This window comes from Oncorhynchus tshawytscha, linkage group LG30 (genome assembly GCF_018296145.1).
Source record: "Oncorhynchus tshawytscha isolate Ot180627B linkage group LG30, Otsh_v2.0, whole genome shotgun sequence".
In the NCBI taxonomy this organism is placed as follows: domain Eukaryota; kingdom Metazoa; phylum Chordata; class Actinopteri; order Salmoniformes; family Salmonidae; genus Oncorhynchus; species Oncorhynchus tshawytscha.
The window spans coordinates 1,690,832-1,762,920 of NC_056458.1; the positions used below are offsets into that span (position 1 = coordinate 1,690,832).

The following is a 72,089-nucleotide window of genomic DNA, read 5'->3' on the forward strand; positions in this document are numbered from 1 at the left end:
AATGTTATCTTTAGAGTGTGGGCCTGACACTTTATCACCGAGATTGACGAGGGGGGTTGAACAGCCTCCAACAGAGAGGACACAAGCTTGCCATGAGTAATTTGTTTTCCAGAGGAGGTCAAAAACCCTCTATTCTTCTACAATGTTCCAAATCATGCACTACACCAAATTAATACCTACTGTCGGTGTACATGTTAACAGAGCTGTCTTTATCCAAAATACAAGCTCTAGTCAAAATATAATTATGCTCCTTGAGCTGACAAGTGAGATGGGAACCTTGTACTCTCCACAGTCTCCAAATTAGTCACAACAGCATAACCATCTCCTTTATCATTATGCTGAGCAGACCCATCTACAAATCCGGATTTCCTAACAGAGTAGCTCAAGTCCAACTTAGGGCTACAGTCAATTTCAATAGCTAAGTCACAGCCATTGTCTTCACCAACATCTGCTATTGGGAGAGTTCAGTTAAAGGGTAAAGAATTGTACACGGTTTCAGGGTAACATGGGATATTGTCAACAGAATGTTCTGATCGTCTAGCAGTCTCGCAGGCTTTAAATGAGCCGTTCTTGCCTGTGTAATAATTGTGTGCACAGCATGGGGCACATGGAGGGCTAGAGGAGACACAGCCACAATATCAGAACATGCCAAAACAGCCTCAGTAGCAGCCGCTACCGATCTCAAACAGGAAATCATTCCCCTGATCACACTATCCAATCGTTTAGAATTATAACAGATCAGATCCATGATACTCTGTCAAAACTGCTGACATAAACTCACCCGTCTCAGAAACAAACAGATGAAAAGGTTTCGTATGGGCAGGCCCAGGCAAGGGGCGGACATCAGAATTGGTTTCAATTTTACCAATGCTACCTCAGCCTCATCGGACCAGACCACAACTTCACTCGCCTCCATCTTTGTCCCATAAATACAATCCTGCAGTAGTTGAACTATCTCTGCATAGTATTTCAACCACGGACAACAGTAACCAGCCACACCCAACAAAGACATCATGTGTTGCTTGGTACCAGGTTTTAGGCAACCCTTTAATTGCCCATCGCTCCACCATCTCCTTTCTGGGTTACATCATCGCTGCAGGGAGTGTACAGATGGATCCCGGAAAGGTGAGAGCGGTGGTGGATTGGCCCCAGCTTACATCCAGAGTGCAGCTGTAACGTTTCCTGGGATTCACCAATTTTTATTGCCGCTTTATCCGGGGTTACAGCACCCTGGTTTCCCCCCTGTCTGCACTCACCTTTGCCATGGTTCTGTTCATGTGGTCCCAAGCTGCTGACCGGGCATTCCGGAATCTCAAACACCGCTTCAGCACAGCTCCCATCTTGGTTCATCCTGACCCGTCACGCCAGTTCGTGGTGGATGCCAATTCTTCAGATGTCGGAGTGGGGACTGTCTTGTACCAGCGTTCTGCCCTGGACCTCAAGTTACATCCCTGCGCCTTCTTCTCCTACCACCTCAACTCCACAGAGAGGAACTATGATGTGGGGTATCGTGAGTTTCTCGCGGTGAAGATCGCATTGGAGAAGTGGAGATAACCGGATGTTCGTTCCTGACAGGGTCTGCTCCTCATCCTGGAGTTGGCCCACTCCTCCAGACTTGCCTGCCACCCAGGCTCCCAGCGGACCCTGGCCTTTGTGCGACAAAGCATTTGGTGGTTCCTGACGTCTCCGCGTTCGTCGCCACATGCACGATCTGTGCACAGAACAAGACTCCTCGGCAAGCTCCGGCTGGTCTCCTTCAACCTCTGCCTGTCCCTTACCATCCCTGGTCTCATATATCCCTGGACTTTGTCACGTGTCTCTCCCCCGTCTGATGACAACATCCTGACCGTAGTGGATCGGTTTTCCAAAGCTGCCCACTTCATTCCTCTCCCCAAGCTTCACTCTGCCAAAGAGGTGGCCCAGCTCATGGTGCAGCTTGTCTTCCGGATACATGGACTGCCTGTGGGCATAGTCTCCAACCGGGGTCCTCAGTTCTGGTTCTGGAAGGCATTCTTGCCACTCATTGGGTCGTCAGCCAGCCTGTCCTCTGGGTTCCACCCCCATTTCAACTGCTAGTCGGAGCGAGAAAACCAAGACCTGGAGACAACTCTGCACTGCCTGGGCCCACAAGACCCTTCCTTGCTCTGCCACTGGTCTATCGCCCTGTGAATGTTCCCTGGGGTATCAGCCTCCACTCTTCCCTGAGCAGGAGGAAGAGGTTGGCATACCTTCGGCCGGCCAATATGTTTGTCCGCCACTGTCATCGTACCTGGAAGAGAGCTCGGTCGGCCCTTCTCAAGTCCACCTCCAGGTGGCAGATCGCCACCGAACCCCAGGCTCCCCGGTCTCGTTTCAGGCAGAAAGTATGGCTGTCCACACGGGATCTACCCCTACGGGTGGAATCCTGCAAACTCTCCCCCTGGTTTATCATCCCTTTCCCCATCTCCAAGGTCCTTAGACCCTCTGCTGTTTGTCTTCTGTTGCCATGTACCCTCCGTATACATCCCACTTTTCATGTTTCCAGAATTAAACCAATGTCTCACAGCCCTTTGTCTCCTGTTTCCAAACCCACCCCTCTGCCCCGTCTCATCGACGGCCAACCGGCATACACGGTGAGCCGTCTAATGAAAGTTCAACCTTGGGGCAGGAGGAGAGGTGCTGGGTCTCCGCTAGGGACATCCTGGACACAGGCCTCATCGCGGATTTCCAAAGCCGGCACCTTGGTCAGCCAGGTATGCACCCAAGTAGGACACCAGGTGACGCCCCTAGAGAGGTGCAGGGGTATTGTCACACCCTGATCTGTTTCAGCTGTGTTTGTGCTTGTCTCCACCCCCATCCAGGTGTTGCCAATCTTCCCCCCAGTGTATTTATACCTGTGTTGTCTGTTTGTCTGTTGCCAGTTCATTTTGTTTCGTGAAACCTACCAGAGTTTTTCCCCTTGCTCCTGTCTGTTCAAGTTCCTGTTTTCTAGTTTTTCCCAGTTTTGACATTCTGCCTACCCTGACCCTGAGCCTGCCTGCCGTTCTGTACCTTGCCACACGACACAGGATTATTGACCCCTGCCTACACTGACTCTGAGACTGCCTGCTGTTCTGGACCTTTTGCACCCTATCTGGATTGCTGACCTCTGCCTGCCCTTGACCTGTCGTTTTGCCTGCCCTTGTACTAGTAATAAACTTTTGTTACTTCGACACTGACTGCATTTGGGTCTTACGCGATACACTTGAAGTCAATATTACATGAATCACTCTTTATTGTCAGCAAGCTGGAGAGGTCAGTCAGTTGGGTGCAGAAATTACCAGTCTGAAGTGAGCTCTATACATAGTGACTTATATGCGGCCACATAAAAACCAACATAAACATGATTCATCGGATTGATTCCAGCATATGACTGGCGCCATCTCCTATCTTAATTCATAGAACATATTCTGGGCGTTACGCCAGATGGTCCTAAGGAAAGGGTCATGACTCCCTCATATCTTTACCCAGCACTGGCAGGAACCAAGGATTGCTTATGACACAAAGACAAAATTCACGTTTTCAAGGCTATCTCATCACTACATATAATGATCCTGGTTTACTGTCCCTCCTATTAGAATCATGGTTTTACACACTGCACAACTATACAAATGGAATAGTCTTCTTCCTTTACAAGTGACAGTACAAACACAGTATCATAATATTTCAGAGAAAAAAAATCTGAACACAAAGCATGCATGATATTAAAAAAGCTATGTAATATATGACTGTTTGTACAAAAAAAAATCTTATTACACCAAACATATACACACATTGACCTAAATACAGTGAAACTGTGAAGAGGAAGACATCTATGATAATGTGACCTGAGGCTGTATCATGGACCTAGCACAATCTGTCATAGTCAAATACATTCAAAAGACACACACACACACACACACACACACACACACAAACTGAATCTCATGATCAAATCCATGTAAAAACAGAGAGAGCTAGTTACTCCTCTGTGTCAGTGATACACAGTGCAACATTTTAACCAAAAGTTTCAGTGTAATAAAATCCTACCTTGCCAATAGCATACTACGGACACAATAAGGCCCTCAGTACTGCACTACAAATATGAGCCCACGTACTGTGCAACTATAGATTTTTTTCTCAAGTACTTGAAAACCAAGACCCTTCAAGTTTAAATTTACAATACGGTGCTGAAACAAAAGGGCGTTGGTTTGTCATCTCAAGTTTGAAATGAATGAATAAAAACTATAATTGAAACTGTTGTGAAATAATTAACAGTTGTCAACCTAGCCATTTGGGATTATATGTACAGTATCTAGGTCTTGACAGCCTCTACCATACGTCACCAAAGCCTGCACACTATAAAGCTGAACAACGAAACTAAATAGAAATACGCAGGGGAGGAAAAGCCAAGAAGTAACATTAAAGCACACATTTCTTCATGTTGGAGTCTTTCTAGGAGATTCCTCTCATAGTTTTTGTGTCAGACAGCAAACAAACACGCTAATGTTCAGGATAGCGATACCTCTCTTCTTTTCCTTCATTTTTTCTGCCTTCCATTCAATCAGGCAGGTGAAGAAATCTCTCTCAGACGTAGTCCTTCCTGACGTATCCCGCTGCGCACCCGCTGTGAGGGGCGGAGTAGGCCATGCCGGGGGGCTTGTACCTCTTCTCCTCCCTGGGGGGGCAGGAGCTGCACAGCATGGCCCCTCCGATCAGTAGCAGGGCTGCAGCCCCCCAGCCAATGTAGAGAGAGGCCCCCAGCTCCCTCTTCTGTGCGTTGATCAGAAGGGGGCTGTAGAAGTCTTGGATGATGGTGCTGGCCGACCAGGAGACAGGGATGAGAACTAGGATCCCGGCCAGGATGAAGAAAATTCCGGAGATGATCATGACTTTAGCTTTGGAGGGTTCATCATCGATGCAGTTGGTGCACTTGGCTCCGACGATGGAGACCATCACCCCTAGAATCCCCAGGATGATTGCGATGATTGTCATGGCTCTGGCGGCCTGCAGGTCCTGGGGCAAGGCCAGGAGGGAGTCGTAGACCTTACACTGCATCTGTCCCGTACTCTGGATTACACAGTTCATCCACAGGCCCTCCCATATGGTCTGGGATGTGATAATGTTGGCTCCGATATAGGCTGTCACCTTCCACAAGGGCAAAGCACAGACCACGATGCCCAGGATGAATCCTATGACGCCCAGGGCAATCCCCACAATCTCCATGCCCATCGACATGCTGGCTCCCTGGACTGGCTCTCTCCAACACCTGCCCTTCCTGGAGGAACGAGGAAGTGACTTAACTAAGAAGTTCTTCGAACCTGCTGAGATTCTCAACTTCCAGAATCCAGCGCACAAATTCTAGAACTAACAGAGGATTCAGTCAAGCTGAGATTCTAATCAAAGACAGAAGATTCTGTTCCAAATCTGGAGCTTCTTTGTGGTTCTTTGTGTTCAGTGTTCTTCCTTGTACTCCTCTCTCGCTCTCTCGCTCTCTCTTTCTCACTCTGTGTGTGGGGGTGTGATGTAGCTAAGTGATGCTGCCACATAATCAGAGATCCTTTATACCCCAGGGTAGGCAGGAGAGAAGGAAGGGAGCAGTCACCTGGTGATGATGTCTCAGTATGGTAGAACAGGTGTCTTCAAGCTCTTCCCAAAACAATGACCTGCCCATAGAGGCTACTGAGAGAAGTGGATGGATGGAGGAGGTGGAGGAGGGAGGAGAAGCAGGAGAGATGAGAGAAGAGAAGTGAGGGAGGGAGGGAGGGAGGAGGCAGCTAGAGGGGAGGGTTTCACCTGTAATTTGACTGTTCCTTACAGGAACATAAGGACAATGACAATTACCCTGGCCTTGCCTGCTCTCTTTTTTCATACCATTCAGAAGAAATAATGCCCTCTAAATGTTGGGGAAAAGTATGCTGAATCATGTCTTCTGACTGGATTTACACTGTATATTTGAGGTACAGGCTGGTATAGGTGGGTCGTTCCACGAAATGAGTTCCTTTTGCGTAATGAGTGCCTTTTTAACATGAATAAAGACTTGCTAAAGTGCCAAAATTCTGCATTTGACATGTCCCTCCTTGCACCCTCTGTGACTTCTAGGAATATTTTAACGCAGTTAACCGCACACTTTATCCAAGTTTTTACCATCATTGTGAAGCACTAGTTATTTTGTGGCTTTGACATAGTCATTTGTGAAGATTATAATTTATTTCATGTGATTAGCGATTCATTTAAGTCTGTCACTCATTTTAAGATCAACCCTTTTATGTGAAATGAACTCTCATTTTAATATGGTGAAACTATTCATTTAAATAAATACAAATTCAAAAGAAACATTCAACATCTGAAAGTAAAATCATAGTGTGGATAAAAACTGAGTGGGTCATGCATACAGTAACACGTCAACCCTGTTACCCTGTTACTCAGAGATATACAGGCTTGAAATGTTTGAACAAATTACATTTTGTTTGTGAGGCTTGCATTAAATTGCCACTTCCTGGTGCACAGAACAAGATTCCATTCTCCCTGTCAAAGAGGGATTTATTGCTGATTTAGAATGGAATCATCAACCTTGGCACGATCAATCATGTTACTTTATTTGGCACTTAATATAGTAAAGTAATTGAAACATTTTTAAGATGAGAAAACATATTTTTATGAAGTTAAACATGTTCAAATGAAGTAAAATAATTTCTTATTACAATTTTGTTTGTCTCAAAAGGCACCAAATTGGTGGAACAAGTCAGGAAGTGTCATATCATGGTTTGAATACAGGTGTATTTCACACAAAAAAAAGCATGGAGGAGGGGAAACCAGTTATGTTGGTTTGGCGACAAACATTAGGCAGCCAGTCAATTGGGTTGGCCTGTGGCTACTTATTTGCATGGAAACAAACAAACAAACAAACAAACACACACACACACACACACACAAATACACACACAAATACACAGGCAGGCAGATACACTCAGTCATAGCCACGCTCACACAAACATGCACGCACGCACACACAGAGTAATAAGCCTTACATTGTGATCCCCCTAGACCTATAGCAAAGTACACAATTACATTTTATGATTGTGATTTCTGACAGCGGTCTCTTGGTCCCTTGACTCTAATGGTAATTATTCCATAGTTTGTATAATTCTTCCTTAGTTTGTATTCCAATTAGAATGTATTAATAAAAGACAATAAGGAAAAGGTTAACGTTCCTGTCAGAATTGGTGTCACTTTATTATGTTAGCCTACTTCCTGGTGCCATATGGCGACTTGGCTTTCCACAGCCAGCAGGTTTCTGTGTCTGTTCCTGTAACAGAGCAATTGTGTGTGCAAATATTCCCAGATCCCTGAAAACCTGCACAACTGTTTTCTGAGTAAACAGTGAGAGAAAGAGAGAGACAAAGAGCATAGACACCCTTAGCATACTAACTCCCCCACCTCTATGATTCAGAGGGGTTGGGTTAAATGCAGAAGACACATTTCAGTGGAATGCATTTAGTTGTACAACTGACTAGGTATCCCCCTTCCTTTTCCACATCTCAGTATCTATTAGATACACACTCACATTACACGGCCAGGGATCATCCATGTATACCCAATGCCAGGTTAGAAATACCATAAAAAATGTCACCCACACTTTCAGTTGTTGCCGTCATAAGTATAACTAATATTCAGTCACCTTTAAATCCTTAAGAGTCTATTGATGCACCCGTGCATCAATCTAAGTAACATAATGAAACAAATCCCCAACAAAATCTGTCATTTTAAGCTAGAGATATCTGGTGGCCGAGCTAAAGCAGTGTTTGTCAGACCATGGAGACATACTGAAAACCGGTCTTCTCACGAAAATGTCTGTAGCATCCGAAAGACTTGTCTGAAGTCAGTACTGCTGATGTGCCAATTTCTGTCTGCAGCGTCAGAACCGGTTTGGGTTACAAACTAATATGACCCCTTTATGGTCACGATGGTGTTCTCTGTTTTTCTCTACGACCCTCACAGGTGTCACAGGACTTGTCTGAAGGTAACCTGGTATCGGTTTTCAAAATGTATGGAAGTATGGAGGTAGTTTTGTGCCAACAAAAAAGGGGTTGAAAAATATGTTTAAAAAAACGTTAACATTTCCTGAGCGTTTATATGGGCTATCGTAGTAAAGGCCAAATTCAATATTTTATCTACCCTTTTTTTCAAAATCAAATAGTTAAATGATCCTGGATATGAAAATCTTTAAAAAATGACATATGTTAGCTTAGTTTGCTGCTTTGGCCTTAGTTGTCCGTGAAGCACTGTTCAGCTGACAAAAGCAGTTGTACAGACAAACTTGGGGACACACAACAGTTATGCTGTTTGTGGTCCAGCAACCCAAGATGGCCACATTTAATGAAATAATGCAGCATTGCAAATACATCACAAAGGATATAGTGTAAAGAGTCATTTTGGGGGCTGGGCCACACTACACTATTGTTTATAAACATTTGTCTTTATTAATGTCTTCATACATTTTTTCTAGAACACCATATCACACACTCACAAACTGAAAACATAACCTGTGTACAATTAATTGGTTAGAGAGAGGTCTCAAATATCAGTTTAATTTGTATCACCTGTAGCTTTACAATCGCCACAAAGTTGGTTCCTGTTTCAGTTACGTATTTGGCAACGTTGGCGTGGGTCAAACAAAAACACCCTAATGATTGACTGACACATTGTGATGACGGCATGGTGCAGTTGGTGAGAAGGAACTGCAGCGACTTGAAGGCGACTTCATAAAAAAACTCCATGATTTAAAAAAAAGTTCATGTAGTCGGTATGCAAGTCAATTTTTATCCCCATAATGCAAGACACTTTGAAAGGCGGTGACCAATGACGTCTTGACAAAAGTGATCCGCTCAAACACACCCACTCAGTCAGGGTTGAGGTCACTCATGTGTTGAAATTAAATTGGCTACACCCCACAGGATGTAGAATTTGAATATGAGTGACAGGAAGTAGAATTGAACTTAGTCATAGAACATGAGAGTTTCATTGAATCTGACAAGTCACACTTCCAGATACCAAGAATACAGAATATCACTTTTCTCTGGAAACAATGTTCCTATACTCTTTTAACCTTAGCGCTTATATATTTTTTCGGCAAACAATGTAGTTAAATTGGACCCTACCTTTGATATTGTGTTTTGTATTCTAAAGCCACAATCTGTGATTGGTGCAAAGACTTTGTGGACATGTACCTTTTGGATATAATGTAATCCCATTGATTCTTGGAGAATATCATACTAGATGCCTCATGATCATAGAACTACTGATCATCCCCATTATAACCCCCAAAACAAAACAAAGCAGTATGGTTTAATTTCAATGTTTACAAACACTACAAATGTAAACAACCCATATATCTACAGTATGAGCATATATTGCCATCCACAAGGATACACTGTGTAGTAGTGAATATTTTAAGCAAAAACTGGAAGCGCCAGAGTCCATCCAGGAGCTAGAAAGCTTTAAAGACCACCACTCCTAGGCCCTGTCGGATATGAAACATGTCGAAGGCAGCATCCGCGCTAACTCCGTCATACGCCCGCTGGCAAAGAAGTCACGGGCCTGGCCTTCTTCACACCACATCACCAGCGAAGGAGAGTCTTTCACCTTGGAGGCAGTGAACGGTACCAGGGATGTGCTGAAGTCTATCCACAAAAACCTGGAGAGACTGGAGATGCTCCAGACAATCCAGCAGAGCATCGCAGAACTGACAGCCAGCTTAGAGTTCAGCCAAAAGGAAATAGACAAACTGAAGAAGGAGAATACATCTTTGAAAGGTACTGTACATACCGTGCGGAATGCTGTTGAGACAATTCATCGGGAGAACAGAATGCTGAAGGAGTCACTGCTTGATATACAATCTTGGGGAATGAGAGACATTCTAATTTGGGGGGGGGGATTTCTGAAACAGACAATATCAAACCAGAGAATAGTGGGAAGGAGTTTATGACTGAAAAGCTGAAACTGCCCTCTGATGTGGTGGAGAAAATCACCTTCTCCAGGGTGCATGGAATGGAATGGGGAAATCCTTCAGAGGCAGACCTCATTGCCTTCTTTGAACATTTCAAACAGAGGAAAATGGCCAAAAGCAGAGGCAGATAATTAAAAGGATTAACTAACTTTCCTCACAACATAAAAGAGACGGAAAGTACTCTATCCTGTCATGAGAGAACAAAGGGCCAGGTGTTCAGATACACAAAAATGACTCACTCATGGTTCACACCCTGTTCACCATGAGTCCCGAATCCAGTGTTCCACTAAAAACACAGTGGCTACCTCTACAAAAATGTCCTATTCTGTCGATTTGCAATTATCAAAGAAAGGTCCCCATATCACCCATATAAATGTGTGTAGTATCCCTAAAAAGATCCATGAAGTCTATGACTTGGTGCATAAAAACAACGTGCCTGTTCTAGCAATCACGGGAACCCATCTGGACCATTCTACTACTGATGGACAGGTCAGCATCAGTGGTCATACTATGATTAGAAAGGACAGGAACAGACGAGGCGGTGGTGCAGCAATATACTCTATATATACACAAAACTATGTGGACACCCATTCAATTTAGGGTATAGGGCTATTTCAGCCACACCCGTTGCTGATAGGTGTATCAAATCGAGCACACAGCCATGCAATCTCCATAGACAAGCATTGGCAAAAGAATGGAAGAGGCTGAAGAACTGAAGAACTGAAGAGCTCAGTGACTTTCAATGTGGCACCGTCATAGCATGCCACCTTTCCAACAAGTCAGTTCGTCAAATTTCTGCCCTGCTAGAGCTGCCCCTGTCAACTATAAGTGCTGTTATTGTGAAGTGGAAATGTCTAGGAGCAACATCGGCTTATCAGGGAAATGGTAGACCACACAAGCTCACAGAATGGGAGTGCTGAAGTTTGTAGTGCATTACAATCATCTGTCCTCGGTTGCAACACTCACTATCTAGTTCCAAACTGCCTCTGGAAGCAACGTCAGCACGAAAAATGTTAGTTGGGAGCTTCATGAAATTGGTTTCCATGGCCGAGAAGCAGCACATAAGCCTACAATCACCATGCGCAATGCCAAGTGTCGGCTGGAGTGGTGTAAAGCTCCCCACCATTGGACTCTGGAGCAGTGGAAATGTGTTCTCTGGAGTGATGAATCACGTTCACCATCTGGCAGTCCGACAGACGTATCTGGGTTTGGCGGATGCCAGGAGAACGCTACCTGCCACAATGCCAACTGTGACATTTGATGGAGGAAGTACAATAGTCTGGGGCTGTCTTTCATGGTTCGGGCTAGGCCCCTTAGTTCAAGTGAAGGGACATCTTAATGCTACAGCATACAATTACATTCTAGACGATTATGTACAACTTTGTGGCAACAGTTTGGGGAAGGCCCTTTCTTGTTTCAGCATGACAATTTTCCCATGCTCAAAGCAAGGTCCATACAGAATGGTTTGTTGAGATTAGTGTGGAAGAACTTGACTGGACTGCACAGAGCCCTGACCTCAAAACCTTTGGGATGAATTGGAATGCCGACGCAATCGCCCAACATCAGTGCCCGACCTCGCTAATGCTCTTGTGGCTGAATGGAAGCAATTCCCCGCAGCAATGTTCCAACATCTAGTAGAAAGTCTTCCCAGAAGAGTGGAGGTTGTGATAGCGGCAAAGGGGGAACCAACTCTATATTAATGCCCATGATATAGAAATACTACAACTAGAGTTCAACTTACCATTTCAACCACCAAAATGAGTTGGATGTGTGTACATTTTCAAATGTATCTTACCTGGATGTTATATGTGACAGTATTGACCATGCTACTGATGAAAACAAAAAGTGATATATTCTCAAAGATTGTAATATTAACTGGAAACACAAGAATGAGGGCAACAAATCCAGACTTGCCAGATTCAATGATAGTGTAAATCTAACGGAAATGGTTAATGCCACCACTTAATCCTCCAGAAAAAGGTTTGGCAACCAAACTTCATCATGTGTGATATTTTGCAGTAAAAATATGTACCTTTGGGCTCTATTATTAAAAACAAAAACTAAATTTGAAGTGAGAAGTTGGCGTTGGTCTGAAACCGAAAAAATAAATTAAATTCACATAAGCACCACAATGCCAATATTCTACCCAGGCTCTACCAAAGTTTTCCAGCACACAGTTTTGACCTACTATAGTAACTATGTTGGTATTGTACTTCAAACTATGTGTAGGCAGGTTTCTTAGGATTCAAACCTTCTCAAACAGACTAATGCAAACTCTTAGAGGTGCTTCCACAATAATGTGATCTACACAAGGTAAAGCATTGCATTTTTCACACACCTCAGTAAGACATTATCTCATTACTCTACCATTGCATGCTGTTTAATGAAATGAAAGCAAGCATTTTATACTTACAAGACCATCAGGCTTGATTGAGCTGTTTTGTCTTGTAGTGATGTGGTGCATGCCTGTATTTCCTTAAACCTTTGTTTTAGCAATACATGTCATTGAAAAAATAATAAATAATAAAAACATAATTTTTTGGTCAGTAGGTGCCCAACATAACAACAGGTGTTGGACACAGAAGCTCAGATAGATACAGCCTATCTGCATTCCTGATTTCTGTAACTGTTAGCTTACCTGTGTAATAATGACATAAGCTCAGAACCACTTGTGTTTCAAACGTGGTCCTGTTTAATCAATTGCTGTGCTGATCAATGGATGGTTCACTACCTCTGTCAAAATAATATGTAGCTTAAAGTTATATTTGTACTTGTATGTCTTTTTGCAAAAAAAGGATGCTGACGCAACAATAATACACATTTACAATAGACCTATACGTAAAACTACGTAGAGCCAAATTATATATACAGTACCAGTCAAAGTTTGTACACATGTACTCATTCATGGATTTTTCTTTATTTTTAAAATGTTCTACATTGTAGAATAATATTGAAGACATCAAAACTATAAGTACGATGGAGCCGGAGCAGAAGGCAGACGTTCTACCTGCCCCCAACCTATTGTGTTTTTTGATTCATTTAACTGCGTTGTTTGTAACTTATTTTTTTGACTATTTTTGTACATAATGTTGCCGCTACCATTTCCTATGACCGAAAATAACTTCTAGACATCTGGATTGAGATTACTCACCACGGACTAGCAGAATCCTTTTTCTTCTATCACAACTCTGATGAGCCTGTGGCAGAGGATAAACAGCTCAGCTCGGGAACAGGCCATGAGCACCGTGATCTGCGTGAAGAGGAGGTGGAGAAAGAGAGGCTGGAGAGTGGGCTGTCTGCTGAGAAGTCGGAGACAATCAAATAAACCCCCACTTCCCTCAATTCTGCAAGCAAAAATGCAATCTTTGGACAATAAAATGGACGAGTTATTGGGAAGATTAAACTACCAACGGGACATTAAAAACTGTAACATCTTATGCTTCACAGAGTCTTGGCTGAAAGACGACAATATCAACATACAGCTGGCTGGTTATACGATGTACCGGCAGGATAGAACAGCGGCATCTGGTAAGACAAGGGGCGGCGGTCTATGTATGTTTGTAAACAACAGCTGGTGCACGATATCTAAGTAAGTCTCAAGCTATTGCTCGCCTGAGGTAGAGTTTGTCATGATAAGCTCATGATAAGACCACATTACCTACAGAGAGAGTTTACATCTATATTCTTTGTAGCTGGTTACATACTACCAGTCAGAGGCTGGTACTAAGATAGCATTGAATGAGCTGTATTCTGCCATAAGCAAACAAGAAAATGCTCACCCAGAGGCAATGCTCCTAGTAGCCGGGGACTTCAATGCAGGAAACTTAAATCAGTTTTACCAAATTTCTATCAGCATCGTATACTCCACACACAGAGATGCATAACACACTCTCCCTCACCCTCCGTTTGGAAGATCTGACCATAATTCCATCCTCCTGATTCCTGATTACAAGCAAAAATTAAAGCTGGACAAACTAGTGACTAGATCAATACAAAAGTGGTCAGATGAAGCAGATGCTAAGCTACAGGACTGTTTTGCTAGCACAGACTGGATTATGTTCTGGGATTCCTCCAATGGCATTGAGGAGTGCACCACATCTGTCATTGGCTTCATCAAAAAGTGCATCAACGACGTCGTCCCCACAGTCACCGTACATGCAGATCCTGAAGTTTCTAAAACTGTTTGAATCATGTCTGTGAGTATAACAGAACTTATATAGCAGGCGAAACCCAGAGGACAAACCATTCAGATTGTTTTTTTGGGGGGGTCACTCTCTTTTCAATGAGTTTTCATTGGGAATCCAAATTTCTAAAGGACCTTCTTGCAGTTCCTATCGCTTCCACTGGATGTCAACATTCTTTAGAAATTGGTTGAGGTTATTCCTTTGTGTAATGAAGAAGTACGGCCATCTTGAACGAGGGTCACTTGAAGTGTACTGTTAGATAGAGGCGCGTGACCAGAAAGCATGCTTCAGTTTGTTTTTCTTCCTGTATTGAACACAGATCATCCCCACTTCAATTTTATTGATTATTTACGTAAAAAAATACCTCAAGTTGTATTACAAAAGTAGTTTGAAATGTTTTGGCAAAGTTTATGGGTAACTTTTGAGAATTTTGTAGTCACGTTGAGCAAGTTGGAACCGGTGTTTTTCTGGATCAAACACGCCAAATAAATGGACATTTTGGATATATATCGACGGAATTAATTGAACAAAAGGACCATTTGTGATGTTTATGGGACATATTGGAGTGCCAACAAAAGAAGCTCATCAAAGGCATGAATTATATTTTTATTTCTGCCTTTTGTGTCGCGCCTGCAGGGTTGAAATATGCTTTCTCTCTTTGTTTACTATGGTGCTATCCTCAGATAATAGCATCGTTTGCTTTCGCCGAAAAGCTTTTATGAAATCTGACATGTTGGCAGGATTCACAACAGGTGTAGCTTTAATTTACTATCTTGCATGTGTGATTTAATGAACGTTTGATTTTTATATTCATTTATTTAAATTTGGCGTGCGCTAGCGTCCCACATATCCCAGAGAGGTTAAGGAATGTGACTCTAACCCGGAAGCTTATAAGAAATCCCGCCATGCCCTCCGACGAACCATCAAACAGGCAAAGCATCAATACAGGACTAAGATCGAGTTGTACTACACCGGCTCTGAATCTCGTTGGATGTGGCAGGGCCTGCAAACCATTAGACTACAAAGGGAAGCTCAGCCGAGAGCTGCCAGGTGACACAAGCCTACCGGATGAGCTAAACTACTTCCTTGCTCGCCTCGAGGCAAATAACACTGAAACATGCATGAGTTAGTCCACATCACCAACATACTAACATGGTCCAAGCACAGCAAGACAGTCGTTGAGAGGCCGCGACAAAACCTATTCCCCCTCAGGAGACTGAAAAGATTTGGCATGTGTCCTCAGATCCTCAAAAAGTTCTACAGTTGCACCAATCGAGAAAATCCTGACTGGTTGCATCACCGCCTGTATGGCAACTGCTCGGCATCCGAATCCGACCGTAAGGGGCTACAACCGTAAGGAGCTACAACCGTAAGGAGCTAGGGTAGTGCATACGGCCCAGTACATCACTGGGGCCAAGCTTCCTGCCATACAGGACCTGTATACTAGGCGTGTCAGAGGAAGGCTCAAAAAATTGTCAAATACTCCAGTCACCCAAGTCATAGACTGTTCTCTCTGCTTCCACACAGCAAGCGCTACAGGAGCACCAAGTCTATGTCCAAAAGGCTCCTTTACAGCTTCTACCCCCATGCCATAAAACTGCTGAAAAAATCATCAAATGGCCACCCAGACGATTTACATTGACCCCCCCCCCCTCCTTTGTTTTTAAACTTGCTACTCGCTGTTTATTATCTATGCATAGTGACTTTACCCCTACCTACATGTACAAATTACCTCAACTAATCTTTACATTGACTTGGTACCGGTAACCCCTGTATATAGCCTTGTAATTGTTATTTTATTGTGTTACTTTTTTACTTTTTTAAAAACTTTTGTTAATTTAATAAATATTTTCTTGACTCTATTTCTTGAACTCCATTGTTGGTTAGGGGCTTGTAAGTAATCATTTCAAGGTAAGGTCTACTACACCTGTTGTTTTTCGGCGCATGTGACAAATAAAATGTGATCTGATTTGATATGATTGTTTATTCTATTGACCTAATCATGGCATCAATAGCTTTCAGTTTCACATTACCACAGATATCAGCTGATGAAGTGCTCAAAGCATTAATTTGATTACCTGAGGTCACCTGGGCTCAATCTCATTGACAACAAACAATTTTGACTAGCAGTGCCCTACTGTATATTGCAGTTCCAATTAGCCATATTGTTAACCTCCCATTAACCCAAGGAAAGTTTCCTAATGAGTGGAGGCATGCAAAATTGTGCCCATTTCCAAAAGAAAATGACCTTTTATAATATCAAACAGTAGAACAATTCATTTAGTAAGATTTTGTGAGCAATTGTCAGAAACCATATATGGGAATATATAGAACAGAATAAAAGTATCACAGCCTACCAGCATGCATACCGTAAGGATCATATGGCTGCAACAGCTCTGGCTGATTTAAAAAAGATCAATGGCAGGTCACTTGACCAAGGTAAACTTCTTCTTGATTTTATTGCTGCTTTTGACTTTGATAATCATGATATGCTGTTGATGAAATTGTGTGAATATGGATTTGATAACACCTCATTTAGATGGTTTTACGGCCCTATCTTGTCAACAGCAAGCAAATGTACATTCACAAATGGTGCCTATTCTGATCCTCATTCTGTATACTGTGGTGTTTCACAATGTAGTGGCCAAAGACCTCTTACACAAAGTATTCACAGCCCTTGACTTTTTCCAAATGTTTTGGTGTTACAGCCTGAATTAAAAATGTTTTAATTGACATTTTCTGTCACTGGCCTACACACAGTGACCAATAATTTCAAATCAAATCAAATCAAATTGTAAAAGGCTTCCTGCGGGGATGGGGGCTGGGATTAAAAATGAATAAGTAAATAAAATATAAATATAGGGCAAAACACACATCACGACAAGAGAGACAACACAACGCTACATAAAGAGAGACCTAAGGCAACAACATAGCAAGGCAGCAACACAACATAACAAAGACATGGTAGCAACACAACATGGTAGCAGCAAAAAACATGGTACCATCATTATTGAGCACAGACAGCAGCACAAAGGGCAAGTAGGTGGAGACAACAATACATCACAGAAAGCAGCCACAACTGTCAGTAAAAAAGCAGACATTGAATATCCCTTTGAGCATGGTGAAGTTAATAATTACACTTTGGATGGTGTATCAATACACCCAGTCACTACAAAGACACAGGTGTCCTTCCTAACTCATTTGCCGGAGAAGAAGGAAACCGCTCAGGGATTTCACCATGAGGCCAATGGTGACTTTAAAACAGTTACAGAGTTGAATGGCTGTGATAGAAAACTGAGGGTGGATCAACAACGTTGTAGTTTCTCCACAATACTAACCTAATTGACAGCATGAAAAGAAGGAAGCTGTACAGAATAAATTGCCATACATGCGTCGTGTTTCCAACAAGAATTTGGGAAAGCATTTGGGAAAGCAAATAACTTTTCGTCCTGAATACAAAGTGTTATGTGTAACGCAAATCCAATACAACTCATTACTGAGCACCACTCTCCATATTTACAAGGATAGTAGTGTCTGCATCATATTATGGGTATGCTTGTAATTGCTAGGGACTGTGGAGGTTTTCAGGATAAAAATTAAAAGGAACCAGGCAAACCTGGTTCAGTCTGCTTTCCACCAGACACTGGGAGATGAATTCACCTTTCAGCAGAACAATAACCTAAAATACACAACTTAAAAAACACTGACGTTGCTTACTAAGAAGACGGTGAATGTTCCTGAGTGGCAATGTTACAGTTTTGACTTAAATGTGCTTGGAAATCTATGGCTAGACCTGAAAACAGTTGTCTTGCAATGATCAACAACCAATTTGACAGAGCTTGAAGAATTTTGAAAAGAATAATGGGCAAATATTGTACAATCCAGGTGTGGAAAGTTCTTAGAGATTTACCCAGAAAGACTCCGAGCTATAATATATATAATTGCTGCCAAAGGTGATTCTAACATGCATTGACTCAGGAGGTTGAATACTTATATAATAAAGATATTGTCAGGGTTTACCAGAATTGGACCCAGAAGCAGACCAGGACAAGGTGAGTAAGAAGATGGTGAGTATTTATTAATTAATGAGAACGTGGAGGTAGATAGTTCCGGGTGGAGGAGCGGGCAGCGGAGGTGGGTTGATGGGAGTGGATAGGCAGATCCAATGGATAACAACACTGGCGACGAGCAGACATGGATGGGGTATGGGTTCCGGGTGAATGGCTGTAGACAAAACAAACGGCGGTAAGTTAAAGGCAAGCAAGACATACAAAACAATAAAACAAACTCTATAAACTGGAGGCTGGTTCGTGGGCACAACATACTGTTCATGGCTAACGATCCGGCAGGGAATGGATGTCAGGTGAGAGCTTTTGAAGGGGAGAGGTGATGATCAGGACAGGTGTGCAGATTACTGATGGGATACAGGTGCGGGTGAACATGATCTCCCAACAAGCTAATTCGCCCGGCAACCAGACAGGGTGCGTTCCAGGACACCGGAAACACACTCCAGGACAGAAACACAGGCAAACACAGACTCAGGAAGCGGGATTCGTGACAGATATATTACTGTTTTTATGTATTTTTTATTTTTTATGTGTATTAATTTTTCTTCCACTTGGACATTAGAGTATTTTGCATACATCGTTGACAAAAAATGACAATGAAATCCTTTTAATCCCACTATGTATCACAACAAAATGTGGAAAAAGTCAAGGGGTATGAATATTTTATGAAGGCACTGTATATACTTGCTTTATATAAATTACAGTGGGGAGAACTTTTCTGCTTTTCTGATGTATCAAATACTTATGTCATGCAATAAAATGCAAATTAATTACTTAAAAATCATACAATGTGATTTTCTGGATTTTTGTTTTAGATTCCGTCTCTCACAGTTGAAGTGTACCTATGATAAAAATTACAGACCTCTACATGCTTTGTAAGTAGGAAAACCTGCAAAATCGGCAGTGTATCAAATACTTGTTCTCCCCACTGTACCTCCCTCTCCAATTCTACGGAAACCATGTTTGCTGACAAAACCACTGTCTAGTAAAAGGCAATTCTGGAGGTCAGCTAAAAAAGTCTCTTGAAGCTGACAGGATAATTATTTCAAATTGTATAACCCCAAACAAATTAGTGCTAAATACAAAGAAAACCAAGGCAATATGTGCGAAGAGCAGAATGAATAAACCACCCTCCTTACAGCTGACATTTGGCGGGACTCCCATAGAATATGTTTCAGTGACTAGGCTGTTTGGTGTGCTGCTGGACAACTGTATCTTGGTCATCACACATTTCACAACTCTGCAACAAAATGGTCAGCAACTCCTGTATGTTAAAGAAGGATTGCCAGAGCAAATTCTGGAACAAATCTCACAAGCTCTCCATAGTCAAATTACCTCGTCTGGAGCAATGCAAGTGTTGGTGACCTGAAGAGACTGCAGATAGCACAACATAAGGCAGCCAGAATGGTTCTTCAATGTGGTTATGATTGGTCCTCCATAGAATTACATAATGCACTCAAATGGCCTGACTGATGTAACATGCGCAGAGAGAGCGGTTGCTAAGTGCTTCGTTAGAGCATGTGTCGATACTGATAGGATTGAAAGAAAGAGGATGTTGCTCTCGGATCAGCATTCTCAATTCAAATCTTACATTAACATTGTAATTATTTCACAATACTAACGACAGATCAGCTCCTAGAGAGAAATATTACCACCTATGGCTGCAAATATTGAGGTGGTTTATTATAATGCTTATCCCTCCCAAAATCTCTACACAATTACAGATCTTGCACATCACTGCACAGGTTAGGCTGCACATCATTAAATATATTGAGACAAATTACAGACAGTAGCCTACTAGTAGCAAAATATAACTACATCTATTGAACATTAAATATATTTCCATATGATTGAAATAGGCCTATGGCCTACTATATTTACATTTTAATGCAGCCATCTCCCTTTTTATTTTAAGCTTCTTTTTATGTCGCTTTTTTGTAACCATTGCAAAGACATTGGAAACTTTATACTGAAGTTATCGGCTGTCACAAAGAGATGGATAAACCATGTGATCCTATGTTTAACTGATATATTCTGTGTATAAAGTGATGCAGGAGGGCAAAAAAATCATCTAACAACACACTTAGCTGTTCTACGAGTGGTCTGAGGCAGGCGTTAGATTACTAGCGTTTTCAAGTGTAACGTTAATTTACGTGTTTTTGGGAAACAGCTTTAACGGTGCTCCTACGAATGTTGTAACGATGAATTTTGACTTAAGACGCTATTGGGAATCTGGGCCCAGTCCAGCATCTCTTAAAGTTGCAATATGTAACTTTTTTGGGTAACCCAACCAAATGTTCTATGTGTGCTATTTCTATGCTTCTCGTTCTTAAGTTTGTTTTTTGCGTCTCACTTTCGGTTTTGTACACCAGCTTCAAACTGCAGAAAATGCAACCTTTTTGGTTTTGGAAATTATATTTTACAGCAGTTAAATACTTGCTTGTTTTGTCACATAAACTGAAATTAGGCAAACTATTTGAATTTTAGCAACCAGGAAATGGCAGAGCGATTTTTGCATACTGCATCTTTAAACATTCCTGGATGCTTTTTCATGTGTGTTTTAGGTTGTTGTCCTGCTGGAAGACCCACAACCTTCAATGGAGACCCAGTTTGTCGACACTGGGTTAAGCATTTGACTACAAAACACATGATAATCTGCTGATTTCATGATGCCTTGCGCACGTTCAAGGCCCCCAGTACCAGAGGCAGAAAAGCAACCCCACAGCACTATCAAACCTCTACCATCTTTGACTGCAGGGAGGGTGTTCTTTTCTTTGAATGCTTCATTTGGTCATCAGTAAACACAGTGTTGATCTGTATTGCCAAAGAGCTCTAATTTTGTTTCATTGGTCCACAAAATATTTACCCAAGTATTTAACTTGTTTAGGTGGATTTTTGAGAAGTTCAATCAGGCTTTCTTGTGTCTCCTTCAGTGGCCAGTGAAGAGTCCAGATCTTGAATCACATCCGTTACCTACGGTGAGAGCGGAAAACAGCATTTGCTGGAGGGCACCCCTCAAACAAAGAAGAATTAGAGCAGTTTACTGCTGAAGAGTGGGACAAATTGCCAGTAGAAAGGTGCAGCAAGCGTATTTGTCACGCTCTGACCTTAGAGAGCTTTTTATGTCTCTATTTTGGTTTGGTCAGGGTGTGATTTGGGGTGGGCATTCTATGTTCCTTATTCTATGTTTAGTATTTCTTTGTTTTGGCCGGGTATGGTTCTCAATCAGGGACAGCTGACTATCGTTGTCTCTGATTGGGAACCATACTTAGGTAGCTTTTTCCCACCTATGTTATGTTGGTAGTTATTTTCTGTTTAGTGTTTTCTGCACCTGACAGGACTGTTTCGTTTTGCACTTTGTTATTTTGTTTTAGTGTTCAGTTTAAATAAAAGTCATGAACACTTCCTCATCAGACGACGACACCCATTACAGTATTGATGGTTAAAAGAAAGCATTTGTTGGCAGTTATCTTCGCCAAAGGATTTGCAAACCAAGTAATAGTTCCAGGGTGACAATAATTATATCAATGCCATTTGTCTTTATTTTCTACTTTAAAATTGTAACCTTAAGTTTACCAAAATATAATTAGTTCTGCAATGTTGAAAATCCAGTAACAAGGTGTGGAGACCAACAGTTTGTAGGGAATTTTTTAAGAAACGTGCAAGGGTGCCAATGTAACAGTATAACTTTAGACCGTCCCCTCGCCCATACCCGGGCGCGAACCAGGGACAGTCTGCACACATCAACAACAGTCACCCACGAAGCATCGTTACCCATCGCTCCACAAAAGCCACGGCCCTTGCAGAGCAAGGGGAACTACTACTTCAAGGTCTCAGAGCAAGTGACATCACCGATTGAAACGCTATTTAGCGTGCACCGCTAACTAGGCTAGCCGTTTCACATCCGTTACACCAATATATTTGGCTGTAACTGTACACTGATATTTATTAATCAAACTGAAAACACAATATTGTCAGGCAGAGGTCCACCATTTACAGTACAGAAGTAACACTTACATGTTATCTATTTCAAAATAATTTACAATATAAAACAGAGCCCAGATTGGCTGTGAATTTTTATGAGAATGGTGAAAAGATAACATATTTCAACAACAAAAACAGATTCAAATTCCAAACTTCTTTATGAGCCGTTTTTAAACAACAGGGTTACTCTATGGGAGAAGATTTGCTCCCATCCCAACAATGTCTCTGCTGTCAATGCTCGTTGTTCTTCATAGTTTATGGCTGTTGACCAGACTGTTTGGTTGAGCCCCAGTAACCCTGCACAGTATATTTTGGTATTTATGTATCATAAAATATATTTATCTATTTTCCTAGTCCTACTGCACGTATCTTGCTTGGTTGGAACGTCTGTTGGATTGACTGGACTCTGACACATAACCTATTTATCCACTGAAGGAAATAGTTTTCTGCAAACTGTGCTTGCTCTTTGGTATACACAACAGTTATTTACAATACAATACAAGCTTTGCATCGTCCTACCTCTTCTTCTCACAACAGTACAAAACCCAAAGGTTTCACATATTCCATGTAACATTTGGAAATGAGTGATTCAAACCACTACAACGAAGAATAGCAAACAAAAAAAAAGTTCCGATAAATATGATATAAACAGTAAGTTCAGCTGTAGGTCAACTTGCCATGACGTTTTTTTCATCAGAATATCTATTATATAATGACATGCGTAGTCAAGATACAGTATAATATACTGTATCTTGTAATAATTGTTGTCATAACAAACTGTATAAGAAATTATTAACTGGAGTTATTGTAGTTACTTCCTCTGGGAATGTGACTCATTGCCAATAAAAAGCACTCAGTTATGTTGAGTGCCTGACAACTGATAGTAAACCAGACAGAAGTATAAAACAACATACATCTTGTTTTGGTGGACTTTTTTTCAGTCTCAGAGGAAAAAGAGTCAACTTGATTAATGAGCTCTTGTGACCTTAAGCCGCCCTGTGGTCAATACATCCCCCTTTCCATGAAGGCAAGGATGAGTAAAAGAATTTGCCCATGGTCCTGGTATATTTAAACAAACTGTGGAAACACTCCGTTGTATTCTCAAGAAACCCACAAATAAACCGACATGTTGAACACCCCCCCCCCTTTTCTCACACATAGTCTTTCCTGTTGTAGGAGCTGGGGGCCATGGACCTTGGAGCAGCGGAATACGCCATCCGGCTTTGGGGAGGGATTGAGTACCTTGTCATTGGTTTGTCTTCCTGAGGAGGGCAGCTGCAGCAGAGGATAGCCCCCCCCAGCAGCAGCAATGCAGCCGCGGCCCAGCCCAGGTACAGCGCTGCCCCGATCTCCATCTTCTGTGCCGAGGGGATGATAGGGTTGTAGAACTCCAGGATGATGATGTGGGCTGACCAGGACACAGGCACCAGCTGGACCAGCGAAACTAGGATAAAGGCAGCTCCGGCGGACAACACCACCTTGGCCTTCACTCCCTCCTCCTCGATGCAGTTGGTACACTTGGCTCCGATGGTCACCACGAGGAGAGCTAAGACCCCCAGGATGATGGTGGCCACAGAGAGAGCTCTGGCAGCCTGCAGGTCCTGGGGCAAGGCCAGCATGGAGTCGTAAACCTTACACTGCATCTGGCCTGTGCTCTGAACCACACAGCTCATCCATAAACCTTCCCAGTAGACCTGGGCTGTGACGATGTTGGCTCCGATGAAGGCTGAGACCCTCCACATGGGCAGAGCACAGCTCACTACGCTCAGTATCCAGCCCAGCACGGACAGGCTCACACCCACTAGCTCCAGAGCGAATGACGCCATCGCACCGCACTACAATTAAGTCTCACTTAGGATTAAGATGGCACTCCTCTTTCTCTCACTCTCCTTTTCTTGGTCTCAGTCACTCACTCTGCTGCTGTGGCTCTTTCACTCCTTTCTCAGTCTCTTTATTGATTTTCTTCTCTTTCCCTATCTCTCAGACTCTCACTTCGGCCTTATTTCCTTCTTTCTCTCTCACTCTTCTTGGTTGTTACTATTTCTCACCTTGTAACCCCTCACACTGTCTTTCTCCCCTGTATGCAGTCCTTTTTTCCTTCTTGTCTCCTTCAGTCTTTAGCAGCTCACCTCTCCCTTGTCTTAGTGTCCAGAAAGGAAAGCTTCTCACAGTGTGTTCTCTCTGTGTGTGTGTGTATCTCTGTCTCTTTGCTTTCGGGTGAGGAGTTGTCCACTCTTATCTTGATATATTTTATTGCAGGTTGGTCAGACCCACCTAAGCCATGACATCACACATCAGGGCCAACCGATTAGGTGTTGCCTGGACATCGGCCATGTTTACTGAGAGGGTGTGTGTGTGTGTGTGTGTGTGTGTGTGTGTGTGTTTCTTCTCCTCATAAAAGGCAGTAGTATTTATGGGTTAGCCATTAGCCTACAGTAGCACTGTGTTCTGTGGTGTGTATTGGTGTTAATGGGTAAGAGCTTGCTATGTGGTTGATGGGTAACCAGATGATAAGGAGGCAGGGACACTGAAACAAAGCTGGTTAGGTGTGTGTGTGTGTTTGTGTTTGTGTATGTGTATGTGTATGTGTATGTGTATGTGTATGTGTATGTGCGCATGCATGTATATGTGCGCGTGTTTGTGCATGTGTGTGTGTTTACTGTGGCCTACGTGTGTAAAAATGGGCTGCTTGCTGACAATTCATTCTTAGGGGCCTTTGAGGGTGTGCACACCTTCGTTCCAGCCCTAGACTAACATACACACCTGTTTCAACTAATTAACAAATCACCATGCCCTTGAATACTTGAAACAGGTGTTAGGGTAGGGTTGGAGTTAACATTGTGCTCATCAAGTGGTTCCCACACAGGAAAGGATGAGAAACACTGATGTACAGCAAAGCAGTCACACCAACACTGTACAGTCTGCAGCGATTGCCATTTTTACTGTCTTAGATTGGCAGAATGGTTGGTTATGTTGGCAGTAGTGTTGGCACCATACCTTTACACTTGTGGAGCAACCAAAGTCCACTGCTGCAGATTTAACCTAATAATTGAATAGCACAAACGGTTAAAACAGGGCATATAACAATTCCATTAGCACATAGCTTCTTGTTTGCTCTCCTTGAGCTCTATCTCTCGCTCTCTCTCTGTAAGCCTGCATTGGGGATAGGTTACAACATGCAATATAATATATCTCACATGTTTCGGGCCACAATACTCATAGAATTCTACAGGACAATGTCAGGACATCCGTCTTCGAGCTGAAACTGAAGAGCCTGCAGCAAGACAATGATCCAAAACTCACAATCAAGTCTACATGAAAATGGCTAAAAAGCAACACATTTGAACTTATTCACAGTACCGTATCTAAGTAACATAATAATAAAAAACATCCCATCAAAACCTTCAGTCTAATCCATCAGTTTAAGCATCTATGGTGGAAGGTGGCCGAGCTACAGCGAAAATCGGTCTTCTCACGAAAATGTCTGTAGCATCCCGCTTTGTCTGAAGTCGGTAGCGCTGATGTGCCACCTTCTGTCTGTAGCGTCCTGACCATTTGAGATACAAACTAATATGACCACATGGAAAAGTGAGACTCTCATGGTGTTCTCCATTTTGCTCTACGACCCCCACAAGTGTTACAGGTCTGAAGGTAATTCATACCAATGAATGGAAGTATGGAGGTAGTTTTGTGGCAACAAAAATAAGGGGTTAAATATGTGTCCAAAGAAACGTATCTCCTAGATATATTGTATCATGACATGCTATATATCATTTGACCACATCAGTGCATTTGTTTTGCGACAATAATCCATATAAAGTACAGTAATTTGTTAAATTAGAGGGACGTGAATGTGAAACCATTGTTGCAATACTATGAAAGACTGAAGTAATGGGAAATCGAATGAGAGATGGCTGATCTTCTTCTGTTGGAAGATTTGACACACTGCATTTCAACAGAGATCATGTTTTTAGAGATAAGTGGGACTTTTTTGCAGAACATAGAGATTGGCCAATCAGATATCATTTCCCAAACCCAATATTATAAAATATTTGTGAAGATTTAAGACCTAGTTTAGAAAGGCAAATGTATTCCTTTTCAGTGCTATCCACCCTCAAGTGCTATCCACCCTCAAGTTTCTGTCAATGGGCACTTTTCAGCGGGAGCTTGCCCGATCGGCATATCACATCCCTCGATGAGTCAATGTTTTGGATGAAATCATTGGCAAAATGAACTGTAATATACAATTTCCATACACCATCACACAACAGGTTGAAGTCAAGAGGGATTTCTTTGCCATCAATTGATTCCCAAACACAAACAGAGAAATAGACAGCACCACTTCGCCATTAAAGCTCCATCCCAAAATGAGTTAAACTACATCCTCAGAAAAGGCTTCCACTCTTATGTGCAGGTAATAGGTTATGTGATCTACAGAAATGCTGCTGAATCTGGTGGCCGTGTGGAGCGCACGACTTGTTCATTCTGCAGATCAGCAATGTAGGCCTATAAGCCTACAGGAGGGAGCTGTTGAAGATGGATGGCTTTTTGGTGAGTGTTGCCTACTCATTTGAAGTATATTTGCCATTGCTAAAGCAACTTGAACTGTACTGTTGGTCCTCTCTTTGTAGCTATGATTTAATTTTTACTTGTCAAATCACAACTGAGCGAGCCAAATTAAAACTTTGAGAATTTGTGATTTTTTTAAAAATGTTGAGGGGTTGGGCCATTGTAGACTATTTCATAGTACAGTGATGTATTTTCCACCCAGGCTTAAAGTGATGACTATATGTTGTTAACCTTTAAAAGTCTACGCCATTGGGGGGATTATACGAAGGTATAAAGCAAAGCAGTTCGACACATACAACAACAAAGTGACACATGGAGTAAAACAAACATACAGTCAATAATACAGTAGAAATATAAGTCTATATACAATGTGAGCAAGTGAGGTGAGATAAGGGAGGTAAAGGCAAAAAAAGGCCATGGTGGCGAAGTAAATACAATATAGCAAGTAAAACGCTGGGATGGTTGATTTGCAGTGGAAGAATGTGCAAAGTAGAGATAGAAATAATGGGGTGCAAAGGAGCAAAATAAATAAATACATACAGTAGGGAAAGAGGTAGTTGTTTGGGCTAAATTATAGATGGGCCATGTACAGGTGCAGTAATCTGTGAGCTGCTCTGACAGCTGGTGCCTAAAGCTAGTGAGGGAGATAAGTGTTTCCAGTTTCAGAGATTTTTGTAGTTGGTTCCTGTCATTGGCAGCAGAGAACTGGAAGGAGAGGCGGCCAAAGGAAGAATTGGTTTTGGGGGTGACCAGAGAGATATACCCGCTGGAGCGAGTGCTACAGGTGGGTGCTGCTATGGTGACCAGCGAGCTGAGATAAGGGGGGACTTTACCTAGCAGGGTCTTGTAGATGACCTGGAGCCAGTGAGTTTGGCGACGAGTATGAAGCGAGGGCCAGCCAACAAGAGCGTACAGGTCGCAGTGGTGGGTAGTATATGGGCCTTTAGTGACAAAACGGATGGCACTGTGATAGACTGCATCCAATTTATTGAGTAGGGTGTTGGAGGCTATTTTGTAAATAACATCGCCTAAGTCGAGGATTGGTAGGATGGTCAGTTTTACAAGGGTATGTTTGGCAGCATGAGTGAAGGATGCTTTGTGGCGAAATAGGAAACCAATTCTAGATTTAACTTTGGATTGGAGATGTTTGATATGAGTCTGGAAGGATAGTTTACAGTCTAACCAGACACCTAGGTATTTGTAGTTGTCCACATATTCTAAGTCAGAGCCGTCCAGAGTAGTGATGTTGGACAGGCGGGCAGGTGCAGGCAGCGATCGGTTGAAGAGCATGCATTTAGTTTTACTTGTATTTAAGAGCAATTGGAGGCCACGGAAGGAGAGTTGCATGGCATTGAAGCTCGCCTGGAGGGTTGTTAACACAGTGTCCAAAGAAGGGCCAGGAGTATACAGAATGATGTCATCTGTGCAGAGGTGGATCAGAGACTCACCAGCAGCAAGAGCGACATCATTGATGTATACAGAGAAGAGAGTCGGTCCAAGAATTGAACCCTGTGGCATCCCCATAGAGACTGCCAGAGGTCCGGACAGCAGACCCTCCGATTTGACACACTGAACTCTATCAGAGAAGTAGTTGGTGAACCAGGCGAGGCAATCATTTGAGAAACCAAGGCTGTCGAGTCTGCCGATGAGGATGTGGTGATTGACTGATGTGATTGATGGTGATTGATGTGGTGATTGAGTCGAAAGCCTTGGCAGGGTCAATGAATATGGCTGCGCAGTATTGTTTCCTATCGATGGCGGTTAAGATATTGTTTAGGACCTTGACCGTGGCTGAGGTGCACCCATGACCAGCTCTGAAACCAGATTGCATAGCGGAGAAGGTATGGTGGGATTCGAAATGGTCGGTAATCTGTTTGTTGACTTGACTTTTGAAGACCTTAGAAAGGCAGGGTGGGATAGATATAGGTCTGTAGAAGTTTGGATCAAGAGTGTCCCCCCCTTTGAAGAGGGGGATGACCGCAGCTGCTTTCCAATCTTTGGGAATCTCAGACGACACGAAAGGTTGAACAGGGTAGTTATAGGGGTGGCAACAATTTCGGCAGATAATTTTAGAAAGAAAGGGTCCAGATTGTCTAGCCCGGCTGATTTTAGGGGTCCAGATATTGAAGCGCTTTCAGAACATCAGCTGACTGGATTTGGGAGAAGGAGAAATGGGGAAGGCTTGGGCAAGTTGCTGTGGGGGGTGCAGTGCTGTTGACCGGGGTAGGGGTAGCCAGGTGGAAAGCATGGCCAGCCATAGAAAAATACTTATTGAAATGATCAATTATAGTCCATTTATTGGTGTTGACAGTTCTTCAGTGCAGTGGGCAGCTGGGAGGTGTTCTTATTCTCCATGGACTTTACAGTGTCCCAGAACTTTTTTGAGTTTGTGTTGCAGGAAGCAAATTTCTGCTGGAAAAAGCAAGCCTTGGCTTTTCTAACTGCCGGTGTATATTGGTTTCTAGCTTCCCTGAAAAGTTGCATATCACGGTGGCTGTTCGATGCTAATACAGAACGCCATAGGGTATTTTTGTGTTGGTTAATGGCAGTCAGGTCTGGAGAGAACCAAGGGCTATATCTGTTCCTGGTTCTAAATTTCTTGAATGGGGCATGCTTATTTAATATGGTGAGGAAGGCATTTTTTTAAATAACCTGGCATCCTCTACTGACGGGATGAGATATCCTTCCAGCATACTCCGGCCAGGTCGATTAGAATGGCCTGCTCGCTGAAGTGTTTCAGAGAGCGTTTGACAGTGATGAGTGGAGGTCGTTTGACCGCTGACCCATTACGGATGCAGGCAATGAGGCAGTGATCGCTGAGATCTTGGCTGAAAACAGCAGATGTGTATTTAGAGGGCAAGTTGGTTAGGATGATATCTTTTAGGGTGCGGCTTTTGGGTGGTACCTGGTAGGTTCATAGATCATTTGTGTGAGATTGAGGGCATCAAGCTTAGATTGTAGGATGGCTGTGGTGTTAAGCATGTACCAGTTTAGGTCGCCTAGCAGCACGAGCTCTGAAGATAGATGGGGGGCAATCAGTTCACATATGGTGTCCAGAGCACAGCTGGGGGCAGAAGTGGTCTATAGCAGGCAGAAGTTCAAATTGTTTGGGTACAGACCTAGATAATTGGACAGAACTTGGCAGGCTATCTTTGCAGTAGATTGCAACACCGCCCCCTTTGGCCGTTCTATCTTGTCTGAAAATGTTGTAGTTAGAGATGGAGATTTCAGAGTTTTTGGTGGTCTTCTTAAGCCAGGATTCAGACATGGCTAGAACATCCGGGTTGGCAGAGTGTGCTAAAGCAGTGAATAAAAGGCTTCTAATGTTAACATGCATGAAACCAAGGCTATTACGGTTACAGAAGTCATCTAAAGAGAGCGCCTGGGGAATAGGAGTGGAGCTAGGCACTGCAGGGCCTGGATTCACCTCTACATCACCAGAGGAACAGATGAGGAGTAGGATAAGGGTACGGCTAAAAGCTATGAGAATTGGTCATCTAGAACATCTGGAACAGAGAGTAAAAGGAGGTTTCTGGGGGCGATAAAATAGCTTCAAGGTATAATGTACAGACAAAGGTATGGTAGGATGTGAATACAGTGGAGGTAAACCAAGGCATTGAGTGATGATGAGAGAGATATTATCTCTAGAAACAAAATTGAAACCAGGTGACGTCATTGCATGTGTGTGTGGTGGAACGGAAAGGTTGGATAAGGTATGATGAGCAAGGCTAGAGGCTCTACAGTGAAATAAGCCAATAAACACTAACCAGAACAGCAATGGACAAGGCATATTGACATTAAGGAGGGGCATACTTAGCTGAGTGATCATAAGGGTCCAGTGAGTAGTGAGGTTGGTTGGGGTCACGGCGATTCAGACAGCTAGCCGGGCCATCGGTAGCAAGCTAGCATAGGATGGAGGTCTGTTTTTAGCCACCTCGTGCATTTCCGTCGGAAGATTAGTGGGGTACCGTGTGGTAGATGGGATGAATCCAATTGGCAAAATAGATATAGTTATAGTGACCCAAGAAAAATTGTCAGATTGAAAAATTGTCCGATCGTCCTATTCAGATAGCAGCTGATAAGACAGCTAACGATTAGCGGGCTGCAGATGGGCGTTCAGGTAACGTCGCGATGGAGGGGCAAGTTGGATAACTCCCTCGGTCAGATAACATCGGTAGTCCAGTCGTGAAGGCCCGGTGGGGCTCCGCATTGGCAGTAAAACGGGTCCGGATAGGTGATTGTAGCACAGGAGTGGCTGATGGAACTCTTCAGCTGGCTAGCTCCGGAATAAATAATGTTTGCTCCGGGATCGACGTAAGCCAATAGTCACATGGATAGCACAGGTATTGTGCTGACATTGGTTCCAGAGGCCATTTGGAACTTCTTAGTGAGTGGTGCAACTGAGGACAGATCATTTTTAAGCGTTATGCATTTCAACACACGGCAGTCCTGTTCTGTGATCTTGTGTGGCCTACCACTTCACTGCTGAGCCGTTTTTGCTCCTAGACATTTCCACTTCACAATAACAGCACATACAGTTGATCAGGCATCCTATGACGGTGCCACGTTGAAAGTCACTGAGCTCTTCAGCAAGGCCATTCTTCTGCTAATGTTTCTGTATGGAGATTGAATGGCTGTGTGCTTGATTTTTTTACACCTGGCAGCAACAGGTGTGGCTGAAATAGCTGAATCCACTAATTTGAAGGGATGTCCACATACTTTTGTATATATAGTGTAGGTACTGTACGTGCCTGCGTACCTACTTGTGTAAGTTTCAGGGTGCATGTATGTGTGACTGGATATTCCAGCACTGGCACATCCACAGAAGAAATCAGGTGTAGAATATGATCTTGTTTATTTGTACACTTTATCGCTCACACTTTAGAATCACTCAGACAGGCCACTCCACCTTGGACAAACTAATCATATATTAGCAGCGATAAGATAACGTGGGCTGCATCCCAAATGACACCCTATAACCTAGTGCATGACTTTTGTCCGGGCCCTGGTCAAAGGTTGTGCACTATTAGGTAATAGGGTGCCATTTGGGACGTAGCCATTAATCTGTGTCTGAGGAAGGATTCAATGGCACAAATAAAGCACACATTAAGTGTTTGTTCAGTCAAATAGAAAAAGATTTTAGATGAATGCTGGTCAATACTTCTGAAGAGTAGAAGACTTGAATTACAGGCTGTCATTGTGTATGGCTGGTTTCCCAGCCACAGAAGCCCAGCAAGTGTTGAAACCGGTTCAGGGAACAGAACCGAAACAGAAAAATAACAAAACATTTCTAGGAACAGAAATGGAACCAGGAACCAAAGAGATCCATACTCTCCCGAAACATAAACTTTCTTCTAAAAGCATTGGAACCGGTTTATAACATAATTTTACGTTGCAGGCATGTTTTTCTAGTCCCACAACAAAATGCAACAAAACACCTCTGAAAAGCCCTCACTCTGACACTCAGAAACTTATTCCATTGTCTACCAGGAAGCTGAAAATCTTTGCCTGTGAGTATTTAGGCCTCCCACCCCTCCCCCCACCCAAGAGTTATCTACTCTTCTGATTCAGAAGATAGGGAGAGAAATTATTTTATTAGCTTGAGAAGAATGGATAAACTTTTTCAATGTTAGTTAAGGATACTATAGGCCTAGTTATCACGTTTCATGTTGGATTTAACAACTACAAAAAGGCAAGATAAGTTTTTAATTCTGGTGCCGCTCTGCACACATAAGCTTGTTAGCTAGCTAGCTCAAAGGACGTTCAAAGTTCCTCCATAGAAGCCACTCTTCCTAGGTATTATTCTGTGGATCTAATTCATATAATGCATGTCATAACAAGACGTACAGGGCTTCAAGCCACCTCCTCTACAATCTTGCTCCCCACCTGCAAATTTCAACCGCATCCATAGGCTACACTTGTCATTCCATCACACATGTAAACAACTTGATTTCCTGCTCTTTCCGCACTGATTGGTGTACTAATTTAATGAGCTAAATTGTGTCATCTCATGTATTTTTTTTTTTACATGAGCTCATACATGATCTACAGTCGCTTTAGCCTGAGTGCCAGTCTGTTTCATTTAATTAAATCTCCTTGTCACTTATTGTTATGCCAAATGTTTGGCTTGACAGCAATGAAGTTGACAACAGCAAAAACAGATTTGGGACTAGACTATATCTGTCTGTCTGTCCTACAGGACTATGAGGCAGAATGATTTAAAATAGGCCAAATTGTCACGCCCTGGTCTTAGTATTTTGTGTTTTCTTTATTTATTTGGTCAGGCCAGGGTGTGACATGGGTTTATTTTGTGGTGTGTTTTTGTATTGGGGTTTTTCGTAGGTTTTGGGATTGTGGCTTAGTGGGGTTTTCTAGCAAAGTCTATGGTTGCCTGAGGCGGTTCTCAATCAGAGGCAGGTGATTATCGTTGTCTCTGATTGGGAACCATATTTAGGCAGCCATATTCTTTGAGTGTTTTGTGGGTGATTGTTCCTGTCTCTGTGTTAGTTTGCACCAGTTTAGGCTGTTTCGGTTTTCACGTTACGTTTATTGTTTTTGTATTGTTCGTGTTTCATCTTCATTAAAGATGTATCGAATTAACCACGCTGCATTTTGGTCCGACTCTCCTTCGACGGAAGAAAACCGTAACAGAATCACCCACCACACCAGGACCAAGCGGCGTGGTGACAGGCAGCGGCAGCAGGAGCTACGAAGTTTGGAATATACGACTTGGGAGGAAATAGACAGGTGGGCGGTCGACCCAGAGAGAGTGCCGGAGCCCGCCTGGGATTTGCTGGAGCCCACCTGGGATTCGCTGGAGCAGTGTGAAGAGGGGTATAGAAGAATGGAGTTGAAGAGACAAGCACGGCGGCGCAGAAGGAAGCCCGAGAGTCAGCCCCAAAATTTCTTGGGGGGGGGGGCTCAGGGAGAGTGTGGCAGAGTCAGGGTTCAGACCTGAGCCAACTACCCCTGTTTATCGTGAGGAGCAGCGATCACAGGACTTGGGAGGAGATATTGGACGGAAAAGGACCCTGGGCACAGCCTGGAGAATATCGCTGCCCCAAAGAAGAACTGGAGGCGGCGAAAGCGGAGAGGCGCTGGTATGAGGAGGCAGCATGGCGACGCGGATGGAAGCCCGAGAGTCAGCCCCAAAAATGTATTGGGGGGGGCTCAGGGAGAGTGTGGCAGAGTCAGGGTTCAGACCTGAGCCAAGTCCCCCTGTTTATCGTGAGGAGCCAAGGAGGAGACCAGAACCAGAGCCGGTGTTGGAGGTGAGTGAAGCAGAGACTGTGAAGGAGTTAATGGGGAAAGTGGAGGAGAGAGTTATGAGGGAGTTGCTAGTTTGGTGCTTTAGGTACGATATTCGCCCGACGGAGCGTGTCGGGATTTGATGGCACCTGGGTCAGCGCCCCATACTCGTCCTGAGGTGCGTGTTAGTCGGCTGGTGAAGATTGTGCCAGCCTCACGCACCAGGCCTCCTGTGCACCTCCCTAGCCTTGCACATCCTGTGCCAGCCCTGCTCTCAAGCTCTCCAGTACGCCTTCACGGTCCGGTCCATCCTGTGCCACCTCCACACACTAGTCCTCCGGTGGCAGCTCCCCGCACCAGGCTTCCTGTGCGTGTTCTCGGCCCAGTACCACCAGTGCCAGCACCACGCACCAGGCCTTCAGTGCCCCTCGCCTGTTCAGCGCTGCCAGAGCCTTTCTCCTCTCCAGCGCTGTCGGAGTCTCCCGCCTGTCTAGCGCTGTCAGAGCCTTCCTCCTCTCCAGCGCTGCCGGAGTCTCCTGCCTGTTCAGCGCAGCCAGAGCTGCCAGTCTGCATGGAGCAGCCAGAGCTGCCAGTCTGCATGGAGCAGCCAGAGCTGCCAGTCTGCATGGAGCAGCCAGAGATGCCAGTCTGCATGGAGCAGCCAGAGCTGCCAGTCTGCATGGAGCAGCCAGAGCTGCCAATCTGCATGGAGCAGCCAGAGCTGTCAGTCTGCATGGAGCAGCCGGAGGAGCCAGTCTGCATGGAGCAGCCGGAGCTGCCAGTCTGCATGGAGCAGCCGGAGATGCCAGTCTGCATGGAGCAGCCGGAGCTGCCAGTCTGCATGGAGCAGCCAGAGCTGCCAGTCTGCATGGAGCTGCCAGTCTGCATGGATCAGCCAGAGCTGTCAGTCTGCATGGAACAGCCAGAGCAGCTAGAGCCGCCAGTCAGCCAGGATCAGCCAGGCAGCCATGATCTTCCAGATCTGCCAGTCAGCCATGATCTTCCAGGTCCGCCAGTCAGCCAGGATCCGCCATTCAGCCAGGATCTTCCAGATCCGCCAGTCAGCCATGATCTTCCAGAACCGCCAGTCAGCCAGGATCTGCCAGAACCACCAGCTAGCCAGGATCTGCCAGAGCCAACTACCTGCCTGAGCTTCCTCTCAGTACTGGGCTTCCTCTCAGTACTGGGCTTCCTCTCGGTACTAGGCATCCTCTCGGTACTAGGCATCCTCTCAGTACTGGGCTTCCTCTCAGTACTGAGCTTCCCCTCAGTGCCGAGCTACCCCTCAGTGCCGAGCTACCCCTCAGTCCCGAGCTTCCCCTCAGTCCCGAGCTTCCCCTCAGTCCCGAGCTTCACCTCAGTCCCGAGCTGCCCCTCAGTCCAGTGGGGTCCTTGGTGAGGGTTATTAGGCCAAGTTCAGCGGCGAGGGTCGCCAATCAAAGGACGTGTTACAGGGGGACTAAGACTTGGTTGGAGTGGGGTCCACGCCCCGAGCCGGAGCCGCCACCGTGGACAGACGCCCACCCGGACCCTCCCCTATGGGTTTAGGTGTGCGGCCGGGAGTCCGCACCTTGGGGGTTCTGTCACGCCCTGGTCTTAGTATTTTGTGTTTTCTTTATTTATTTGGTCAGGCCAGGGTGTGACATGGGTTTATTTTGTGGTGTGTTTTTGTATTGGGGTTTTTCGTAGGTTTTGGGATTGTGGTTTAGTGGGGTTTTCTAGCAAAGTCTATGGTTGCCTGAGGCGGTTCTCAATCAGAGGCAGGTGATTATCGTTGTCTCTGATTGGGAACCATATTTAGGCAGCCATATTCTTTGAGTGTTTCGTGGGTGATTGTTCCTGTCTCTGTGTTAGTTTGCACCAGTTTAGGCTGTTTCGGTTTTCACATTACGTTTATTGTTTTTGTATTGTTCGTGTTTCATCTTCATTAAAGATGTATTGAATTAACCACGCTGCATTTTGGTCCGACTCTCCTTCGACGGAAGAAAACCGTAACACAAATACCCCAAAATATATATTTTTTGTAGAGATTGACGAGGGCATCTTGGTCTTCATCCCAAATGGCACCCTATTCACTAGTATAGTACAGTACTGGTCAGAAGTAGTGCACTATATAGGGAACAGGGTGTAATTTGGGACTTATCCTATGATTTCACCATAGAACTTTCAGTGAACGGAAAGTCGGCCAATGAGAGAATGTAAACTAATGACCTAACTGAAACTGCATGGGGCAGATGAATACACATCAGTGGAAAACCAGGAACAGGGCAAAACCCCAGGACAACCAAAACCAACAGAGAACTGATATTTTGCATCCCAAATGGCACACTATTCCTTATGCTGTACACTACTTTTGGCCAGGGCCCATGGGGAAAAGGGTGCAATTTGGGACACAGTAAACTACTGGCTGGCTGACCATGATTATCTGTGTGATCTGGTGACACTAGTTATTTGTTTAGTTTCATATGAACTCAGACAAGGAAGAGATTAGGAACGAGGCACTGGCATTACCCAGAAAACGACACTACATGAAACTACACCTTACGAGCTGATGTCCCTATCAAACACTTGCGACAGTATGATAGAACATTTCTGAAAACATAAAAGGAGAATTAAGTATTTATTTTCTTAAAAAGAGTACTGGCAGAAAAGTGTGCAAAATTAATTGTAATTGTTTGTTGTTGTATCAAAACATAACATTTTTGTACATCCTTTAATATCTCTTAACACCTTTTTCTGCTGTTTATAAGTTATTTATAATGTTTATAAGTTATTTAAAACTGAGTGATTGAGACATGTAAGGTGTTTGCTTATAGTTCAAATAGTATCTATTTGGAGACATCACCACAGACATATCTAGTACTATTCCATCAACACACTTGGTGTTGTAGGTGTTGTTCATACGGTAAGTGTGTGCATGCGTGTGTGTTGTCCATATTGGAAGTTCAGTCTCAAGCACTTCCTAACTGTTCCCATAGCAGCAGCATGCTCGTGACCTTTTGATTTATGTTCTATCCAGGGGTAGGATAAAGTTGCACTCAACACTGATCTGGTGAGTTTTATCTGTACCTCCACTAATGGTTTAAATTAGAGTTTGGCCAAGGTAAGCTCATCCTAGATCAGTGCCTTGGGGAAAGTGCAAAGGTCAAGAGTGGAGACGTGTGTGTATATAAGAGTTTCTGTCAGGGTCGAGGCGTGTGTGTTTAGAGTAACCCTTAGGTCCAGGCAGTTCTCAAGAGAGGGTTTGCTCAGCCTACTGAATAATCTCTGTTACACACACCAGCAGTTAATAACCAGAGCATAGAGATCATCATGTTTTACCCTAGAACAGACACACAGAGACCTGGGGCCTCATTTGTCAATAATGCATAGAAACTATGCAAAAGTACTACTTATGAACGGAATGTTCATTAGCATAGAGAAAGTGTGATTTGCCAAACAACCAATACGAGCGTCATATGCGCAGCGTTTTTTTTTTCATTTTATTTTATTTCACCTTTATTTAACCAGGTAGGCTAGTTGAGAACAAGTTCTCATTTACAACTGCGACCTGGCCAAGATAAAGCATAGCAGTGTGAGCAGATAACACAGAGTTACACATGGAATAAACAATTAACAAGTCAATAACACAGTAGAAAACAAAGGGGAGGCCATATACAATGTGTGCAAAAGGCATGAGGAGGTAGACGAATAGTTACAATTTTGCAGATTAACACTGGAGTGATAAATGATCAGATGGTCATGTACAGGTAGAGATATTGGTGTGCAAAAGAGCAGAAAAGTAAATAAATAAAAACAGTATGGGGATGAGGTAGGTGAAAATGGGTGGGCTATTTACCAATAGACTATGTACAGCTGCAGCGATCGGTTAGCTGCTCAGATAGCTGATGTTTGAAGTTGGTGAGGGAGATAAAAGTCTCCAACTTCATCGATTTTGCAATTCGTTCCAGTCACAGGCAGCAGAGTACTGGAACGAAAGGCGGCCAAATGAGGTGTTGGCTTTAGGGATGATCAGTGAGATACACCTGCTGGAGCGCGTGCTACGGATGGGTGTTGCCATCGTGACCAGTGAACTGAGATAAGGCGGAGCTTTACCTAGCATGGACTTGTAGATGACCTGGAGCCAGTGGGTCTGGCGACGAATATGTAGCGAGGGCCAGCCGACTAGAGCATACAAGTCGCAGTGGTGGGTGGTATAAGGTGCTTTAGTGACAAAACGGATGGCACTGTGATATACTGCATCCAGTTTGCTGAGTAGAGTGTTGGAAGCCATTTTGTAGATGACATCGCCGAAGTCGAGGATTGGTAGGATAGTCAGTTTTACTAGGGTAAGCTTGGCGGCGTGAGTGAAGGAGGCTTTGTTGCGGAATAGAAAGCCGACTCTTGATTTGATTTTTGATTGGAGATGTTTGATATGAGTCTGGAAGGAGAGTTTGCAGTCTAGCCAGACACCTAGGTACTTATAGATGTCCACATATTCAAGGTCGGAACCATCCAGGGTGGTGATGCTAGTCGGGCATGCGGGTGCAGGCAGCGATCGGTTGAAAAGCATGCATTTGGTTTTACTAGCGTTTAAGAGCAGTTGGAGGCCACGGAAGGAGTGTTGTATGGCATTGAAGCTTGTTTGGAGGTTAGATAGCACAGTGTCCAATGACGGGCCGAAAGTATATAGAATGGTGTCGTCTGCGTAGAGGTGGATCAGGGAATCGCCCGCAGCAAGAGCAACATCATTGATATACACAGAGAAAAGAGTCGGCCCGAGAATTGAACCCTGTGGCACCCCATAGAGACTGCCAGAGGACCGGACAGCATGCCCTCCGATTTGACACACTGAACTCTGTCTGCAAAGTAATTGGTGAACCAGGCAAGGCAGTCATCCGAAAAACCGAGGCTACTGAGTCTGCCGATGAGAATATGGTGATTGACAGAGTCGAAAGCCTTGGCAAGGTCGATGAAGACGGCTGCACAGTACTGTCTTTTATCGATGGCGGTTATGATATCGTTTAGTACCTTGAGTGTGGCTGAGGTGCACCCGTGACCGGCTCGGAAGCCAGATTGCACAGCGGAGAAGGTACGGTGGGATTCGAGATGGTCAGTGACCTGTTTGTTGACTTGGCTTTCGAAGACCTTAGATAGGCAGGGCAGGATGGATATAGGTCTGTAACAGTTTGGGTCCAGGGTGTCTCCCCCTTTGAAGAGGGGGATGACTGCGGCAGCTTTCCAATCCTTGGGGATCTCAGACGATATGAAAGAGAGGTTGAACAGGCTGGTAATAGGGGTTGCGACAATGGCGGCGGATAGTTTCAGAAATAGGGGGTCCAGATTGTCAAGCCCAGCTGATTTGTACGGGTCCAGGTTTTGCAGCTCTTTCAGAACATCTGCTATCTGGATTTGGGTAAAGGAGAACTTGGAGAGGCTTGGGCGAGGAGCTGCCGGGGATGAGGAGCTGTTGGCCGAGGTTGGAGTAGCAAGGCGGAAGGCATGGCCAGCCGTTGAGAAATGCTTATTGAAGTTTTCGATAATCATGGATTTATCGGTGGTGACCATGTTACCTAGCCTCAGTGCAGTGGGCAGCTGGGAGGAGGTGCTCTTGTTCTCCATGGACTTCACAGTGTCCCAGAACTTTTTGGAGTTGGAGCTACAGGATGCAAACTTCTGCCTGAAGAAGCTGGCCTTAGCTTTCCTGACTGACTGCGTGTATTGGTTCCGGACTTCCCTGAACAGTTGCATATCACGGGGACTATTCGATGCTATTGTAGTCCGCCACAGGATGTTTTTGTGCTGGTCAAGGGCAGTCAGGTCTGGGGTGAACCAAGGACTGTATCGGTTCTTAGTTCTGCATTTTTTGAACGGAGCATGCTTATCTAAAATGGTGAGGAAGTTACTTTTAAAGAATGACCAGGCATCCTCAACTGACGGGATGAGGTCAATGTCCTTCCAGGATACCCGGGCCAGGTCGATTAGAAAGGCCTGCTCACAGAAGTGTTTTAGGGAGCGTTTGACCGTGATGAGGGGTGGTCGTTTGACTGCGGCTCCGTAGCGGATACAGGCAATGAGGCAGTGATCGCTGAGATCCTGGTTGAAGACAGCGGAGGTGTATTTGGAGGGCCAGTTGGTCAGGATGACGTCTATGAGGGTGCCCTTGTTTACAGAGTTAGGGTTGTACCTGGTGGGTTCCTTGATGATTTGTGTGAGATTGAGGGCATCTAGCTTAGATTGTAGGACTGGCAGGGTGTTAAGCATATCCCAGTTTAGGTCACCTAACAGAACAAACTCTGAGGCTAGATGGGGGGCGATCAATTCACAAATGGTGTCCAGGGCACAGCTGGGAGCTGAGGGGGTCGGTAGCAGGCGGCAACAGTGAGAGACTTATTTCTGGAGAGAGTAATTTTCAAAATTAGTAGTTCGAACTGTTTGGGTATGGACCTGGAAAGTATGACATTACTTTGCAGGCTATCTCTGCAGTAGACTGCAACTCCTCCCCTTTGGCAGATCTATCTTGACGGAAGATGTTATAGTTGGGTATGGAAATCTCTGAATTTTTGGTGGCCTTCCTGAGCCAGGATTCAGACACAGCAAGGACATCAGGGTTAGCAGAGTGTGCTAGAGCAGTGAGTAAAACAAACTTAGGGAGGAGGCTTCTGATGTTGACATGCATGAAACCAAGGCTTTTACGATCACAGAAGTCAACAAATGAGGGTGCCTGGGGACATGCAGGGCCTGGGTTTACCTCCACATCACCCGCGGAACAGAGAAGGAGTAGTATGAGGGTGCGGCTAAAGGCTATCAAAACTGGTCGCCTAGAGCGTTGGGGACAGAGAATAAGAGGAGCAGGTTTCTGGGCATGGTAGAATATATTCAGGGCATAATGCGCAGACAGGGGTATGGTGGGGTGCGGGTACAGCGGAGGTAAGCCCAGGCACTGGGTGATGATGAGAGAGGTTGTATCTCTGGACATGCTGGTTGTAATGGGTGAGGTCACCGCATGTGTGGGAGGTGGGACAAAGGAGGTATCAGGGGTATGAAGAGTAGAACTAGGGGCTCCATTGTGAACTAAAACAATAACTAACCTGAGCAACAGTATACAAGGCATATTGACATTTGAGAGAGACATACAGCGAGGCATACAGTAATCACAGGTGTTGAATTGGGAAAGCTAGCTAAAACAGTAGGTGAGACAACAGCTAATCAGCTAGCACAACAACAGCAGGTAAAATGGCGTTGACTAGGAACGGGGCCGACAGATAAAACATAAACAAGCAGAATGGAGTACCGTGATTAATGGACAGTCCAGCGTGCATCAGCTATGTAGCCAAGAGATCAGTGTCCAGGGGGCAGCGGTGGATGGGGCAGGGGAGCTGGACTGGCGAGTGTTATCCAGGTTGAAAAAAAGTTAACAATGACTAAATAGCTTGTAGCTAGTTAGCTGGTTGGCTTCTGGAGGTTCTTGAGTGTGTTCTAAAAATAAAAAATAATAGCGATTCCGTGTCACATTGGGTGAGGCAGGTTTCCGGAAAGGTATAAACAGATTAAAAATCAAAAAGAGATAGAAAGTGAGTATGGGTCCGGTGCGTGTTTGGGACGCGGCGATTCAGACGGTTAGCAGGCCTGTGCTAGACAAGCTAACAGTTCGTAGGCCCGGGCTAAACAAGGTAGCAGTTAGCGGACCGGGGCTAGACAAGCTAGCAGTTAGCAGGCCGAGTTTAGCAAGCAGGGAGATAGCGAGGGCTAGAGAGTTGGCCTTTGGGGGACGTCGCGATGGGGTGAGTCTGTTTATTCCTCTTCATGCGGTGACATCGATAGACCGGTCGTGGGCCCGGGTATTGTAGCCCAGGAGTATGCTACGGTGGTAGTACAGGTGCGCTGGCCGGGCTAGCTTCACGCTAAGTGGGTGGAAGCGCTAGCCAGGAGTAATCATCCGGGGTTGCGGTTTAGCTAGATAGCTAGTTGTGAAGATCCAGCTGAAAAATGTTCCGTTTGCGGTGGGAATCCGGGGATGAATCCGGGGATGAAAAATAAATAGGTCCGGAAAGCTGGCGAGAGCTTTCCGAGCTAAAGGTTAGCTTAGCTGATGACCGGTTAGCTGAAGACCGCTAGCATAGCTGGTGGTTACCTGGCTAGCTTCAGTTGAGGGGTTCCAGTTCCGAAGTAAATATAAATACTTTAGGAAAAATAGCTACATTGGGTGAGGCGGGTTGCAGGAGAGTATTTGGAAGCTTAGGTTTAGCAAAATGTTTTTGAAGAGATATGCGAAGAAAAATATGTAAAAAATGAAAAATATACGATATATACAAGGGACACGAGACAGGACGACTTACTGCTACGCCATCTTGGTAACAATCGATAGGAGATAACCGTTGATAAATACCAATTGTTTCCAGCCTCAGTGCTCGTGCACAACCTTGGCTATTTGTACTCCGAAACGCCCCCGATTAATCCTTAAGAGTCTACAGTGCTGTGGAAAGTATTTACCCCCTTTATGATTTTTTCTGTATTTGCATATTTTTTTTATACTCTGTTATTAGATCTTCAACCAAAATCTCATATTAGATGAAGGGAACCTGAGATTACAAATAACAAGCAAAAATGTTTACTTATTTCATTAACAAAGTTATGCAACACCCAAATCCGACATGGGTCCCATTATGCCTAGCAAAATCCGAACACTGCATTCCACAGTCAGAACCTTATACCAGTGGTTAAGCATGGTGGTGGTAGTGTGATGGCTTGGGGATGATTTGCTGCCTCGGGACCTGGACGTCTTGCCTTAATAGAAAGAACCATGAATTCTGCTCTGTATCGGAGCATTCAACAGGAGCATTCAACGGTCAGGCTGTCCGTCTTCGAGCTGAAACTGAAGAGCCTGCAGCAAGACAATGATCCAAAACTCACAATCAAGTCTACATGAAAATGGCTAAAAAGCAACACATTTGAAGTTTTGGAATGGCCTACTCAAAGACCAGACATAATCCCATTTGAGATGTTGTGGCAGGACTTGAAATGAGCAGTTCATGCTTGAAAACCCACAAATTTGGCTGAGGGAAAGCAGTTAATGGAAGAGTGGGCCAAATGACGTGAGAGACTGATCAACAACTACAGGAAGCGTTTGGTTGGAGTCATTCCAGCAAAAGGTAGCACAACCAGTTAGTGAGTAAGGAGGCAATTACTTTTTCACACAGGGGCATTGGGTGTTGCATAACATTGTTTATGAAATAAATTAAATAAGTATGAAATTGTTGTGTTATTTGTTCACTCGGGTTTGTTTTATCTAATATTATATTTTAGTTGAAGATCTGATAATATTCTGCATCAAAGATATGCAAGGGTAGAGAAAATGCTAAAGGGGGAAAATACTTATTCACAGTACCGTATCTAAGTAACATAATAATAAAAAACCTCCCATCAAAACCTTCAGTCTAATCCATCAGTTTAAGCATCTATGGTGGAAGGTGGCCGAGCTACAGCGAAAATCGGTCTTCTCACGAAAATGTCTGTAGCGTCCCGCTTTGTCTGAAGTCGGTAGCGCTGATGTGCCACCTTCTGTCTGTAGCGTCCTGACCATTTGAGATACAAACTAATATGACCACATGGAAAAGTGAGACTCTCATGGTGTTCTCCATTTTGCTCTACGACCCCCACAAGTGTCACAGGTCTGAAGGTAATTCATACCAATGAATGGAAGTATGGAGGTAGTTTTGTGCCAACAAAAATAAGGGGTTAAATATGTGTCCAAAGAAACGTATCTCCTAGATATATTGTATCATGACATGCTATATATAATTTGAACACATCAGTGCATTTGTTTCGCGATAATAATCCATATAAAGTACAGTAATTTGTTAAATTAGAGGGACGTGAATGTGAAACCATTGTTGCAATACTATGAAAGACTGAAGTAATGGGAAATCAAATGAGAGATGGCTGATCTTCTTCTGTTGGAAGATTTGACACACTGCATTTCGAAGAGATCAAGTTTTTAGAGATAAGTGGGACTTTTTTGCAGAACGTAGAGATTGGCCAATCAGATATAATTTCTCGAAAACCAATATTATAACATATTTGTGAGGATTTAAGACCTAGTTTAGAAAGGCAAACACATATATTTCCAGTTCAAGTCAATGTGCTGTCCACCCTCAAGTTTTTGTCAATGGGCACTTTTTAGCGGGAGCTTGCCCGTTTGGCACATCACATCTCTCGATGTTTTAGATGCAATCAACAGTAAAATTAAATGCAATATACAATTTCCATACACCATCACACAACAGGTTGAAGTCAAGAGGGATTTCTTTGCCATCAATTGATTCCCAAACACAAACAGAGAAATAGACAGTACTGACTTCGCCATGAAAGCTCCATCCCAAAACGAGTTAAACTATGTCACCAGAAAAGGCCTCCACACACTTATGTGCAGGTAATAGGTTATGTGATCTCCAAAAAACGTTGCTGAATCTGGTGGCCGTGTGGAGCGCACGACTTGTTCATTCTGCAGATCAGCAATGTAGGCCTATAAGGAGGGAGCTGTTGAAGATGGATGGCTTATTGGTGAGTGTTACTCATTTGAAGTATATTTGCCATTGCTAAAGCAACTTGAACTGTCCTATTGGTCTTCTATTTGTAGTTATGTTTTCATTTTTACTTGTCATACCACAACTGAGCGAGCCATATTAAGACTTCCAGAATAAAATAAAACAAGTGTAACTTTTTTGGGTTGGGCCGTTGTAGACTATTTCTTGGTACTGCGTTGTATGTTCCCCACAGGCTTTAAAGGGATGATTTTGACCATATGCTGTTAACCTCTAAAAGTCTATGCCATTGGGGGGGTTTATGAAATATAGAATTTGGCCATTACTACTATAGCCCATAGATATGCATTGAATAACACCACATTGAAAAATGGCATAAAAGAGAGACAAAAAAAAGTGTCTGTCCTATACAAATGACCAAAAGTATGTGGACACCTGCTCGCCGAACATCTAATTTCAAATTCATTGGCATCATTAATATGGAGTTGGTCCCACCTTTGCTCATATAACTTTGCTGCAGGGACTTGCTTCCATTCAGCCACAATAGCATTAGTGAGGTGGGACACTGAAGTTTGGCGATTAGACCTGGTTCGCAGTCGGCGTTCCAATTCATCCCAAAGGTGTTCGATGGGGTTGAGGTCAGGGCTCTGTGCAGGCCAGTCAAGTTCTTCCACACCGATATCGACAAAACATTTCTGCATGCTGAAACAGGGAACAGGCCTTCCCCAATCCGTTGCCACAAAGTTGGAAGCACAGAATCGTCTATAATGTCATTCATTATATGCTGTAGCTTTAAGATTTCCCTTCACTGGAACTTAGGGGCCTAGCCCGAACCATGAAAAATAGCCCAAGACCATTATTCCTCCTCCACCAAACTGTAGATTTGGCACTATGCATTGGGGCGGGTAGCGTTCTCCTGGCATCAAACCCAGATTCATCTGTCGGATTGACAGATGGTGAAGAGTGATTCATCACTCCAGAGAACACACTTCCACTGCCCCAGAGTCCAAAGGCAGCGAGCTTTACACCACTCCAGCCAACGCTTGGCATTACGCATGGTGATCTTAGGCTTGTGAGGCTGCTCAGCCATGGAAACTCATACTCTTGTATATACTGTATAGTGTAGGTACTGTACATGCATCGTACCTACTTGTATAAGTTTCAGGGTGCATGTGTGTGTGACTGGCTATTCCAGCACTGGCACATCCACAGAAGAAATCAGGTGTAGAATATGATCTTGTTTATTTGTACACTTTATCGCTCACACTTTAGAATCACTCAGACAAACAAATCATATATTAGCAGTGATAAGGTAACCTGGGCTGCCACCCTATTACGTAGTGCACTACTTTTGTCCAGGCCCTGGTCAAAGGTTGTGCACTATTAGGTAATAGGGTGCCATTTGGGACGTAGCCATTAATCTGTGTCTGAGGAAGGATTCAATGGCACAAATAAAGCACACATTAAGTGTTTGTTCAGTCAAATTGGAAACGATTTGAGATGAATGCTGGTCAATACTTCTAAAGAGTAGAAGACTTGTATTACTGACTGTTATTGTAACGGCTTTCTTCCTGGGAAAGAGAGGACCAAAGCGCAGCGTGGTGAGTGTTCATCTTATTTAATAATAACTCCCAACTGAACACTTCAAATTACAAAACAACAAATGTGAAACCCAAAACCAGTCCTATCTTGTGCATAGACACAAAGACAGGAAACAATCACCCACAAACCCCAACACAAAACAAGCTACCTAAATATGGTTCCCAATCAGAGACAATGACTAACACCTGCCTCTGATTGAGAACCATATCAGGCCAACCACAGAAACAGACAAACTAGACACACATCATAGAATGCCCACCCAGCTCACGTCCTGACCAACACTAAAACAAGGAAAACACACAAGAACTATGGTCAGAACGTGACCGTTATAATGTATTGCTTGTTTCCCGGCCTAGTCGTGGACTAAAAAATAATTTCCATTAAAAAACGTTTTAGTTCAGGATTAGGCTTCATCTGTGTCCAGGAAACCGACCCTCTAAATTATTGTTTGACTCTGAATCATTAGTAAAGTGAATTGCTGATGACCTGGACTGCATTCATGCATAACATAATTCGTCACACTTTATTTGGATAGTCTGGATTGTTCATCTGTCCATTTACAGATGGTCATACTATCAACAAATTATGTGTTGATAATCAACTGCTTGCTAAGGTTACGGTTAGGATTAGGTTTAGAATAGGTGTAAGCGTTAAGTTTCGGGTTAAGGTAAGGGTTCAGTTTAGGGTTAGGATAACGGCTAAGGCTTGGGTTAGTAGATAGTTAGATAGTTAGAAATGTTACTGTATATGTTACTGTATAACCAAATAAAGATTTACCCAGAATTCAACAACCCAGAAATGAACTAGATGTGCGGGCTTTAGTTCCAGCCCAGCACTATCACAGTTGATTTAATTAATTGATCAAAATCTATACAAATTGTGTACCAAAAAAGGGTTTCTATGCTTCCTTCCATAAAAGGCCTGAGAGTTAGATTTTGAGTGAAGATGACACTTTCCTCCTAAAATGCCTAGTGTACACAATGTTAGGAGACATGGGTCCTGTCTGAAACCTAACACTATTGAAACACAGCCAACTGTACCATGTTACTACTCTAACACACCTACTCCTTACCTCCCCTTTTGTAGTTGTTACAGGGATTTTCAATCAGCCACAGATCTCCCCCCCTTTCTCTATCAATTTCTCTCTCGTTCTCTCTCTATGTCTCTCTCTTTTTCTCTCTCTCTCTCTGGAGATTGATAAACGAGTTTCAGTTGGCAAAGGGATTATCGTGACTCTCTGTCCGTGTTCCGCTTGTTTGCTTGTAAGGTTCCAGGGACCTGAGAGAGAGCAGAGGTCATTCTTTATTCTGTGTGTGTGTGTGTGTGTGTGTGTGTGTGTGTGTGTGTGTGTGTGTGTGTGTGTGTGTGTGTGTGTGTGTGAGAGTGAGTGTGAGAGAGAGAGAGAGAGAGAGAGAGAGAGAGAGAGAGAGAGTGAGTGCATGTGCATGTGCATGTGCATGCTTGTGTGTTTCTATGGGCTGTGTGTGCCTACTGGCATGCAGACAGTAGTCTAGCAGGTCAATGGTTGGCAATGCTTGACTGTGTATAGACAAGTAAATGCTCCGTCAGAGAGCTGCTTGGTAACCTCCAGCAGGGTGGTTCCGTCCCAAAGGACACCCTACTTTCTTATATAATGCACTTCTTATGGCCAGGCCCATTGTACTCAAAAGTAGTCTACTATATAGGGAGCCATTCAGAACACACCCATGTTGCCTCTACTGTCCTGTTAGATACAGTGCATTCAGAAAGCATTCTGACCCTTTGACTTTTTCCACATTTTGTTACGTTACAGCCTTATTCTAAAATGTTTTGTATAAATAAAAATCGTCAGCAATCCACACAATACAATATAATGTTAAAGCGAAAACAGGTTTTAAGAATTTTTGCAAAAAAACAGAAATACATTATTTACAGAAATATTTAGACCCTTTGCTATGAGTCTCGAAATGGAGCACAGGTGCATCCTGTTTCCATTGATCATTCTTGAGATGTTTCTACAACTTCATTGGAGTCCAACTGTAGTAAATTAAATTGATTGGACATGATTTGGAATGGCACGCTCTTGCTTATATAAGGTCCCACAGTTTTTTTTATGCTTATTTTACCCTATAAGTTGACTGAGAACACATTCTCATTTACAGCAATGACCTTGGGAATAGTTACAGGGGAGAGGAGATGAATGAGGCAATTGTAAGCTGGGGATGATTAGGTGACCATGATGGTATGAGAGCCAGATTGGGAATTTGGCCAGGACACCGATGTTAACTCCCCTACTCTTATGATAAATGCCATGGGATCTTTTAGTGACCACAGAGAGTCAGGGCACCCGTTTAACGTCCCATCCAAAAGACTGCACTCTACACAGGCCAATGTTTCAAATCATTGCCCTGGAGGAAAGTGTGCCTCCTACTGGCGCTCCAACACCACTTCCAGCAACGTCTGGTCTCCTATCCAGGGACTGACCAGGACCAACCCAGCTTAGCTTCAGAAGCAAGCCAACAGTGGGATGCAGGCTGGTATGCTGCTGACCATGTCAGATATTTCATGTCACTGCAAAAACCAAGCCATGAGGTCAAAGGAATTGTTCGTAGAGCTCCGTGACAGGTTTTTTGTCAAGGTGCAGATCTGAGGAAGGGTACCAAAAAATGGCTGCAGCAATGAAGGTCCCCAAGAACACAGTGGCCTCCATCATTCTTAAATGGAAGAAGTTTGAAACCACCAAGACTCTTCCTAGAGCTGGCCGCCCAGCAAAACTGAGCAATCAGGGGAGAAGGGCCTTGGTCAGGGATGTGACCAAAAACCCGATGGTCACTCTGATAGAGCCTATGTGGAGATGAGAACCTTCCAGTAAGACAACCATCTCAGCAGCAATCCACCAATCAGGCCTTTACGGTAGAGTGGAAGCCACTCTTCAGTAAAAGGAACATGACAGCCCGCTTGGAGTTTGCCAAAAGGCATCTAAAGACTCTTAGACTATGAGAAACAAGATTCTCTGGTCTGATGAAACCAATATTGAACTCTTTGGCCTGAATGCCAAGCATCACATCTGGAGGAAACCTGGCACATTCCCTATGGTGAAGCATGGTGGTGGCAGCATCATACTGTGGGGATGTTTTTCAGCTGCAGGGACTGGGAGACTAGTTAGGATTTAGGGAAAGATGGACAGAGCAAAGTATAGTTAGTCACACTGAGTGACAGAGAGATGTGTTTTCCCACGAATGATACGCTATGGTAGCTTTGATTGGGAAAACAGGAAAATCATCCGATTTAATAGTCTATTGCAGCTTGATTCAAAATATCTAGCTGGCTAGTTTATAATTCATTCATGAATTCGGAATAGGGGAGGATTTCGATAGTCCAGATAAGAGCCTGATGTGATGTGTTACAAGCTATCATCCACCAAACCGATGTGAAAGTGCTCCGTTGCAATGTTTCATCCTATGTTAATAAGATAAAAAGTTGCGTACTGTATCTCCTCTGAATTTGGCGCTAAGTCATACAGATTATGAAAGCAAAGACATTGTTTTGTTAAAACCAGATGAAACCCCCAAACAGTGAAAAATCAACATTTGGATAAAACCACAATTTATATGCAAATTAGCCATAGCGACTTCTGACTGATTATGATAAAGTGGATCACATTTACAACTTGAAGCAACCACATATTTAGCCATGGAATATTTTCTGATTTTCCAGTGAGGGAACAAGCCTCGACTTACTGATTCCTCAAAACCCAGCCCTTTTGCGCCACCACCAGCATTTACACTCATAATTCCAGCTGTGAAAATAGCACAAATATTTCAAACACACCCCAGGACCTATAGCTCTACTGTCAGCACTATGATTTACCAGTGCATTAGATTTGTTAAAACAAAACCTAATGTGTAATTTAGTCTATTAAACACAAAAACTATGTTTCAAGTGAGAATTAGGCAGATCTGATGTCAAAAATAAAGGACATGTGTGCCTAACTCTCCCATATATTGTTTTATAAAAAATAAAAAATAAGTTGTGTATTAGTTCCAGTCGTTAGCTACATCACTACATGCCAAAACTAAATTAACTACTGAAAACACTACCAAGTTTTGAATTGAGTTAAACTACCACCAAGCTACTGCAAAATGTAATGAAATTACTAATTGATCAATATCTAGTTCACTACGCCCCAACAATCAATTTGCGCATGTATTCTGTTGACAGCACCATGTAAAAATCTTCGCAATGCGAAGATACCTAAGTATGATTCTCAATCAGAGACAACGATAGACAGCTGCCTCTGATTGAGAACCACACCCAGCCAAACACAAAGAAATAGAAAACATAGAAATAAAGAAACTAGAATGCCCACCCTATCCAAAATAGAGAATAAAAGCCTCTCTATGGCCAGGGCGTGACAGCTTGAACATTTTCCCAGTTGAATATTTGCACGCATGTCTATTTATGTGGAAGGCTGAGCTTGTATGGCTGTCTCACTCACACATCCCCGTCTTGCCCTTGAATTAGCCAGCTAGCTATCTAGATAGCCAGCATAATTATCGGTCAACTGATCGAGATGCTTGTTCTCAGAGGTGTGCAGTTTTAGCTTGTTTGTGTAGCTAAATAAACAGATGTAAAAGCTAGGTTTTAGCCAAAGTATTAACAGCTGTTTCCCATCTCCAGTAAAAGTTACTTTGATATTGTTCAAAGATGTTATTTTGACAACCAAATGTTTTGAGCTAGCTATCTGCCATTTTGTGCATCACATGATACACTCGCTAGATAGCACATTTAGCTTGTGATCACAACTAGCTAATGTTAGCTCATAATTCAATTGCTCATCAAGTAAGCCAAGTACACTACATGACCAAACGTATGTGGACACCTGCTCATTGAACATCTCATTCCAAAATCCTGGTTATTAATATGGAGTTGTCCCCCCTTTGCTGCTCACTCCAGAGAAAGCGTTTCCACTGCTCCAGATTCCAATGGCGGTGAGCCATTGCTCCTGGATGTTTCCACTTCATAATAACAGCACTTACAGTTGACAGGGGCAACTCTAGCAGGGCAGAAATTTGACAAACTGACTTGCTGGAAAGGTTGCATCCTATGACGGTGCCACGGTGAAAGTCACTGAGCTCTTCAGTAAGGTCATTCTACTGCCAATGTTTGTTGATGGAGATTGCATGTCTGTGTGCTTGATTTTATACACCTGTCAGCAACGGGTGTGGCTGAAATAGCCGAATCCACTAATTTGAAGGGGTGTCCAGATACTTTTGTATATATAGTGTACCTCAACTCCTCCACGAAGTTGAGCGCAGACTAGAGATTTTTAAATGAACCTCCAAATAACTAACAAATGTTAATTCTTAAATCCTTATTGTGTACCTACTGTATGTTTGTCCTCGGTTGTCACGTGCCTTTTTTGTTTGCTGAAATCAATACTTTGGAATAAACCATTTATCAAATACAACCACCGACTGTTTCCTCATTGCAGTTGGTCTAAAATGGCAACTCAGCTTGCATACGCATGTGCCAATTGAATCTCAGTAAGGAAACAGTTTGGGGCCATACATTATGTTTGTAGGTTGATGACAACAGAAATGAACTGTGAAATATTTTAGGGTATGAGAGGAAGAGACATTACAGGCTATCCAAAAGAAAACTATTCATCCACAAGGTATCAGACAAAAAGCAAAATGTACAATAAGTAAAACCTGCATAAACAATTCATGTCTCATGGTGATCTGCTGTATTATAGCAGATATTGATGACACTAGACAAGTCAAAGACTGTCAGTATTATGGCTGCCTAGGCAAAGATATGTTGCCGTGTAGCTACAACAACATACAGTAGCCCACCCAAATACAATGTGTCATGCTCTTCATGTTACACTTACCCAGTGGGGCAGCTTAATGTCAGGTTAATGACAGTAAACAACACTGAAATATGAGAAATGTATTTATTTCATGGAGAGAGGGGGAGAGACAGAGATACATTCTCAGAAATACAATTAATGTGTTTTCATGTACAGTCATGGCCAAAAAGTTTTGAGAATGACACAAATATTAATTTTCACAAAGTCTGCTGCCTCAGTGTGTATGATGGAAATTTGCATATACCCCAGAATGTTATGAAGAGTGATCAGATGAATTGCAATTAATTGCAAAGTCCCTCTTTGCCATGCAAATTAACTGAATAGCCAAAAAACATTTCCACTGCATTCCAGCCCTACCACAAAAGGACCAGCTGACATCATGTCATTTATTCTCGCGTTAACACAGATGTGAGTGTTGACGAGGACAAGGCTGGAGATCACTCTGTCATGCTTATTGAGTTCGAATAACAGACTGGAAGCTTCAAAAGGAGGGTGGTGCTTGGAATCATTGTTCTTCCTCTGTCAATCATGGTTACCTGCAAGGAAGCACGTGCCGTAATCATTGCTTTGCACAAAAAGGGCTTCAGAGGCAAGGATATTGCTGCCATTAAGATTGCACCTAAATCAACCATTTATCGGATCATCAAGAACTTCAAGGAGAGCGGTTCAATTGTTGGCAGCAGGCAGGTGTGAGTGCATCTGCACGCACAGTGAGTCAAAGACTTTTGGAGGATGGGCTGGTGTCAAGAAGGGCAGCAAAGAAGACACTTCTCTCCAGGAAAAACATCAGGGACAGACTGATATTCTGCCAAAGGCACAGGGATTGGACTGCTGAGGACTGGGGTAAAGTCATTTTATCTGATGAATCCCCTTTCCGATTGTTTGGGGCACCTGGAAAAAAGCTTGTCCCGAGAAGACAAGCCGCCTCCAACATCGTTTTAGAGAATTTGGCAGTAAGTTCATCCGGCCTCACAACTGCAGCCCACGTGTAACCACACCAGCCAAGGACCTTCATAGCACATCCGGCTTCTTCACCTGGGGGATTGTCTGATACCAGTCACCTGGACAGCTGATGAAACTGAGGAGGATTTCTATCAGTAATAAAGCCCTTTTGTGGGGAAAACTAATTCTGATTGGCTGGGCCTGGCACCTCAGTGGGTAGCCCTATGCCCTCTCAGGACCACCCGTGCCCCTACCCAGTCATGTGAAATCCAAAGATTATGGCCTAATGTATTTATTTAAATTGACTGATTTCCTTATATGAACTGTAACTCAGTAAAATCATTGAAATTGCTGCATGTTGCATTTATATTTTTGTTCGGTTATATTTTGATATGCATTTTGCACACAGGTATTCCACACCAAGGCTAAATCCATGTATGTTCTCAACACACAGCACCTTTAAAGCTAATTGTTTTTAATTGTCCCTGGGTTCCACTAAGACCCTCCATTTATGAACACACACTCTCTCGTTTTAATTTGTGAATCCACATTCCTACAGAGTTCTTGCAATACAGCATTGTGATTACAATTCTAAAGCTGTGACCTTTAAAATTACACGCACAGAAACACACACCTCTCAAAATGTCCCAGTGAGTGGATGGTGACCATATTAGGTGTTTGTCAGAGGGACTAGTATTTGGAGGAGAGTGACTCACTAACCGTCGCTTGGTGACAACCCCTCCCCCTCCCCTCATCCCTCCCCTCCCCTGTCACTAAACTTAAACAAGAGAGGGGTGGGAGAGGTAGAGAGAAAAGGAAGAGGAAGTGTCGTGTTACCCATAGGCATCATTAGACCTGGGTTTCCGGGGTTGCAGCCCTGAATGTTTTTGGTCCAAACGCAACCTTTTGATGGTCAGAGAATTTAGAAATTCCAGGCTGTATGTCTGATAGTTGTAATAGGTGCATGTCGGTGGCAGGGAAGTCTGGCTCTATATAATACTGTACACTTTCTTGAATTTATTCTGGATTTGGAGACTGTGAAAAGACCCCTGGTGGCATGTCTGGTGGGATAAGTGTGTGTGTCAGAGCTGTGTGTAAGGTCACAATGCAAACAATTTGGGATTTTCAACACATTAATGTTTCTTATAAAAAGAAGAAGTGATGCAGTCAGTCTCTCCTCAACTCTTAGCCAATAGAGACTGGCACTCATAGTATTTATATCAGCCCTCTGATTATAATTAAGAGCAAAAAATGACGCTCTTTTTCTGGGACAGCTGCAGCTTAATTAACTAGATCTTTCCTTGCCGCACTGGACCACACGACTAGACAATAATCAAGATTAGACAAAACTAGGTCCCCAAGAAAGTAGTCCTCTCTGTTTACATCACATACACTATCAAGCATTTCACACATATTATTTAGATACTGACTGTTAGCACTTGGTGGCCTATAGCAACATCCAAAAGCAAAGGCTTTAGATGTGCCAAGTTAACCTGCAACCACAACACTTCAATAACACTTGACATAAGATCTTCTCTAAGCATTACAGGGATATGGCTCTGAATATATACAGCAACTCATCCCCCATAAGCATTTCTGTCTCTTCTATAAATGTTATATTATTGTATTGCTATTGATGCATCATCAAATTAATTATCTAAGTGAGTCTCAGAAATGGCTAATATATGAATGTTATCTGATGTTAGCAAGTTATTGATTCCATTAACCTTATTCACAATGCTACATATATTAATATGGGCTATTTTCAGCCCTTTCCTGGGTAGCTATCAGAGATGGACATACTATTGAAAAGAGCAGGGCCACAGAGGGTGGCCCCTCCCTCAGTGGCTGCTCAAGCACCCTCCTCACTGGCTCAGGCAGCGCCTCCTGGAGAGAGCGAGAGCGAGAGATTAGAGGTCTCCTCAGGTTCCAAAAGTTGGAGCCCGGAACTAAACTAAACGGACCCAAGGACATTCAGACCCAAATCCGAATGGACCCAATCATTTAGACAATTTTAAGGGGACCCAGACCCAAACGGACTCTGGAACAATAAAAACCGAACCCGAATGGACCTGAGGAGAACCCGACTTAGACCCGACAAATTATTTATATATACGTACACTAGATGACTGATTGGGGGCTCTATGTTGAAGCCAACGTGCCTCTGTCTTGGCACTCCCTCACCATTGTAAATATATTTGGGAATCTACAAACGTTTATTTCTAATTTGTTTTGCCACATGTATTATATTACAGACACCTTAATTGCATACTTTAAATTATATTACGTGAGCAAAACATACAAATAAATACAAATATTTCCTTTTCTCCCCAGTAAAACAAAATAAATACTTAAATACATGTCATTACAAACTTGAAACATTTAATTGAAATACTGTAGAAGTGAAGACCTTTAAGAGAGATAGAACGAGAGAAACCTGATTTCAAGCCCGGCCCTTCCCCTCCCTCCCTCCCGAAGGGGGAGGTCAGAAAAACCTGTTCTCCTGGTAGTCCTTCCCCACTTGGGACTCAGACCTAGAGCAGCACACACAGAAACACAACCACCCACTGTATTCAGATTAGACTGAGAGAAGACAAATATCCTCTACATCACACAGAAAGGAAGACAAAGGGCTGTCCAGTTTCACTCAGACCCACAGACAAACCAACGCCAACCGGATCTAAGATGGTGTCGGCTGGGCTACAGATGCTGGGCACTGCCCTTGGGATCATAGGCTGGATTGGGACCATCATTGTTTGTGCCATGCCCATGTGGAGGGTCACCGCCTTCATCGGCAGTAACATAGTCACCTCGCAGACCTCCTGGGAGGGTATCTGGATGAGCTGCGTGGTCCAGAGCACGGGCCAGATGCAGTGTAAGGTCTACGACTCCATGCTGGCCTTGAGTTCTGACCTACAGGCCGCCAGAGCTCTGACCATCATTGCCATCCTCGCCGGCATTATTGCCATTCTGCTGGCCGTAGCCGGGGGCAAGTGCACTAACTGTGTGGATAACGAGGCGTCCAAGGCTAAAGTGGGTGTGGCATCCGGGGTGGTGTTCATCATTGCCGGAGTTCTGTGCCTGATCCCTGTCTGCTGGACGGCCCACAGCATCATCCAGGACTTCTACAACCCGCTCCTGGTAAGCGCTCAGAAGAGGGAGCTGGGGGGGGCGCTCTACGTGGGCTGGGGGGCCGCTGCCCTGCTGCTGATTGGAGGGGGTTTGCTCTGCTGCAACTGCCCCAAGAAGGATGAGGGTTCCTACACCGCCAAGTACAACAAGGCTCCTCGCTCCGAGACCTCAGCAACGTCCACTGGAAAGGACTTTGTCTGAGTGAGGAAGAGAGAGAAGAGAGGGAGGGAGTGAAGAAAGGAAGATATGTCTGTTTGCCATGAGAGACTGTCTGATCTAGCTGTGTATATGTGTATTCTGAGTCACTATGGTGCTTCTGTATTACAAAGGTTTGAGGACGATATTTATTGGTGATGAGCGAAGAAAAGAACCACAGTGACTAAAGATTCCATGTAACTTAACATTGAAAGAGAATCACTCCCAAAGAGGAACTGAATTCCTTTAAACCATCCCCATGTAGTCTGCAGTTTTGTGTGTTTTGTATGTATTTTTGTGTAAATATGTGTGTGTGTGCCTTTACACCTTTTGGCAGTGTGTTTTGTTAATTGTTTTATCCCAGCCATGTTTGTTACAGGTGTACATTATTATTTATACATGTTATTGTTAAAGGGATACTTTGGGATTTTGGCAATGAGGCCCTTTATCTACCTCCCCAAATTCATATGAACTTGTCTCTGCGTGTGATTTGAAGGAAGTTGCTAACTAGTGCTAGTGCAATTGCTAACTAGATTTAGCGCAATGACTGAAAGAATATGAGTATCTGATAGCATGCGAGCAGATACACACAGACTTCCATTAATTGTGCTAACACTAGTTGTTATTGGCTGTGGAAGCCTCTAACTTCCTTCATACTGTACACACAGAGACAGAAAATGGTATCTTTGATTTCATCTGACTCTGGATAAAGTAGATTTAAGGGCTAAAGATAAAGTTTCCCTTTAATATTTTAATTTGTATTAATCTTTTTTTAAAACACGTATGAGTTACAGTAAATGGTTTTGAAACTAAATAAATATTTTTCAAATGAATTTGATTTTTTCATTCATCAACACCACATTCAACATGAAAACTTATTTTAGCACTATTTCTATTAGATACATGTAACTGGCAAGTAAATATTCAACTATGCCCGAAAAACAACATACACCTCCTTTTGCCCTCAGAACAGCCTCAATTCGTCATGGCATGGACTCTACAAGGTGTCAAAAGCATTCCACAGGGATGCTGGCCCATGTTGACTCTAATGCTTCCCACAGTTGTGTCAAGTTGGGTGGATGTACTTTGTGTGGTGGACCATTTTTGATACACAAGAGAAACCGTTGAGCATGAAAAACACAGCAGCGTTGCAGTTCTTGACACACCCAAACCAGTGTGCCCGGCACCTACCTCATACCTCGTTCAAAGGCACTTAAATATTTTGTCTTGCCAATTCACTCTCTGATTGGCACACATACACAATCCATGTCTCAATTGCCTCAAGGCTTTAAAAATCCTTATTTAACCTGTTTCCTCCCCTTCATTTATACTGATTGAAGTGGATTTAACGAGTGCCATCAATAAAGGATCATAGCGTTCACCTGGATTCACCTGGTCAGTCTACAGTATGCCATGGAGCATGTACCCTCAGTGTATTTCTCAGGTATTCTTCTTTCGACGTACTATCTAAATGACTGGCTATAAGTCATAACCTAAGGGAAGTTGCTTTGCGTGCATCAACTAACGTACATTATTTCCCTAGTCAAATAGCAGAGCAGGATCTTTGGGAACCATTTTGTACAAAGCCTGAAGAATATGAAACTCACTCCAACCCATTAGTATTGATCTTGAATTGAAATTGTTTGGAATATTCAAGATTACCCAACCAGTGTTTTGTAGTTTTGTCTTTTTGATATATACTATTTTTCCTCCATGCACCTGGAAATACCATAGTGTGTGTGAAGTACTCTTTTTTTGTGAACAAAGCCTGTTTGCAATACAATAGAACTTGAGAAGGATCCATTGTCTTGACTCACCCATCAGGTCTAGGTGTGGCACAGCAAAGGAGTATGAGATCACGTGGTACTGATAGTTCCAAACTCATTCTTTGTTCAAATAGGGAGCTTTAACTGCGAACAGGACAAGGGGTTGGGGTTGTATTTGAATAAGTACAACACTGCATGTAATGGTCGGATAAAAAAACTGTCTACAGAGTCTACATTGAAATGCCAGGTGATGTTTGAGACAGAGAGAGAGAGATGGGTTGAGTGGAGTCAATTGTAATGAATATGTGACTACAACCGGTGTATTTTTAGCAGAGTAAAAGTGAGTGTGCCAGTCCTATTCTCAGACTGCAAAAGTGAATTGGCACTAAAATCCGTAAGAGTCTATTGACGCACCGGTGCATCAATCTAAGTAACATAATAAAAGAATCCCCATCAAAATCTGTCAATTTAAGCTAGAGATAATAATTATTTTTCTGTTAATTGGCTGCATCTCAATCCAACACATTCGCCTATGTCAGCCTTCCGCATCTGCCTTGGAAGGTGGGCGAGCTACAGCTGTGTTTGTCAGACCATGAGATATCCCGAAAACGTTTGTAGTGCCCGAAAGGTTTGACCTACAAAACTAATATGACCACTCTATGGAAAGGGGAGACTCTCAACCCCCACAAGTGTCAGGTAACACATACAAACAAATTAAAGTATGGAGGTAGTTTTGTGCCAAGTTAAATATGTGTCAAATATATATATATACATATATGTACATTTCCTGAGCTTTCTTTTATCTCCTAGATTTAGAACAGACACTTTGAAACCTTATTCCTTATGATTTATTTTTTGACTGTCTTTTTTGCCATTTATGAATGTGTCATTCAATGCGTTTCTAAGGGCTGTAGTAGTAAAGGCCAAAATCAATATTTTATCAAATCATTGTTTTATATGTTTTTTTGATACCTAAAGCGGTACTAAAATTCTAACTGAATTGATACATGGTATGACCATCTTTAAAAAATTCCATATGTTAGCTTAGCACTTAGTATATAGTTAGTAGGTCAAAAGTGCCCAGATGTCGTTCTAAATTTGCCAAAATGCAAAGTATAAAAGCAGTGGACGCTATTTCCGTGCCTATAAAGCCCATAATGCAATTCTTGAGAAAATGGGCGTGGCTTCACAATGTTTTCTGGTTTGATGAAATTGGCAGAAAATATGCAGCCAAAGTCCGGCGCGAGCAGATACAAATTCAATGCTTTAACTAATTATGACAAATGTTAAGGAATGTAATAAAGTAATGACTTTTCAAATAAGTTACATTGCACTTTATATTGGCTGACAATTTGTTAGCTATGCTATCCTTATGAACCGCATAGCATTACAGCAGTATGTACCGGTATGTTAGCTAGTTACCTAACATTAGTTGGCTACTAATATATTAACCTTACCAGGCAGTATATTAACCATATGCCATCTAACTAACTACCCAGCATTTATTGACTTGATTATTCACGTCAATTCTTAGCTAAGTGGTATAGTTGTTGTGTGTTCTCAATGGACATTGTTAATTCTGTCTATCTTCTCATCTGAGTGTGCCAGAGCACAGAATATCTGACGAATTTACAAACGCTCAACACCCTGTAGAATATAGCTGGTGTCAGTAAACGTTAGCAAAAAAAATAGTTATTCAATTGTTGCCAGCAGCACAGTTACAGTCATCAATGCTCTGGATAACATGAAAACAGCCTAACCAGCTCTGCTAGGGTGAGTAAAATTATCAGAGTGAGATGTTCTCTCATATGTGTCTGGAAATAGCTAGCACGCTAGCCAACGTTAACCAGTTAGCTTGGGTGCTTGACTGCTGTTGTGAGGTCAGAACCCTCTGATCAACCCTACTCCTTGGCCAGAGCGTCATTTGGACATTTTTCATGCCACTCTCCTCCTTTTGCCATTGGGTAGAGAGAAAGTGTACAGTTTTACAGCTAATTTCTTGCTATTCTACACATTTTGCCATGACTTATGCTACATTCAGGATATCTGAGTGAGAGTGACTAACAAAATCAAGACCCAGGGGCCCCCTGGGCATGCTCACTGTGTGCCCTGGCAGTATTCGACCATGATGACTACAAGTTTATATAATTGGCTAGACTAACAATCATTTTTTGTTGTTGTTGTTGCTGGCCCTCTAGGCAGAGTTCTTCTGTCCAGTGTCTGTGTTCTTTTGCCCATCTTAATCTTTTATTTTTATTGGCCAGTCTGAGATATGGCTTTTTCTTTGCAACTCGGCCTAGAAGGAAGCATCCTGGAGTTGCCTCTTCACTGTTGACATTGAGACTGGTGTTTTGCGGGTACTATTTAAGGAAGCTGCCAGTTGAGGACTTGTGAGGCGTCTGTTTCTCAAACTAGATACTCTGATGTACTTGTCCTTTTGCTCAGTTTTGCACCATGGCCTCCCACTCCTCTTTCGATTCTGGTTAGGGTCCGTTTGCAATGTTTTGTGAAGGGAGTAGTACACAGCGTTTACGAGATCTTCAGTTTCTTGGCAATTTCTCGCATGGAATAGCCTTCATTTCTCAGAACAAGAATAGACTGACGACACACCTACTCATTCAATGCTTTTTCTTTATTGTAGAATAATAGTGAAGACATTAAAACAATGAAATAGCACATATAGAATCATATAGTAACCACAAAAGTGTCAAACAAATCTAAATATATTTTAGATTTGAGATTCTTCAAAGTAGCCACCCTTGGCCTTGATGACAGCTTTGCACACTCTTGGCATTCTCTCAACCAGCTTCACCTGGAATGCTTTTCCAAAAAGTGTTGAAGGAGTATACAAATGTTCTGCTTTGACAATTTCTCAGATTGCACTCAATTCAATGTGATAAGGATGTACATCTGTCTGCTATAAAATGGTATATCTGTTCTCTAAATCAAACGGACACGATGTGACTGTCTTGAATACAAAGGGTGAACTGGTACAATTTCCCCCAACTCCTGGGTCAGTAACAGGGCTTTGGGTGACATGTAAGTTTGAATTGAACTTTAACTTTGAGGCAGAATTTAAATTACTTACGCTCCATTAGCTAGTCCTTCATCTGACCTAAATGTTTGGCATTAGTGAGACTGGTGCAGTGAGTGACTGTTGGCCATGTTCACTCAGTCACAGTTGTGACAGTGTTATGGTAGTCCTGGGGTACAGGCTTGGTGGTCCCTTGGGTTTGTTACAACTAACCCTGACCATTAGCTCGCTTACATTATAGCTATAATGTTAGCATTCCTAAATTAAATCATATCTATACACACTGGCTATAAACCTGTTTGAATCTTTAAAAAAGCAGGTGATGCCATTCCAAAAACAACTTACCTCAATCGTTTGTTTAATCAGATCAGAGTATCTCAGGGTCTAGCGTCTTTCATATGACGGTTGAGGACTTAGCATGTATACAGTGAGTCTGGTTCTAGCTTGTTCCTGATTGGAGATATTTAGTGTTACAACTATCCCCAGTTAGGACAGTGTAATCCCAAATGTATTTTTACTACCGGGGTGGCTGTCTCTCCCTGATGTGTAGATGTCCCTTCTAGAGTGTTTCCACTGTGCTTGATTGGAGCCAGGCCATATGGGGTCTTCACTAGTTTACAGCCACAAAGTAAAACCTCTCCTGTTTCTCTTAATATTTTTATAAATACCCCCACACATTTTTGGGATATAAAGCAACCCACTTCGACTTAGTGGAAGCCAGATGGTCAAAAAGCCAGCAAAGGCCCTTATCAGGATTGTGTAAAGTACAGGCAAACATGCTGTTATCAAATAATATAGGCCTTCCCAAAGAAATGTAGGCCTAGTATCCAAAATAAGAATGAAAACTCAAACAACCAAAGTCTCAAACATATGTTTATACTAGAAAATTGTTGCTTTGTATGTTTACTTTGCTTTTGAAAATCCTTGATTTTTCTACGGTTGCCTTATATAGGCCTATAAAGGTGGGAAGGGAAGAAAGGATGGGCGTATATGAAAAGTATTTTAACAGGGCCATATCCTAATTTGCACACATGGGAATGTGATTTTGGTTGTCAGATGTTAACTGGATAATCTACCAAGGAGGGGATTCGATTATCTAGCCCACGTTGCCCTGGTGGGAAGAGATTGCGTTTGTTTTCGGAACCGGGCTGCCACCCAGGCATGAGACAGGTGCCCCAATCTGGCCGATGACAAAACAAAAGTGACATGGTTAAGCACATGGAGTAATGAGGATTCTGTCATTTCACATGCAAAAGTGATTGCTTTTGATAAAACACTATCTGCCTTCCCAATGAAAACTAGTTTGAAAATCCAAACATATTTATTGTGAAAGACATTGTTGTAGGCTTATGTTCTGAACAATGCACCATGTTGCCAACATGACTGAGGGGTACAGATTACTGTCTGATTTGGAATGAGCGCTCCTCCCTCACTGCTTTCACCCAGTTCAAGTCACAAGCCATAGACTGGTGCACTGCGGGTCAGCTTAATCAAACTTCCTCAGTGGATACAACTGCCTGTGTTTAGCTGACATGCTTCCAATGAATGAGCTTGTACTATTAGCCTCACAGCTTGTATCAATGATGGTTAATTATGTAAGCTACCTTCCACAGGTGACCAACACTATAGGCAGACTGGGCAATTTATTATTTTTGGAGGGTGTGTAGCGGCCAATAAACATCAACAGGTGTTTTCAATTGGCTTAATTAATGACCACACCCTGGTAGGTGGGTATATAGGTTGGAGTCTGTAGCTTTACTATTTCAGCAAGTGGTCCCCCCTGCTAAACACTGGTCCTTTAGGTTTTATGTGAATCTTGGCTGACTACAGAGAGAAAGTTATGTCCTCCGCTGGTCTCCAGATTCTGGGCATCTTCCTGGCTATTATTGGTTGGCTAGGGGACATTGTCATCTGCGCGCTCCCCATGTGGAAGGTGACGGCTTTCATAGGCAACAACATCATGACTGCACAGACCTTCTGGGAAGGCCTGTGGATGAACTGCGTGCAGCAGAGCACAGGCCAGATGCAGTGTAAGGTTTACGACTCCTTGCTAGCTCTCCCCCCATACCTCCAGGCTGCCAGAGCTCTGGTGATCATCTCCATCCTTGTGGCCGTGATCGGCATCCTACTCTCCGTGGCCGGGGGGAAGTGTACCAACTGCATTGAGGACGAGGAGGCCAAGTCTAAGGTGGCCATCACATCCGGCGTGTTCTTCCTAGTCGCTGGCGTCCTCTGCCTGATCCCCGTGTCCTGGTGCGCCAACACTGTTATCAGGGACTTCTACAACCCGCTGCTCACTGATGTGCAGAGGAGAGAGCTGGGAGCTTCACTGTTCATCGGCTGGGCCTCTGCTGGCCTAATGCTCGTCGGGGGTGCGCTTCTCTGCTGCCAGTGCCCTCTGCGCGAAGCAAGGGGGTACTCTGCCAAATATTCCGCCCCCAATGGAGGGGCCTACATCTGACAAGATGAACACTTGTTTTACATGGCCGTGTTTGGTGCAGTACGAATGAATTAAGTTTTTCGATTCACTTCAGTGCACATGGACATTTGTCAAAAGGCAATTGTAATCCAATTTTGTATCTACTGTTTTTAGCTAACTGTTTTTATCTAACTCATTTAATAAAAATTGTAATTTGTTCTTGAATTGTAACATTTGGAATATTTTGTTTCAAGTAGGTGGGGTCTCATGGTAATAGACAAGGGTTTAACTTGATCACAATCTAGTCATGATCCCTTTAATCACCCCATTATTTAAGTAGGCAAACTAATATATGCCCTCCATGCTTGTTTGCTGTCTGCGTGAAAACACTTTAGGGCAAATTAATCAGATTTGACCATATAGACAAATCTCAAAGCCAGGAATCAGATTTGCAATTTACTTCAAACCACTTACGAAGGTGGTTTGAAATGTGGCTGAAAATATCTGATTCCATGTGCTTTTTGGCTGTTCAGACTGGAGAAAAAATAACAGATTCAAGACAGATATGCAGAAAAGTAGGACTTGAGTCACTACAATCTGCTAATGTGAACATGACATTTGTTTAATTCTTCAATCTCTTTCGACTTTGATCATTGCTAGACAGACATTTTCAAATCTTGCCATAGATTTTCCAAGACAATTTAAGTCAAATCTGTAACAAGGCCACTCAGGAACATTTAATGCCATCTTGCTAAGCAACTCCAGTGTAGATTTGGCTTTGTGTTTCAGGCTATTGTCCTACTGAAAGGTGAATTAGTCTTCCAGTGTCTGTTGGAAATCAGACTGAACCTCTAGGATTGAAAAAATGAATGGAATTATATACTGTATGGAAACTGTTGTGCCAATAATAAGGGGTTCCATTACATGTCGATTTCTTTTACCCCCTTTTATGGTATCCAATTGGTAGGGTTATATCCTTCCTGTTTGGCCCTGTCTGGGGGTGTCCTCGGATGGGGCCACAGTGTCTCCTGACCCCTCCTGTCTCAGCCTCCAGTATTTATGCTGCAGTAGTTTGTGTCAGGGGGCTAGGGTCAGTTTGTTATATCTGGAGTACTTCTCCTGTCCTATCTGGTGTCCTGTGTGAAATTAAGTATGCCCTCTCTAATTCTCTCAGAGGACCTGAGCCCTAGGACCATGCCTCAGGACTACCTGACATGATGACTCCTTGCTGTCCCCAGTCCACCTGGCTGTGCTGCTGCTCCAGTTTCAACTGTTCTGCCTGTGATTATTATTATTTGACCATGCTGGTCATTTATGAACATTTGAACATCTTGGCCATGTTCTGTTATAATCTCCACCCGGCACAGCCAGAAGACGACTGGCCACCCCACATAGCCTGGTTCCTCTCTAGGTTTCTTCCTAGGTGTTGGCCTTTCTAGGGAGTTTTTCCTAGCCACCGTGCTTCTACACCTACATTGCTTGCTGTTTGGGGTTTTAGGCTGGGTTTCTGTACAGCACTTTGAGATATCAGCTGATGTACGAAGGGCTATATAAATAAATTTGATTTGATTTGATTAGTAGTTAGTCTTGTCTCATTGCTGCAACTTCCATACACACTCAGAGGCAAAGGTCCTCCGAAACAGAACCCAACCTAGCCACACTGCTTCTTGACACAACGCACATCCAACCCAGAAGCCATCCCCACCAATGTGTCAGAGGAAACACTGGTCAGTGTGCACTGCAACCGGCCCTCCACAGGAGTTGCTAGTGCACGATGAGACAAGGATTTCCCTGCCGGCCAAACCCTCCCTAACCCGGACGACGCTGGGCCAATTGTGCGTTGCCCCATTGACCTCCCGGTCGCAGCCAGCTGCAGCAGAGCCTGGGCTCGAACCCAGAATCTCTGGTGGCACAGCTAACACTGCGATGCAGTGCCTTAGACCACTGCGGCACCCGGGAGGCCTTCCTGATCATTCTTATATCGCTCAGATATAGGACAGACACTTCAGAACAAACTTCCTTTCGATTTTTTGGGGGGGACTATCTGTTGTTCAATGTAGAGATCTGCTATTCAATGCGTTTGTATGCTACGAGCAATAAGGACAAATGTTTGTTTACTTTAAGGGGCCTTAAAATTCTAAATCAAATAGCAAAATGACTATTCCCCCTCTTACCAATGACTTTGACTACACCTATTACACGCTTCACCACCTGCCTCCTCTTGCGAACCTGCTCTCTGTGAGCAGACATCTGACTGCCACTGCGCAGATTTTCAACATCTGCTTTGGAAGCACTACTTCTGTGGTGCTCAACGAACAGTGTCGGTTCATATCATTTTTTGATATGTGGCAGTCAGCACATAGTGTGTAAAAGGCAATTAGTTGTCTGTGCAGATTTAATGCGTTCACAACAGCAAACACTATAATGTGCTCCTTTCTGCAAGTTTCCGTACATGTGACTTCCTGTAGATAGTAAACCCAAAGGGACGTCACATGCTGCGGTCACATCCAAACGGACTGTGGCTATACGCCCAGTCTTATGACTAAGTCCCACAAAGACAAGTTTGTATCAGGTTAGAAAAAACACGAGCATATAACGAGACAATTATTTAAACAGTAAAACATGGGATAGCATGACTAATTATGTAATTTTCCACGACAAAACAAGAAAACGTGTTTAGGTCGTCTGACTTGAAATAATCAAAAGTTGGGCTGGTTTCCTGGCTCTCGTTGACTCTCTCTTCCACTGCAGCTGAACTGGGCCTGTCATCAACCTGGATATGAATTAATAAATAAACAAAATAATTATAGAGGCCCAATATTGTTGCCAAAATACGAATAACACAGCAGCATCCCCACCGTTTGATCAAATGAATGAATAATAATAACAACAATAATAATAATAAAAGTACTTTTTGTATGGCATGAATGGGGCTGGAGAAAAGTAGCTTAGCACTAAAATGCAGTTGTAACTCATAGTTGCTTTAGCTACAGATTACAAATACAGAAACATAGTGGAAACGGTAGCTTAATAGTCAGGCTGAATCATCATGCTATGTCAAAGACTGACTAATGTCAATAATAGGGCTTCAAACAAACATTAGCGTGTTGAATGTAATGTAAAAAATATTGATTTCCACCTAAATAGAATTCCCAAAAGTATGCATTTATCATGAACAATAACTAATATTGCTGTATACTCCAAGAAAGATTGAAATCTAACCTTTCTGGTAAAAATATACTGAACAAAAATATAAACGCAACATGCAACAATTTCAAAGAGTTTACTGAGTTACAGTTCATATAAGGAAATCAGTCAATTTAAATACATTCCTCAGGCCCTAATCTATGGATTTCACATGACTGGGCAGGGGCACAACCATGGGTGGCCTTGGGAGGGCATAGACCCACCCACTTGGCAGCCAGGCCCACCCACTGGAGAGCCAGGCCCAGTCAATCAGAATGTGTTTTTCGAAGGGCTTTATTACAGACAGAAATACTCCTCACTTTCATCAGATGTCCGGGTGGCTGGTCTCAGACAATCCCACAAGTGAAGAAGCTGGATGTGGAGGTCCTGGGCTGGCATGGTTACATGTGGTCTGTAGTACTGACAAATTCTCTAAATAACGTTGGAGGCAGCTTATGGTAGGAAAATTTATATTTCATTATCTGGCAACAGCTCTGGTGGACATTCCTGCAGTCAGCATGCCAATTGCACGCTCCCTCAAAACTTCAGACATCTGTGGCATTGTGTTTTGAGATAAAACTGCACATTCTAAAGTGGCCTTTTATTGTCCACAGCACAAGGTGCACCTCTGTAGTGGTCATTCTGTTTAATCAGCTTCTTGATAAACCACGCATGCCAGGTGGATGGATTATCTTGACAAATGAGAAATGCTCACTAACAGGAGATAGACATTTCTGGGATTTTTTTATTCCAGCTCGTGAAACATGGGAATAACACTTTACATATTGCGTTTATATTTTTGTTCAGTGTAAATTACTGAGGTGTACTCACATTTGAGGACACAAGCTAGAGTACAGACAGGAATAAATATCTCTCCGGGAAGAAGAAGAAGGGGTGTATGTTTCATGATTAACTACTCATGGTGTGATTGTGATAACATACAGGAACTCAAGTCCTTTTGTTCACCCGACCTAGAATTCCTCACAATCAAATGCAGACCTTATTACCTCCCAAGAGAATTCTCTTCAGTTATAGTAACAGCCGTGTATATTCACCCTCAAGCCGGTACCACGACGGCCCTCAAAGAACTACACTGGACTTTATGGACTTTATGGTAAACCACATATCACGAGGCCGCATTCATTGTAGCGGGGTAGTTTAACAAAGCAAATTTGAGGAAAATGCTACTGAAGTTCTATCAACACATTGACTGCTAAAACTCAACCACTGCTGCTCCAAATTCCCTGGATGCCTACAAGGCCCTCCCCCCACCTTCCCTTCTTATAGACAGAAACTCAAACAGGAAATACCCGTGCTAAAGGACTTCACAACGCTGGGCTGACCAATCGGAATCCACGCTTCAAGATTGTTTTGATCACACAGACTGGGATATGTAACAGGGATTAATACACTGAGAGATGTTGTTCCCACTGTGACTTTTAAAATCTACCCTAACCAGAAACCGTGGATAGATGAACGAATACAAACATTGTAGTTATTCCCTCCGTAAGGCAATCAAACAGGCAAGCGTCAGAATAAAGACAAAGTGGAGTCGCAATTCAATGGCTCAAAAACGAGGCGTATGTGGCAGGATCTACAGACAATCACGGACAACAAAGGGAAAACCAGCCACATCGCGGACACCAATGTCTTGCTTCCAGACAAGCTAAACACATTCTTTGCCCGCTGAGGATTCTTTGCCCTTTGAGGATAACACAGTGCCACCGATGCGGCCCACTACCATTGACCGTGGGCTCTCCTTCTCCGTGGCTGATGTGAATAAGACATTGTGTGTAGATTGATGAGTTAAAAAAATATTTAAAATATTTTAGAATAAGGCTGTAACATAACAATGTGGAAAAAGGGAAGAGGTCTGGATACTTTCCGAATGCACTGTATATAGACAGGTGGGTTTCTTTCTTAATCATGTCCAAGCAATTGAGTTGGTTACAGGTGTAGTCCAATCAAGTTGTCGGGACATCTTAAGGATGATCAAAGGACATGGGATACACCTAAGCACAATACGTTATGTGCTTAGGTGTACTTTATTAAGGCACTGTAGAGAGCAAAATACTTGAAATAGATTATTTACTACTATGAGGTAGGTCCAATTAAACAAGAGATGGGACGAATTGTATCCTATTTTGTTATATAAGCTACTTCGGGAGTATGAAGCCATCACAGTCAGAAAGGGTGAGAAAGTTATTCTGCAATGATCATGGAAATAAAATAATCAGGAAATACTTTTTTGTTGTTGCAAGCAGACTAGCCTATAGCCTGTGTTCTCTTCAGTTCAAGAAGGAGAAGCGAAGATGAGGAGGACCGGAGGTCAAGTTTGATAGCTTGCTACTACTATAATTGATTTTATTAAAAACAATATGTTTCTTGCCCATGATGTATCAAACTTATTGACCCACAATACGCCAGATTCATGTAACTTACATTGTGGTGTTAAAACTTGAAGCAGCAGCCGCAGCACAATCAATCGGAAATGGAAAAATGTTTTTTTTCAAAAGAGACAGCCGAAGAACCAATTCTTCTGTGAAAAGTATTGCAGACGATAAAGTTAGATACTGAAAACATTGTTTGTTAAATTTCCATTTGTTTCCCAAGTTAATCTGCAACATATTGTTACATTTAAAATACATCAAGCAATGGCAAAAACAAATCTGAATCAAATTTCTCGCACATTACTGAGTACATGAATTGTTTCATAATTCACCTATAGACATTACATGCATAGAAAGACTGGGACACAGAATATATAAAGCCCCGTTGTTTTATTTGATATATAATTAATAAGAGTAGTGTGATGGGGTAGATCCTCAAAGGACCTCTGAGCACAGAATGCAATCTGGAGCATAGTGGCCCTCTCGAAGAGTCATGCGATGGGTCAGATCTGCAGTGAAGAGAATCCGCACATTACAACTTTATTAATTTGAGATTTTAAAAGAAAACTAGACAAGGACATTCTTGAAGAAACTTTGTGAGCTCGTGACTAGTACCACGGAAAAAGCATTTCCATGGAACTAGTTGAAGAATTTTGTGGCAGTCATAGCTTAGAGATTTCTTCAAAAAAAGAGTAACTTGCTTATATATATACTTTGCGTCCTTCTCCACCAAGGCAGTCAGGGGCATATTTTAGGACTTTCCAGAGGGTACGCAACACATCAACCTTCGAGGTTTCTGGCTTTCATTACACTTACTGTAAGCATAAAAATATCAAATAAATTAACCCCCTAAGGTCGATGTCCGAGCCCTGCGGAAATCCAACTAGGATGATACAAAATCCACATAAAAATCTCTCAGAGCTCTGAGACAGGATTGTGTTGAGGCACAGATCTGGGGAGGGGTACCAAAACAAGTCTGCAGCATTGAATGTCCCCAAGAACACAGTGGCCTCCATCATTCTTAAATAGGAGAAGTTTGTAAGCACCAAGCCATCCTAGAGCTGGCCGCCTGGCCAAACTGAGCAATCGGGGGAGAAGAGGGAGGTGACCGAGAACCCAATGATCACTCTGACAGAGCTCCAGAGTTCCTCTGTGAAGACGGGAGAACCTGTCCAGTAGGGACATCCATCTCTGCAGCTCTCCACCAATCAGGCCTTTATGGTAGAGTGACCAGACGGAAGCCACTTCTCAGTAAAAGGCACATGAAAGCTCGCTTGGAGTTTGCCAAAAGGCACCTAAAGACTCTCAGACTATGAGAAACCAGATTCTCTGGTCAGATGAAACCAAGATTTTACTCTTTGTCCTGAATGCCAAGCGCCACGCCCAGAGAAAACCTAGGACCATCCCTATGGTGAAGCATGGTGGTGGCCTGCTTCAGAGTGCTCAGGACCTCAGACTGGGGCGAAGGCTCACTTTCCAACAGAACAACGAACCTAAGCACACAGCCAAGACAAAGCAGGAGTGGTTTCGGGACAAATTTCGGAATGTCCTTGAGTGGTCCAACCAGAGCCCAGACTTGAACTCGATCGAACATCTCTGGAAAGACCTGACAATAGCTGCAGTGACGCTCCACGTACAACCTGACAGAGCTTCAGAGGATCTGCAGAGAAGAATGGGAGAAACTCCCCAAATACAGGTGTGCCAAGCTTGTAGCGTCGTACCAAAGAAGACTCAAGGCTGTAGTCGCTGCTAAAGGTCCTTCAGCAAAGAACTGAGAAAAGGGTCTAAACACTTATGTCAATGTGATGTTTCAGTTTTAATGTCTTTTTGCTTTTTGCCATCTTTGCTTTGTCATTATGGGGTATTGTGTGTAGATGAGGGAAAAAAAAAACAATTTAATGAATTTTATAATAAAGCTCTAACATAACAGAATGTGGAAGTCTGAATACTGTGCATTACTGTGCAGCCATATTCATTGATCTGGCCAAGGCTTTCGACTCTGTCAATCACCACATCCTCATCGGCAGACTCGACAGCCTTGGTTTCTCAAATGATTGCCTCGCCTGGTTCACCAACTACTTCTCTGATAGAGTTCAGTGTGTCAAATCGGAGGGTCTGCTGTCCGGACCTCTGGCAGTCTCTATGGGGGTGCCACAGGGTTCAATTCTTGGACCGACTCTCTTCTCTGTATACATCAATGAGGTCGCTCTTGCTGCTGGTGAGTCTCTGATCCACCTCTACGCAGACGACACCATTCTGTATACTTCTGGCCCTTCTTTGGACACTGTGTTAACAACCCTCCAGGCAAGCTTCAATGCCATACAACTCTCCTTCCGTGGCCTCCAATTGCTCTTAAATACAAGTAAAACTGAATGCATGCTCTTCAACAGATCGCTACCTGCACCTACCCGCCTGTCCAACATCACTACTCTGGACGGCTCTGACTTAGAATACGTGGACAACTACAAATACTTAGGTGTCTGGTTAGACTGTAAACTCTCCTTCCAGACCCATATCAAACATCTCCAATCCAAAGTTAAATCTAGAATTGGCTTCCTATTTTGCAACAAAGCATCCTTCACTCATGCTGCCAAACATACCCTTGTAAAACTGACCATCTTACCAATCCTCGACTTTGGCGATGTCATTTACAAAATAGCCTCCAATACCCTACTCAACAAATTGGATGCAGTCTATCACAGTGCAATCCGTTTTGTCACCAAAGCCCCATATACTACCCACCACTGCGACCTGTACGCTCTCGTTGGCTGGCCCTCGCTTCATACTCGTTGCCAAACCCACTGGCTCCATGTCATCTACAAGACCCTGCTAGGTAAAGTCCCCCCTTATCTCAGCTCGCTGGTCAACATAGCATCTCCCACCTGTAGCACACGCTCCAGAAGGAATATCTCTCTAGTCACCCCCAAAACCAATTCTTTCTTTGGCCTCCTCTCCTTCCAGTTCTCTGCTGCCAATGACTGGAACGAA

General features: G+C 43.3%; 2 protein-coding genes across 2 annotated transcripts; one reads left to right on the top strand and one right to left on the bottom strand.

Annotated features, from left to right (window-relative positions):
• Positions 1-3,235: 3,235 nt before the first annotated feature.
• On the bottom strand, positions 3,236-24,463 carry LOC112229022 (claudin-4-like). The gene is made up of 2 exons (XM_024394896.2): positions 23,580-24,463; positions 3,236-5,236 (listed from the first exon to the last, which is right to left on the bottom strand). The coding sequence occupies exons 1-2, from the start codon at positions 24,065-24,067 to the stop codon at positions 4,585-4,587; spliced, it is 1,140 nt and encodes a 379-aa protein (XP_024250664.2). The 5' UTR covers positions 24,068-24,463; the 3' UTR covers positions 3,236-4,584.
• Positions 24,464-55,497: 31,034 nt separating this feature from the next.
• LOC112228158 (claudin-like protein ZF-A89) lies at positions 55,498-63,698 on the top strand. The gene is made up of 2 exons (XM_024393282.2): positions 55,498-56,140; positions 62,937-63,698. Exons 1-2 carry the CDS (start codon positions 55,665-55,667, stop codon positions 63,565-63,567), a joined length of 1,107 nt encoding a protein of 368 aa, XP_024249050.2. The 5' UTR covers positions 55,498-55,664; the 3' UTR covers positions 63,568-63,698.
• The last annotated feature ends 8,391 nt before the right edge of the window (positions 63,699-72,089 follow it).

Excerpts from the sequence above, each read along its gene's own strand:
- LOC112229022 (XM_024394896.2), bottom strand. The coding sequence starts at position 24,067 with ATGGCGTCATTCGCTCTGGAGCTAGTGGGTGTGAGCCTGTCCGTGCTG. Across the intron at positions 5,237-23,579 it reads AAGATGGAGATCGGGGCAGC|CATGTCGATGGGCATGGAGA; the intron begins GCTGTACCTGGG and ends CCAGGGAGCCAG.
- LOC112228158 (XM_024393282.2), top strand. The coding sequence starts at position 55,665 with ATGGTGTCGGCTGGGCTACAGATGCTGGGCACTGCCCTTGGGATCATA. Across the intron at positions 56,141-62,936 it reads GTAAGCGCTCAGAAGAGGGA|AGAGAAAGTTATGTCCTCCG; the intron begins GCTGGGGGGGGC and ends GGCTGACTACAG.